The sequence below is a fragment of the Crinia signifera genome, chromosome 2 (genome assembly GCF_055691185.1).
Source record: "Crinia signifera chromosome 2, ASM5569118v1, whole genome shotgun sequence".
Lineage (NCBI taxonomy): Eukaryota > Metazoa > Chordata > Amphibia > Anura > Myobatrachidae > Crinia > Crinia signifera.
This window is the reverse complement of record NC_139218.1, coordinates 305423022-305495110: the sequence shown is the minus strand read 5'-3', so window position 1 is coordinate 305495110 and position 72089 is coordinate 305423022.

Below are 72089 nucleotides of genomic sequence, written 5' to 3'. Positions count from 1 at the left end.
TAGCAAATTGTAACCCCTGCGGAGAATGCCGCAGGGAGTCGGGGGACGGAGGCAGGCAGGGAGATGTAAGCCTCCCTGCCTGCCCCGGACACTGTGGGGGTGAAGGAGGGCTGGCAGGGACACAGGGAGAGCCCCCCGAGAGCTGGCAGGGGACTGGGATAGTAGCCGCTGCAATCACTGGTCCCGATCCTGCATATGTAATGCAGTGAATATATGAATATTAATTAGCAGCTCCCGTCTCCGGATCCCCTGCTGGCGAATGTGTAAAAAAAATTGCAAGCCCATGAATAAAAATAGCATGCCCCTTCACAGAAAAAAAATCTGATTTTTTTGACACCTTAAAAAAAAAAAAACTTTATTTTAAAAGACCACATTCCAGTTCACCTAAAAAAAAATGACGAGTGCAAAACGGTGAAACATGGCGAAAATCACTGGAGAGAGCAGTTCTCCAATTGAGCATTGAATACACTCTCGGCAAATTTGACTAAACCACTAGCGAATTGCGGCGAATCGCACAGACGAATAAACAGATATTCGCTGTTCATTTTCAGCGAATTGTCTCCATTGAATAGGGCGAATTGTTTTTTATGAGAGAAAATTTGCCGTTACCCCAGCGAATTGGCAGATTTGCTGTAAAATACGATGAATCTGAGGCATTGAATACTGGCCTCAGTGTTAAATATACTGTACGTCCCTGAATTTAAAAATATTGAAACCACTGTAAAAAATCTTTGTGGAAAAAAATAAATGAAAACATTTTTGGACGGAAGAAGGACAAGTAAATTCAGTCGAATTTCAGTTGAATAGCCTGATAGACAGCTAATACAATAGAGCAATCTAAAAATGCTTGGGATATACATAAGGATATCCTTACGAAGAACTAAAGATCAAATAGTGTTTGAAGTTATGATAAGGTTTAAAAAGGGGCAGACTAGGTGGGCCAGTTGGGTCTGTTCAGTGTTGAGATATGGAAGGAACTATGGAACAGGCTTCAAGAGCCTGATTTAAGCTCCAACGCAGGGGTTTAAATGCTAATTGCCCAGGGGATTACATGCTTGTTGCTCGAAGGGTTAAATGCTCATTGCCCAGGGGATTACATGCTCATTGCCATGGGAGATTACATGATTGTTGCCTGGGGGGTTATATGTTTCTTGACTACGGTATTACATGCTCATTGCCAAGGGGTTTAAATGCTTATTGCCCAGGGGAAGGTGCACTGCTCTGCTGCCTGCACTAGTGCCCAAAGCTCCCTCACCTCCCTCACCTCCTCCAGCCTCCCACCACTTCGCTGGCTCATGTCTTTCTGTCTGTGAAAGTGGTGGCTGGGATCTGCATGTCCTGTCCCCAGGTTGCACCCAGCTCCCACCACCATAGCAATTCACCTTCCCTCCTATGTGCCCTCTGAGAAATACACTCCAGATTTCTCCTCGCCTGGTGGTGCTGTGGCCTCAAAAATCAATGTTACGGGGGAAGGGGGGGGGGGGTGATTGTCCTAATCATCCACTCTTTAAATACACCAGTGTCACAGCAATTGATTGCCAAGTGGCTGAGTGCAGGGATGAGTGGTCCAGTGGCTAAGCAGGAGCTGGATTTGGGGCCCTTCAGATAATTGGGGCCTGTGACAGCTGTCTTCTTTGACCTCCTTATCGCCGGGCCTATGTGCAGAGTCCGTACTGTGTATTTCCAGTACCGGTCCTGCAACTTTGCAAGCCGAGCAGCTGTCAGTATGCTGCTGTTTTCAGGGCAGGAAGGAGTCAATGAACCAATTGGCCCATATTTTAACCATTAGATAACATAAAATATATTTTATCCTTAGTTCTTTCCCAATTGGAGGTGTTTTGGCATCTTTTTGGGTGAGTGCTGATGACAGGATCTCTGTCAGAGGATGGAGATATACTGGCCTCCTGCAGTGGCTGGTTTGTGCGACTCCATTGGTCATGCACCCAGCCAATGGTGCTGCAGGTGATATGATGCTGTGGCCTAGGATGTAATATGGATCACTAATGCAAGTAGTAAGCATCTACTTATAGCAGACATCTCCTGCTGCATTACCATCAACCACATCTGAATCAGGACCAATGACATTTACTGTTGTACTATTCTAACTTTGGAAATGTATGGCCATTCTTTACTCTTTAACATGTGTTGTTGCATCTACTGCTACTGTCACATTAGGTACATTATTTAATTTATTTATTAACAGTTTCCTATATAGCGCACACATATTCCACAGGGCTTTACAGTATAGTTGAACATTTACATCAGTACCTGCACCAGTGGAGCATACGATCTATATTCTCTACCACATGTATATGCAGATATATTCTAGGTTTTTTTTTTTTTATTGGAAGCCAATTCATCTACCGGTATATATATATATATATATATATATATATATATATATATATATATATATTTTTTTTTTTTTTGAGGAAACCGGAGTGCCCAGAGTAAATCCGCACAAATATACAAGCTCCGCACAGTTAGGGCCATGGTAGGTATTGAACCCATGACCTCAGCATTGTGAAGCAGTAATGATAACCATTACACTATCTGTGATGCCCAGTAGTACAAATGATAGCACATAATAAATGCAATACCTGAAGGAAAAAATACAGCAATTCTTTCTTATAGTAAATACAGTAAAAAGACATGCAACACAAAAACGACAGTATCTTATTTTGCTATATGTCACAAATGACATGATCCACTTACTATATAACTTCAATAAAATGCAGTGAAAAATACATAATAGCTCTGCTTTTGAGAATCCTTATACAAGAAACACTTTACTAGTTGATGCAATATGAAAAGGCAAGCAGAAACATAGATACAAGTGTAAAAAAGTGTATTGATTGAAAATACAGTATATGTGAATATAGTAAATATTATTAGCCATTTCAAGTACTGAATGGTTCTTAACTATATACAGTATTGCAATCATAAATCCATGCAAACTTTGGTATACTTAAAACATATATGCCAAATTTGCATTTACTTTTTATGTTTTGTATTAATTCTAGTATATTAATATAATACATATAAGGCTTCATGGTCCTTGAGGAAGATCTTTAGGTTTACTTATATAAAATTTTTATGAAGGGCGCAAACTAATAACAATAAACAATACAAACAATACTTACTGTAGCTGTAAATATTAAGTACTGTAGCAACATGATCAGAATATTTAAACAGATATTTATACGTGGTTGGACCAAACAAAATGTATGTATTTCCTTGAAAATGATGTGCACATGTATAATTTCTAACATTCTTGACATTGTGTATGTATTTTAATCTTTTAACTGCAATAACCCTGAGGTGCATTTTACTATCTAGCCATTTATGTCTGTACCAAATGTAAAATACTTTGAATGAAGGTTTTTTGTTCCCAAAGTGCATTAAATAAGGACACCTTTTGTACATGTAATGTCACATACCATTTATATGAAGTATAGATAAAGATATATAGATAAAGTATAAAGATAAAGTATAAAGATAAAGAAATATAGATATAAGTATTTCAGTAATTTCCATGCATAAACTTTTACAAAAAAAGTTACTTGATTTTTTTCATTGATCAGGACAGCACAGCCATTTATTGGAAATAATTAAACCACAGTGCACGATTACTGCATAGGCATGGTAAAACTAATCTATCAATGTGATATAATAAACATGATTAGCACCTTTTTTTTCTGTGATGAATTACTAACAGTACATGTTGAATACAATAGTATCCTAATTCATACTATCTGGTCTGTAAAAATTGCGGAGGTCTGTACCGCTAATTATAGTTACCAATACATGGCCAGAAATTTTCTGTGATAAACTGTGAATATAACACACACAGAATTGATATTATTATTATCTACATCCACCTATCTGATAATTGGTATACCTGACTATAAAACCTACTGTCAGTGAGCAAATGCGGGTATCTATACCGCTAATTATAATTGCTAAAACTGACTAGATAAAAAGTAGGTGGATGTTTCAAACATGTATCGTAGCAATCAGTTATTATAATGGGATACTCCTCTCATTCCCAACATCTAACCCTGATGAGTAGCATATATGACTGTAAAATTAATGTCCAGTGAAAAACTGCAGGTATTCACACTGCTAAATTATTGCTACATATTCACCAGAGGATACTGCTATGTGGATGCTCTGATACATATTGTATCAATTTGATATTATAATAAAGATATTTCCCCCAAATCACTCATAATCGATGGAGGATGTACTAACAATCTACCTCTTATTATAATATTAATCCCAATAACCACTGATTCTCAGTGGAGTGTGGAGATCAGTCATCATGAAATGAGGACCATCCCCTCAGTTCCCAACACTCAACCCTGATAAATGGCACATACTTATATATATAATAAGTCTCAGTGAGAAATTGCAGGTATTTACACTGCTAATTAAAGGTGCTATATATCTATCAGGTTAACACTATCAGGTGAATATTTATCTATATACTTGGGAGATGTGTTAATTTAAAAGGGCAATTTAACCCTTAATTAGATCCAACTCACTCCACAGTGTATCATAAGGACTGAGTAGTTATATGGTACCCAGTGACTGACAGATGACCACACTACAGAGACTCACTACCATTTCCACATAGTAATCAATTTGAGAGACTCTATACCATTAAAGGGATAATCATTACTGATTTCCATATTTTTTCGCGGTACTGCTACAGAGCCAATAAGTCATTTGACCAAAAGACCCAAGACACATTGAAGACGGACAGCTCTATTTTAATTATTTTGATCACTTTAATGCACTTTATTTTAATATTTCGCAGTTCTTAACAGTAGAATAAATAAAAGTTAAGTTTTAACATTTTCTTGGGACACTTAACACAATATATGGAATATATGCTGATGAAATTTGCATATGTCAGCCCAGAGTGCCCCTTGTAGGAATTCTTGTTTCTTTCGTTGCTTGTTCAATTAGGAATGTAATAGCTATTTTAGGAACTGTGTATTGAAACCCATATATGCAGTTATGTATTAATTTCATATGTGTAAGTTTTAGTAATGATGGATGTTGCTGCATCCCTGAGTAAGGAAGAAAAGCAAAGTGGTACATTTTAAGTCTAACAAAATTATACACCTGATTAATTTTAAAGGAAATTCTGGAAAACCAACTACTGTGTACTCTATCTATACTGAAAATTTGATCAGATCAATTTGTAGATCTATTAATTTGGACAGGGGAGCAGGAAGCATGGGTTTTAACATGAAATCCTTTACAAGAGCAAACACCAAGGTGGTGTATACTGTAGCCACTAATGTTTGAAAGATAGCATCATGCAATTGTGCTTAATAGAGTTCTAACCTGGAGTAAGAGTAATGGTTGAGGTGTTGAGTTGTGTATGTTCTGGAGGATATTATTATTATTATTTTTAGAACATTTTATTTATAAGGCACCACTAGTGCCAAGGGGGGGGGGGGGTGAAAAGGTAACTGGTAATTGCACAGCCTGATCACTTTACTATTGTAACACTAAAGAAAATAACATATTCAACATTCTCCCATCAGGCAGATGCTTCAGTTCCATCTCTGTCAATTCGTCCAGAACAGCAAGTAGCTTCCTTCTGATAGCTATTCACCAGTTGAACCATATATATTATACTCTAATGCTAATCCAAATAGTCTACATAGGCGAAGCATAATAACATGTGAACTGACTACTGTATACAAAACAGATGTAATGTAATCTATGACATGTCATACTCCTGTACCCTTTCTTGAAGCTGCACTGCAATCTGCAAAATATTCCTAGTATACGCAAGTATACATGGCCAATAAAGTTGATTCTGATTCTGAAAAAAAGGAGATCTATATTTTGTTGACATTGTGGGTTTATTTACTAAGACTATGTTGCCCATAGCAAATCCAATCACAATTTACTCATTTATTTAGCACCCTTTAGAATATAAAATATAGGATCTTATTGATTGCCATAGCAACATTCCATAGTCAATCGAACTCCCATCTTAGTAAATAAACCCCTAAGACTTGATTAAGACGTTGGCTGTCTCCTTTTAGCAGTGGTACAATACCGTTGATAATAGGTCTGCTGGAGTCTATACAATTAGCCCTGATTACTGGCTTTTATCTTGTATATTATGCTTAAGGTGCCTCAGGTTTCTGCCATTTGCTCCTGAAGAAGACGTGGGCACTTCCACGTTGAAACGCGCTGAGCTCTTGCTACATTATTCAAGCCTTTCTTAGGACCAAAGACCACTCCAAAGTTACATTAACGTCTTCTTACATTAAAGTCCAGACCAGCTTCTTTAAAGGAATGTCTCCAGATACCATCTATTAAACTCAGAGAGGTGAAGCTCCAATTACTACCAGCTGTGTGGACCCCTTGCCTATTACTCGAGTTCCAAACGGATACAAAATTGCCTGGATTCGTTACCTAATTGCTGGCTATTAGACCAGGACTTACCAATCCTTGTCCATATGGAGGTGCAGTATACAAATAGATCCAATTAGAAAGTAGCAATTTGTGGCTTTTATTATATGCATGCAATTTTTATCTATTATTTTATTAAATTGATATAATAAACAAGTTTGTTATACATAGCCATTTACAGTTATTTTCATACCTCATTATAGAACAAAGCGTTGTTCATCCTTCTTTTATAAGGTGCCTCAGGCACCCAAAGCATCATCCGCAATAAGCTGTCAATCTGAGTTATGATAATACGTGGGATTCAGAGTTTATGACAAATCTCATGTGTTATCACAAGATAATGGGTATTTTTGGGGCTGAAAAAGGCTTATAATTGAGCATCCCTATACTGACCAACATGCTAAAATTGAGATAATAACCCTTTTTTTCTCTGGAAAAATTATCACATCTAATAGGATGTCGGTCAGTGTATGACTTGTTAATAGGAAAATGGAAACATTTAATACAAATAATAATCATGAAGAGACTTGGAGCTCATTAATCAGATATCATACAATCTAAGCATTCCAAACTGAAATGGATGCCAAGGTTTTAAAATATTTCCTGAATATACTGCTCTATAAACATGAGGCATTCCCAACCTCATTCCTCAAGGCACATGCAGGATGTGGAGATGTTGCTTGAAGCAACCAATCATAATCTACTTATCATTTGTCTAGCATCGTCTAGAAAATAATAGTTACAATCTGATTGGTTAAGGGTATTACCTCCACTTCTGAAATCCCCACTGAAAATAGTAAATATACCTAGTAATATTTTGATGTTACTATGGGTTAGAATTATTAAGCTTGGTGAAGTGATAAAGTGTCTGTTCTTTATCACCGGCCAATCAGCTCTTACCTGTCATTTTTGAAACCATCTCTGACCAACTTCACAGTTAGAAGGTGATTGGCCGGTGATAAAAACCAGACACTTTATCACTTCACCGAGCTTAATAAATCTGCCCCTATATTTGCTGAAGCCTGGATATCATTAACACCTGGACTGGTAGTTAGCCTTGAGGACCTAGGTCGAGAATTCATACCCTGCTACCTGCTACTTTTTGACAAATATTGCTATCTCCTGAGCAATATGCAAGTACTTGTATATTTGTTAGTAACTGAAAATAAATATAAAAAACTTTAAATGTGTTTTACCTTTTAAACATAGATTTCTGTTAATTGATACTAAACGAATTACTTGGAATGAAATATAACACTGCTGATTCTTAAGTAAGCACTCAGCATGAAAATAAGTGCTGCATTTACAGATAAGGAACAGCTTTAATTCTATTATTTTATTACCATTTTTAAAGGTAGCAGAAGTATGTGCCAGCCATCATAATTATTGTCATAGGTTGGAAGGTTACATGAGGGCAAGAACATTTTTATAGATTAACAGTCTCCAGAGACTGCAGAGGACCAAATGTGTTGCTTCTTACTAGGAAAAAATAAAGCTGAGAAGATTAAATCTGAGCAGTTCTGCTACAGCATGGAGACCCTATCAAGGAAATGAGATTGACTTCTTAAAACTCATTGTGCTCAACAAAAACAGTAAATATAGTTTTGTACCAGGTAAACCAAATTTGATTCACTTTCAATTTACAGAATAAGAAAATAATCTTACACATCTGCATTGTTGTTGTTACAATTATTAATAATATAATTATAGTTATTATACATTTACATAGCTATTATATAATAAGAGATCATCTATTTCCAGGTATATATTAATATTTTGTATTTATTTTATTTATTATTTATTTACAGCTTCTTATATAGCGCAGCAGATTCCATTGCGCTTTACAATAGTAGACAGTAATAAAACAAACTTGGTAACAACAGACAGATTAGGAGGTAAGTTTACAATCTATAGGGATATAGGAGGGAAACACAAGGACAGGCATCAGTAATAGCATAGCAGTCCCACCAAGTTGCAAGTCCAGAAGAAAAGCTATATAATACATAAGTGCCTCAGAGGGTTATGTGTGTAGAACTTAACTATGATAGGCTTGCCTGAAGAGGTGAGTTTTCAGGGAACACTTGAAAGTTTGGAGGCTAGTGGAGTCTTATTGTGCGTGGAAGGGCATTCCATAGGATGGGAGCAGCCCCATGAAAGTCCTGTAATGGTGAGCTAGTGATATGTGCAGAAGAGAGACGCAGTGTAGTGGTAAGTAAAAGGATATATGCTGGTGCAGTATGGTTAATAGCTTTATATGTAAGTAGAAGTTGTCACATCCACCATGGCGTTCACTCAAATCCCCTCAAATTTACTCAAAATATTGAAGTCACCCAGGATGATGGTGGAGATGTCAGATGATAAGAAGTGGGGGAGCCAGGCAGAGAAAGCTTCCAGAAATTGACATTTGGGAAGCCCAGGTGGGCAATAGATGGCAACAACACGCAGAGAGAAAGGGGAAAAAAATCCTAATAGAGTGGACTTCAAATGATGTGAATGTAAGTGAAGGAATTGGTGGTAGAATGGAGTATGTGAAGGATTGGGACAGTAATATACCTACCCTACCTCCTTTACAGTTACCAGGCCTGGAGGTATGAGTAAAGTGGAAACCGCCATGTGACGGTGCTGCAGGGGAGGCCATGTCTGATTGTGTGAGCCAGGTTTCTGTAATGGCCAGCAGGTTGAAGTTGTGAGAGATAAAAAGGTTGTGGATGGATGTTAATTTGTTACAAACAGAGCGTGCATTCAATAGGGTACATTTAAGTTATTTGGTGGGTGGTGGGAGGCATGTGATGTTTATGAGGTTAGTTGAATTTCTGTAAGGCTTAGAACCAGTTAAATATGCATGGGACAGGTGGTTGGGGCCTGGGTTTGGCGATATGTCACCAGATTAAGCGAATGGCTCATTAAATCAGTTATGGTTCCTTTGATCACTCGACCCCGTTACTTGGATAACTGTGATAATTGTAGAGCTAATACTCTAAGATTAGAAAGGAGAGATAGATATAGGTGGCTGTTTGTGTTTTTTTTGTATTGGTGGTGAGATGTAGATGTGAAAATACATGTATAGAAGTACTTAAATAGCTTATGAGTGTTTAGAAAAGTGGAGTCAAGAACAGAAGAGGCAATATGCACAGAGTGGCGATTGTCAGGGAGATTATAGGATTGTTGAAGTTTGGTGAGGATTCCATGTGGGTGAGCATGATGTGATTGTGTGTATGTTAGCGACAGGGTTAAGTAGAGTTGATAAGTATAGTAAAGAAGTGTAGTAAGTATTGTATTTACCTTGTTTGATGTTGTTCAATGTTTTTCAACTGTTTTTAACTGTTCTTTAAGAGTAATTCTCACTTTGTAATTTCTCACTTTGTATATTTCTGAGACAACTACCTGCCAGACAACTGCCATATATGTACAGATATATACCAGGTCTGATTAAAATAAGTAAATAAATGTTACGATTTTGAGGTATTGTATGTCATGAGAAAAATATAAGATACAGTACAGCCATCTATAGGTATAGATACATACACTAGCTATTTACAGTGCAATGAAATATATTTAATTTAAGAAACAAAACATGGAATGGAAATCTGCAATAGAAGGTGGTTTAAATACGAATAATAATAATAATAAAAATAATTTATGTTGCTTAGTGAATTACAAGTGAAAACCTGTTACTCAATAGATCAGAATGCATCAGCAAAAATAATATGCTGGTATTAGAGCAGTGCTATTTCAGGGGCAGATGTTTAGGAAGGATGTGTGTAAGCATCAGGGACTGTGAGTGGATACATGTGTCGAGAGCAGCTATTGTATAAAGCAGGAATTGCAGAGGAAGGGGCTTGAGTAAGGATTGCATGGGGGATTGTATAGGAAGCATGGATTGCAGGGGGTTTGTGTAGGGAGTAGGGATTTAAAAAAAGAGGAGTTTTAACTCAAGACACAAATTATAACAATATGAATCCACACCAATGGTTTTTTTTTATACTAATTGTAATATGTTCTTAGTTTTTTTTAAGTGTATTGCTATTTTCGATACCTAAAGACCCCGTTCTACGAAGGTGTTGCTGAGACATTCCCCATTAGCTTGATTTGTGGCTCACGATTAATATTCCAACCTTATATCCTCGCCCATTACTGGCAGCCTAAATACAGTAGCAGAGCATGATATTAGGAGTAAATAAATATGATTGACCAATAATGAAGAGTGAGGACTTTTTTCATGGTTTAAGTTAGTTAATTATCATTTTGTGATGTTTAAAAATCCTCAACCATTGCCAGAGTTGTTTCCTATGTGTGTGAGCAATGTTGCTTCTACAGAACTGAGCATTATAAATGCATTAAAGTGTGATTTTCAATGACATTTATACAGTTTACATAAAAGAAGTGATTCTGTTTGTTAGTGCCCAGCATTTGTCAGGGAGTATTTTGTACTTTACATATTTTGCAATTACATGTATAAAAGTGCAGCTTTATTATGTAACAATTGTAACAATATATTACAATTCCTTGGTGCGCACAGTCCCTATTTTCAATATAGGGGTGGTCATACTAATTATGCTACTGTATGTTGCAGGACTTTGTATCCAGATTAAGAGACTCAGTTGAACACAGATAAACAAGTGTCCCATATGAAATTGGGACACCCAATAAACAAGTGGGGAAACCTGAAACATTTGCCGCATATAAAGGATGTAATAATAAATGTCAAATTACAATCAAGATGGCTAAATTAGTGATTGGATGTAAAATAGCAACAGATTGGCAAATCTAATCCCAAAAAATTCTTCAATTATACAAACGGGAAATGGTTAAGGAAGGAAAATATTGGCCCACTAAAAAATAAGCAGGTTACCCTGGTAATAAAAGGAACAGAGAAAGCAGAATTATTTAATGAATTATTGCTTCGGTATTTACAAGGGAAGAATCTTCAGAGGATCTCCCACAGATGCTTGGCTCTTGAATGCTCCCAAACTGTATGTCTGAGTGTAGAAATAGTCAAAAATAGATTACAGAACCTAAATAGTAACAAATCTCCTGGCCCGGGCAAAAAATCCTAGGATGATAAAAGAATTGAGTTCTGTCATAGCACTACCATTATATATGATATTCAAGGTATCAATAAACTCAGGAATGGTACCAAGGGACTGGCACATAGCTAACGTAGTACCAATATGGAAGAAAGGTAGCAAAACTAACCCTTAAAGGATAGACCAGTCAGCCTTACATCCATTGTGGGGAAATTATTAGAAGTAATAATAAGAGATAGTATCCAAAATTTCTTAGAACAGGAGAAGGTGATAAGTAAGGCTCAACATGGGTTCGTCAAAAATTGATCATGTCAGACTAATTTAATTACTATCTATAGTAGGGGGCTGGACTTAGGGAAATCTGTTGATGCAATACTGGAAAGGTGGAAAATGCAGTTTAATGTTGATAAATGTAAAGTAATTCATTATGGGAACAAAAATGAACAAGCTACTTATAGGCTAAATGGAGTTATTAAGGAAAATAAATTCCGTACTGAATTAAGAAGAGGATTCTTCATCATTAGAGCAATACAATTCTAAAACTCATTGCCGGTGGGAGTGGTTACAGCAACTACTGTAAATGAATTTAAATCCAAACTGGTTACATTTTTGACCACTAAGGGAATCATATAGATATGACTTACTCAAGTCAGTAGTTATGCATCAAATAGGTTGAACTCGATGGACTACCGTCTTTTTTCAACCTTAATTACTGTTACTATGTTACTAAGTAAATTAATCAGTACAGTATCCTGGGGTGTCCAAGTCAAATTTCTTTGTGAATAAACTTTTTCAGCAAAAAGGACAACAAACACCAGTAGTCTCACAAGACAACAATTATTGATCAGTGATGATAATAGTATCACAGTGCAATTCAGCCAGGCACAGACATGACCTGTGGTGTGCAGCTGTAGATGCTTTGAATTCCATGAGCCACTTATAGTGCACATAATTCCAATGTTTAAAGTACCTTTCAGGTATCCGACAAAGAGCAAAAGCAAAAATAGCCAAGTTCTGCGTGTGCCATGGGAGGTAGCTAACCTGGAGATTAATTAAACTGAGCTTGAGGAGAATGTGAAGAATGAGATCCCACAGTATCTGGTGCCTGGTGTATATGTCCGATTTTGGCCAGTAGCCTGAACAGCCGCTAATCTCAGAGGGTACTACATCTGGTTCCAGGTGTTTAATCCAACCCTGATTTTTCTGAGTGATCACATTGTGACTCAGGCTAGCATTTCTACCAGTAATAATGATAATGATTTTTTGTTAAAAGAGCACTGTCATAGATGGTCATTTAGTCACATGCACAGACATTGCCCATATGCCATTTTTTGTTAGTAACTAAGCAAATTAATATTAGTCAGTTTCTCCAAGAGTTTTAAATGTGTTATCCCAGTAATGATGTTAACTTAACAATATATATAGTAATCGTATACATTTTAAGAAGCAGCTTCCATACAATAATATTTACGTATCATTAGTTAGTATCTACACAATCTGTAGGTGCAAACAGGGACAGATAAGCGTGGCTCTGAAAAATGTTGTAGATGTGGCCCAACACCAGCACCAGAAGTTTAACATGCATAGTAGCCGTGGCAGCATCACTGAATGACAGTGTTACTATACTGAAGTGATGTCAATATTTCAAGTTCTTTTTGAAAAAAAAAGAATATAAATGCAAAACTGACCTTTTGTAAATTACACATTAGCGCCTACAGGATAGATGGACCAAGTATGCAGTCTGTTCATGCCTTGTGTATAAAAGAGGTGTGCTCAGTTGAAGCTCAGTAGGGAGATTAGGAAGCATGTGGTGGAGTAGCTTTGATATGTCCTGCAGGAGATCTGAGACTAAGGGCAAATAAATAAAGTTAAAATGCATAATATATATTTCTATTGAATCTAAAACCCCCTTTTAAGATAATTTAATAAGTTACCTTAATAATTCAAATGTCTATAACTAAATGATATTCTACCTAACAGGTCTCAAATGTTTAATACATTTATCTTGAGAATGCCTAAAGATATAAATCTAAAATCTAGCAAAATAACTATTCTGCACTGAAAATGTATTTTATATATTGACCCAATAGTCATATATTATTTATGATGAAAAGCAGCATAACCGTCATTTTTTTTTAATGAAACTATGTTTGACTGTGAAATTAAATAATACTGAACTGTACGTAGGTCTAATCCTCTAGTTAGCCCCTCTGGGTATAGGGTTTGCAGCTTATGTATCCACTAAGCTTTCCTTTGAAGTAGGAGATGCTTTAGGTTACCTCCCCTAATTGGCACAATCACAGATTCTATTATCTGCTATCTTAAATGTGCAACATTATGATTAGCTTCTTTAAAATGTTATAATTTTATAGTTAAACTTAATATTATTTGGTCCCCAAGAAAGTTCTTAATTTACTATTATACTAAGCAAAATGTGTTTTTGTTTCTCTTGTACTGTAGGTTGTGCAATATATGCCAGTCTATAATGGCATCTGTCCATAAAGAAAATAATTGATCTAACATAATGCTATAAGACGCAAAAAATAATTTGCTTATGATGGGACAAAATCACTACTGTAGACAATAAAAACCCTCAAATATTCCATAAGTGTTGAAACACTGAGTGGCTTCTTTTTATAGAAGACAGGCTGAGATCACTCACATCGGGCTGCTCTAAATGTGTTAACTGTAACACTCCATCTCGCCCACTCATCCCCTTCGCTCTGCTAACACTCGCGGCTCTTCTGCAGACTTATTACCTCCTCTTACTCCTACCTCCAAGATTTTTCAAGTGCTGCTACCTTACTCTGAAATACTCTACCTCTCCCCTTCAGACTCTGCACTTCTATACAGAACTTCAAACGGCTCTTAAGACCAACTTCTTCACCAAACCCAGCAAACTGTCCTCTTAACCTTCTTTTCCTCGCCCTGTCTACACATCCTGTGTCAACCCTGTCTGTGTGCCCCTCCTCTTTAGAATGTAAGGTCTCACGAGCAGGGACCTCTTACCTCATGTGCTTATCCTTTCTTACTTCAGCAGTCTTCTACTGCACCATAGCATGCTGTTTGCTACCACCTGGATACTTATGTTGCAGTAATCGGCTGATGTTCCTATAATCATTTACTCTGTACTTGTCCTGTATTGTCTTCAACTTAAATTACTGTTTTCCTGTTTTGATTATGTGTACTCTGTAATTGGGCACTGCCGAACCCTTGTAGCCCCAAATAACTAAAGGATAACATTAATAAGAATAATATTATATTTGTGCTCACCATCACTAAAAAACATTCACATCTGTATCTATGTTTTTCCTGTCCGTAGTTATATCATGTAAATAAAAGAATATCCTACTGAATGTAGCACCTGTATTTAGTAGTTATAGCCCTACTGCTCTGATAAGAATATTTATTTGCATCTTCTAAAGCATTATCTTATAATATTGGATCATTTACGTTAAGGGTAAAATATCTGCAGACTGTGATGTAGTGAAATCCTATGGTATAGAGCTGTAGTACAGTACATACTGTAATATCTAACACATGCTATTTACAAGAACTTGTTCAAAAGTTTTTGAATGTTTTCAATGCATAAAGTATAAATATTTTTACATTTTATAGTTGGCAATGAAAGTTATTTTTTAATATGACTTATTGCAAAACTTATTGCAGGGAATAAAAATAAATCCTAAAGAAAAATTAAAGCATAAGTACTGAAGTTGTGACTACAAATAGTGAAGGTCACCAAAAATGATTATGTACCACTGAAGTCATGAAGTCATATTGTTAGCTATAAATTAAATTAATTGTCTGCAGTCATCTATCTACCGTTAATAGGGCAGTTGGGTTAATAAATATGTTTATTTTGTTTTGGAATAACTTACTTTTTTTTCTAAATATGGGGAAAAATAATAAACATTCTATCAGCAGATGTGAGACCCATAACATGTAAACGGTGCACTTAAAACTCTAAATAAACTTATCTAAAATAATGACTCGGAGACATAGGTTTTGGCAGAAATTGTTAGCTGAATTTATTTAAGATGTTTAAACTAATTTTGATTTGAATGTTAATTAATTATTTTAATGGTGGCCAGAAAGAACGGCTTAAAGGGCTAAGCTCCACCCCAAACTAAATTGCGTAAATCAGCCTAACTCATAACAAACGGTATCCACTCAACCTACCACATTGACTACGGTCGCTATCCCCGGTCGGGTAATCCAGCGAAGGCCTATGCCAATGAGAGGCGAGCGCACCGAAAACAAGCCAATTCCGCAACTAAGAAAACTTAAGCTAAAACCTAAAACCTATCAACTTGCCGTTCTTTCCCGCCCGTCAGCTAACGCGATTAAAACCAAACCCCACCCACCCCAAGAACCATTGATTAGGGAAGGGAGGGCGGGAATTTTTTCAGGAAGAGAGGTAGACTCCTCCCACTCGAACCACTATTCTCACAGCTAACAGGCTCATAACCTATGCCCCTATTGGATACCCCGAGTCACATGATCTCCCTGGGTCTACACCCAGCTTGGAATGTTTAACTCACTGCATGTCTATGCAGCCATTCCGTTGTTCTAAACATTCTATCAGCAGATGTGAGACCCATTACATGTAAACGGTGCACTTAAAACTCTAAATAAACTTATCTAAAATAATGACTCGGAGACATAGGTTTTGGCAGAAATTGTTAGCTGAATTTATTTAAGATGTTTAAACTAATTTTGATTTGAATGTTAATTAATTATTTTAATGATGGCCAGAAAGAACGGCTTAAAGGGCTAAGCTCCACCCCAAACTAAATTGCGTAAATCAGCCTAACTCATAACAAACGGTATCCACTCAACCTACCACATTGACTACCCACCCATCCGGGTGGGGTCGCTATCCCCGGTCGGGTAATCCAGCGAAGGCCTATGCCAATGAGAGGCGAGCGCACCGAAAACAAGCCAATTCCGCAACTAAGAAAACTTAAGCTAAAATCTAAAACCTATCAACTTGCCGTTCTTTCCCGCCAAAGCGGGGCTCTAATCCCAGAGACCCGCCCCGCCACCAAACTAAAGCACCGAAGCAACGACTATCAACAGATCCTCCACAAACAACCACAAACCTGCCCTAACGAGATGTATCCCGTCGGGTCGATAAAGCTGGTGGTACCTAAACCTAATTCTCTCGTGTGGCACCACCGCCCCACCAGCTCCCAGAACCCAACGAGCTACCGCTGAGTTCAATTTTTTTCTGGCCTCGTCAATAGCGCGACAATCCCTTGCACCTCTCCAACACAGGCGGGGAACTATGAATGACCATATTAAGATGCAGGCAGGCCATGCTGCAACAATGGCGGCCAGATCATCCAGGATCAAAGCCCTCAACTCCAGCTGGGATATCTTTCCCAAATCATTGCCGCCCAAGTGAAGCACCAAAACTTCCGGCAGGCCAAATCTTTCAACATTCATCAGGAGGAAAGACCTTAGCTCGCGCCAGGACATCAACCTCACTCCCAGCCAACGCACCAGGTGGCAACCATCAATCACCGGACCATCACCTGTGGCCACCAGCCTGCCTACCCAATGAACAAATGAATGGCCTACCACCCACACCTTTAGATTATCGCTGACAATACCTGAAGGGAAAAAATTGCGTAGAGGAATTAATATTGATCTTTCAAAGGACAGGTAAAAGAAAAAAATTATATGTTGCACAAATTTGGTGCGTTATAACTGCTTCAATGCCAATTGAAGCCACTCCTAGACACAGAAGGAAAGGATACTTACAGGGGGAGGGAAGGGGAATTGGAAGGGTATCGGTAAGAAAGGGATTACTCGGCCGGAGAAAAAACGTCTGAACCTGCTGAGGGACTCTTAATTGGAGCCAAATTAGCCAAATTAAATAAGCCAAATTCAGTCCGTCAGGTCAGGCAAAAATGCGTGAAAACTCCGGACACTGGCCCAACAACAGAGCGTAGCTAATCCCCGAGTAGGAAACAGAAGGTATGGGGTAACACAGGAATACAACCAAACAGCTGGAAACCAAACACGCACAGACTAACAGGGCAGGAGATGTGGACGAATGTACTTTTTGTAACTCGCTGAGCGCCATCTGCCTAAGGCTTTGATGTCCCTAATAGGCCAACCTGCTCTAGCTGCAGATGTTGCTGCGCCAATTCTGAAGGAATGGGTGCCAAAGTCGCCCGGTGCCAGGCCTAAGCCCTCCAAGCAATGCCGAAGCATCCAACAAAATTGGTACCTAGTCAGAGGTAACCCATTATAGTGCAAAAGCCACGATCCATCAGAGTTTGGTCTGTCCAGAGCATACTGCCTTGCGAGAGTAACTGGGCAGATAGACACAGGCACAACAGCAGGCATCGACACCCAAGTTCCTTTTGCTATCTGGTCTGTTTTTGAGCGCCGTATCCTACACCAAAGCACCTGAACGTCCACACGAATGTCCGAAACCAGCATACTACAATCTCTATGCTTAGAAGGGGCAACCAGCTCTAATATTCTCAAAGCCCCATGAAAAGCGACAGAAAAAGCCAAGCGGAATAACAAAGTCTCAAACGCAGACTCAGCAAAACTATCAACCTTATCTAATAACGCAGGAAGAATTGACGCATCAATAGGACGCCTACTATCGGGAGCTACCGGAGTTTTGCGCGACCAGCCTTTCATAGCCTTCCGCATGAGGAACCCTTTAGTGAAGTCCGTTTGTCCCTTTAGCTGTGCAAAGAACGCTATGCCGGCTAAATAACTAGCTGCTACCGCCCTGGATTTGCCTGAGTTGTAAAGTTTCCAGAGAAAAGATAGCAGAAGTTTTTGTCCTCGCCTACCTTGCTGCGCAGACCCTCCAGAAAAAGCTTCCCACTCCGACCAAGCTTGGCGATACTTCCCCAGCGTAGCTGGCACCACCGACAATTCCGCTAGCCCCTCCATTCCGGCCCGATGACCTGCCAAACATAAATAGGGCACGAAACCCCAACAGCGTCAGCCCCCGGAGCTAGCCTCCAAAAACGTTCCCACTGAAAACGAGAAAGCGCGTCAGCCACCTCATTCTGCACGCCAGGAACATGCTTTGCCCTAAATAGGATGTTAAAATGTAAGCATTACAATGACAGTTGTCCCAAAACACGCAGAACTAGCAGAGATTTTGCCTTCTGATTGTTGATTGCATGAACCGCGCTATAATAATCGCACGAGAAGAGAACGCTGCGATTCGCCAGGCGGGAGCTCTAGATCTCCATGTCGACCATGATAGGGAAAAGCTAGAGAAGTATCATATCCCTGTTAAGGCCTCTCCGAATCCACTCCTCCGGCCATGCTTCCGCACACCAACTCCCTTCCAGGAAGCACCCGAAACCAGTAGAACCCGCTGCATCAGTGTAAAGTTGCAACCCAGAGCTATCCACCACCGGAGCCAACCAAATGCGAATGCCATTGAAATCCTCAAGGAACGAGGACCATATGACAAGATCACGCCTAATTTCAGCTGAGAAGCGCACCAAATAGTGAGCTCTTTTGACTCCAGCGGTGGACCGCTCCAACTTGCGACAAAACAACTGCCCCATTGGTATAACTTTGCAAGCAAAGTTAAGTTGTCCCAGAAGCGATTGAGCCTGACGCAATGAAACCTTCCGGACCTTGATGCAGTGCGCAATGGATTCCCTAAGTTTCTGAACTTTCTCAAGAGGCAAAGATACGTGGATTTATAGTCCGGAGTAGGTTTTTTTAGGGCCTCTCCGGGCTACAATACCTGGCGCTTGGTAATATAATTTAATCGATATTCTAATAAACAGCTGCAGCAAACACCTTAATGAGTCCGCCCAGACTCACAATAGACAAAAATCAACACAGAGGATACCCCTAGGGTAGGGGAAGAGGTGTAATGCGCTGCTGATTAATTAAATCCGTAACAATTGGAAAGTGAAATTATATATAATACTTAGGCTGTGATAAATTGAATGACGGACACACTGTTTAGTTTAGTAAATTTATATGGAAAAATAGAAAAATTTAAAACATATGACATTTAATTACATATACAATACATTTAATTACATCTAGTAAAAATAATCGATTTAGACTGCTGAACTGGGATCCCAATTTCTTAGTAAGATTTTGCAATACTTGTTGCCAAGTTGCAGTGATTGGATTTGTATTCCAATTAAAGTCCGTTAATTAGGACAATATAGGGAGGACAATATTGTGTTTGTCCAGCTCAAAAATTTATAATGTGGACCGACTCAGTCAATAATATAATTCTATTGTGTGGCCACACACTTGGATGGTATGCTCACCCTCTTGCAGCGATGTTTCTTGTGAACATATAGATATTTCAGTTGTTTTGTGGAAAAGAAGCTTATCTTCACCTTTATTTGTAGCCTGCTTCAGCGGTGAGGTAATTCACGCGGTCCGGTCCGTGTGTAGTCAGTAACGGGGTCACCGTCCTGACCACAGCGGCGCTCTGAACTCTCAGCGGCAGATCTTATAACCTTAGTTAGCGGGGGACTGGATTGTGAGTCCGGGCTGCAGAGTAAGGAGGGTCGGGTGGTGATGGAGCTGATGGCCGGCAGCGATAGATGTGAGACGCTGCACTTCAGCTGTGCAGTCGGTCTAAGGCGGGTTTCCAGTCAGCAGCATACAATGAAATGACGTCAACGCGTTTCTCAAGAGGCAAGCAACAACAACCTGATTCCGTATCAATCTGGATCCCCAAAAAATATAGGCAGGTCGTTGGACCCTCAGTCTTCTCTTCTGCAATGGGTACGCCAAACTTTGAAAACAGAGACCGCACACTGGACAAAATGCGCTCACACTGATCCGAGTCAGCCGGCCCAACACAAAGGAAGTCATCAAGGTAGTGAGCGATCCCGCTCACACCCGACAACCTTTCTGCGCACCAATGCAGGAAGGTGCTGAACTTCTCAAAAAATGCACAGGAAACTGAGCACCCCATCGGCAAGCATTTGTCAATGAAGTACTCATCCCCTTTGCGGAAGCCCATGAACCTAAACGGATCTGGGTGTAAGGGCAAAAGGCGAAAGGCCGACTCCACATCGATCTTAGCCATAAGCGCACCAGCGCCGAATGACCGGACCATTGCCAGCGCATCATCAAAGGATTGATAGGTCACCGAACAGCACTCAAACGGAATGGCATCGTTGACCGAAAATCCAGTAGGGTAGGACAAATGTTGTATTAGCCTATATTTCCTTGGGTCCTTTTTTGGTACAACCCCCACCGGCGAAATAACCATATCAACCAGCGGAGGAGCCACAAAAGGACCAGCCATGCGACCCAACCGAACTTCCTTCTCAACCTTCTCTCTTAAAACAGAAGATAGGGATCTAGCCGACTGTAAATTCCTAAAAGATCCCCCTTTAACCTCGCCTTGAATAGGCAACTGAAAACCTTCGGAAAAACCTTTATACAAAAACATAGCAGCCTCCCTGTCAGGGTAGCTTCGAAGCCAAGTGGACATGGCCTCGATATTAATGGGGGTTACCGCCCTAGCGAGCGGTGCCTGCAGAAGAGGGCCTAGCGGCAGCTGAGATACCCGCCCCCCGAGAGGGGCGGCCACCTCAAAAGCAACTGGATGATGGATGGTTGCCAGAGCAGGTGATACAGATGTGTTTATACCGACAGCGCTGCCCCTGATTGCAGAAGGAATTGTTAAAGGCATAACACTTCCCCCTGGCAGAACCTGGCATGAACGGCTTCCCCCCAGAAGGGAAACGCTTGCCCGCCGAGCTATCCATGATAGCCCGCTGCGGTTTGTAAGCCGCAGGAACCACGGCAGGAGCCGGGCGTACATTCTCCGTTACCTCGGCATGAACTCTGGCAACCTCCATCCAGACCTCAACATTCTTACAACCAAAATCAATTATGTGTAAGCAGTCCTGCTTGCGCCTGAACTGCTCATCATAATTCCTCCAAGCGACACCCCCATATTTCCTACGCATATCATGAATCATATGAATATAGTGAATGATATTCATATGCTCCTTAGGCCTGTCTTCCAAGTAGCATGCTGCAAAAAAACAAAAACCTGCCAACCAATTGTCGTATGATCTGAATGCCTCCGAACCAATACCCCCTTTAGCCTTAGCAGCCTTATGGGCTTTCTTAGCTTCATCCGTCAGGCTGAATAGATCCACAAAATCACCCTTTTCAATTTTCTTCTTACAACTCTCCCTAAGGCCGCATAGGACAGCGGTATAGTCACAATGTACCACACTTGGCAGGTTTTTACGCTTCCTTTCCCTCCTAGACATGGAAGCTAAACGCTTGCGCTTACCGCTCCTAGCTCGCCTACCTGCCTCCTTCTTTGCATATTTTGCGGCCCGCTTGCGGGCCTTAGCTGTGCTGCCAACATCAGAACCCCCAGCAGAAGAAGAGGAAGAAGAAGAGGAGTAGCGTGTAGAATGCGAGCGCTCAGCAGAAGAACCAGCCCCAGACCCCTTATCCTCATCTGAGGAATCCTCACCAGACGACCCGAGCAGATCTTCCCATGTGTCATCATCATTGTCGTCGACATTGGTGTCATCTTTGTCGACCTGCGCACCCTTCTTCCCATGGCTTCCGCCAGCAGCCTCAGCACCTGTGGGCAAATAAGAAGGGGGCCTAGGGGAACGCAAACTACGACTAGTGCCTGGCACTTCATCCTGTACATCACTCCCAACTAAAGGGGTTTGCAAGCCCCTAAATGCATTAACAAACTCGGAGCAGCCAGGTATAGGCTCAAAACTCCTCTGACCACTGCTACCTGCACCCCCTCCCCCTGCAGGCCCGCCCTCCAGCAAGGGAGCCAAAGCACCCGCCATAGATGACAAGGCAGCTGATAGAACAGCCGGGTCAAAAGCAGTAGCAGAGGGCCCAACACCGCTAGCCACCCCGGCAGCTGAATCAGCCCCATGGTGACCTCCGCGAGATGAGGCACGCCCCCTGCCCTGCACACGTCCGGCTGTACCCGCTGTCCTGCCATCCCTCTGACCTGGCGAGGCCTGCCTCTCCCAGGAGGGCCTATAGCCATACATCGGGGTCTCAGGGTCAGAAGAAGGCTCAAACCCCTCAGCAAACGCACTTGCAGCCTGTCCCTGTCTGCCTCCTAAAGCAGCAGCCCCAGCACCAGCGCCGCCCCGCCCCCTCGCGCGCGCAGGCCTAGCCACCATTACACCGCGCCATCTACCTGACGCTGTAGCGGGCAAAAGCTGCCGCCCGCCCGTAGCCGTACCCAACCTGGCAGCCGCCGGAGCAGGCACTGCACTTCCACGGCGGGCGCCTCTAGCGTCAGTGCGCCCGCCGTGTGACGCGGCCGCACCGCGACTTCCACCCGGACTTCTCGCGGCAGAGGAAGCAGCCGCAGACCCTCTCCGGGTGCCAGCAGCCGCTGCCCGCCTACCCCGCGAGTCCGAGGCGGCCACAGGGTGTGCCACATCCAGCACAGGCGCCTCACACCCGGCAGGGCCTAAATCGTCATCGGCAGCGAAGCGAGCCGGCCGCCTGGCAGCACGCCTGGGACGCTGAGGAGCGGACCTGGGCATGATATGGGGCAATTATAAGCAAATTTCTCCTCAGAAACTAAACCGGTAAGCAGCGCAGCAATACACGTCCACTCACCTCAATTTTTTCAGGAAGAGAGGTAGACTCCTCCCACTCGAACCACTATTCTCACAGCTAACAGGCCCATAACCTATGCCCCTATTGGATACCCCGAGTCACATGATCTCCCTGGGTCTACACCCAGCTTGGAATGTTTAACTCACTGCATGTCTATGCAGCCATTCCGTTGTTCTTCTGAATGCAGCTTTTTACATAACCTATAGATTGTTACATTGCTATTTATTTATAATACTGTAGCATATTTTCTGTACATTAAACTGATAATGTAATGCACTTGCATTGTGGGTTTACACACATTGTAAGTAAAAAAGCAGTTAGCAAGTAAGACTTGGTTGGTAGAGGTGATATTTAAATTCACTAATGGTGCATTTCAAAGTTACCTTTTATATGTTACCTCGAATTATCAACTACATATACATTTAACTTAACTTAAGACTAAAGACATGGGCCAAAATTTTGGCATTTTAAAGTTTGGTGAAATGTATTATTTGACAAAATATTGATTAATAAGTAATATTTTTAAATTACATCTTTAATGATGGTAACACTAAAGAATGTGTAGGAAACAAAATGCATATTGTACATCCAGAACCGAACATGAGCAAACTTATAAATATACAAACTACTGTATTTTACACAATTATCAAATAGGCAAATATAAAGTAATGCTTTACAAAAAAAAGAAAAATATATATATATACTTACAGTTACTCCACACTACACACGCAATTTAGAAATGGTTTACAATATCTGGGCTTTAAAGTCAGTAGGATGCTGTTTTTTTTAACTACCATTTCAATCATTTAATATATATATATATATATATATATAGTTCTGTGTAGACCGGCACTCCTGGAACGATGAAATTCAAATGCCGGGTGCCTTCATGCGGGGTATGATACAAGGGTAGAAGTTGCGGCACTCTCGGACTTAAATCAATAAACACACTTACTCAGTGTTTAGTCCAACGTTTCGGTCTTTATTTTATCAGACCTTCATCAGGAATAATTTTATCAAGTACAAACACCATTTATATACCTTCACAAACTAACAAAAAGAAATCCTACCCATCAGCTGCAGTCTCACACTTCCGGTGTTGCCGTGACGTGTTCTGAACCAGAACCGCCCTCTTGCTGACGCACACAATCCGGAGTGAGACTGACCCACATAAAAAAAACAGAAAAGAAATTCAAATCAAAACTAAACACCATTTGCGGGGAGTGCGGTGACCGTCACCATGGTAACCTTGGTTAACAAACACAAGTGCGGACAGCTGCAGCTGTAATGTTAAAAAAGAAAAAAAGTTTTTTGCAATGTAGTTTCTACAGGATGCAAAGTATAAAATGTAAAACAATCATTATACGTTCCAATAAAAGCTTTTATACATTTATAGTATATACATTCAGTGGATAGACCACCGTAATGAAAAATAGCTCAGCTAATAGGGAAAAGACACATTGTAACCCTAGTCACATTGAAATCTCCACTAACCTGCTGAGGGAGTACATTGTTGCAAATTACAACATCAATAAACCTCACATCAAGTTACATTACATACTACTTATCTCAGAGGAAACTGGTGAAAGAAATGTATTCGTTAAGTCCGTGCGGCTGCACTGTATTCAATTCAGAAATCCATTTTGTTTCTAGACGCAGTAACTGTTGGTCCCTATCCCCACCTCTGCTGTTGGGGGGTACGTGGTCAATTATTTTGTATTTCAATTGTGCTAAATTGTGTCCCATATTTTTAAAATGCTTTGCCACCGGTTGTTCTATTTGCTTCCCAGAGAGTATGAGTCTGATGGCGCTTCTATGCTGCCCCATCCTCTCTTTGAAGTGGCAGCTAGTTTTGCCTATATACATTTTGGAACAGGGGCACTTGATATAATAGACAACATATTGGGAGCTACAGGTAAGTACATGTTTAATGTTAATTTTTTTGCCACTATGGGGATGGAAAAAGTGATCACCCGTTTCCATGTGCGTGCAAGTCGCACAGCCTAAGCACTTATAAACCCCTGGTCTACGTGTCAGGAAGCCTGTCTCTGTCTTTCTATTACCAAAACCCGAAATATCGGTGTGTACAATTTGGTCCCTAATGTTTCTGCCTCTACGGAAACATGGCATAAAAGATTTATTTTTGAGAGACGTTAGGTGCTGATCACTTTGTATAATGGGCCAGAGTTGTTTGGCTGTTTTAATTAAAGCATTGCTGGCTGTATTGTAGGTATTAACGAAAATGACAGAACTGTCAGTTTTAGAGTTCTTATTAGTGCTGTCTGAGGGAGAGGGTCGTTTTGGCTGTTCACATGCTTTCTCTATGGACGCCTTTAAAGCTCTATTTTTGTAACCTCTGCTGAGGAACTTTTTCCTCATTGTGTCCATCTGCTGTTGTTCATCTGATTGTTCACTGCAGATTCTGCGGACCCTTAAAAATTGGGAATAGGGTAAGCTTTTTATTAGGGCCGTAGGGTGAAAACTGGACGCTGCCAACAAATTGTTGCAATCTGTAGGCTTCGTGTATAATGAGGTGCTGACTTTATTACCTTTTTTGATGACTGACACATCCAAAAAATGCACCATTTCTGCTTGTACTTCGTATGTAAATTTTATACTGGAGTCCAACAGATTAATCTCATGCATCATTTGGTCAAATTCCACCTTACTCCCCAACCAAATGATGAAGACATCATCTATAAAGCGTGTATAGTAATGTATCTTGCTAGCATATTCAGGTGTATCAAAAAACATGATTTTTTCCACCTCAAACATAAAAGAGTTAGCGTAGGCCGGCGCCACACAACTGCCCATTGCACAGCCTTGTTGCTGTTTAAAAAACATATTGTCAAATACAAAATAATTTCTATCAAGCGCCAACTCTAATAGTGACATAAAAAACGGAATATGCGGACCAGTATACAAAACATTATTGGTGATCAATTTACATACAGACTGTAGTCCTCTGGTTAGAGGTATGTTAGTGTACAAGCTTACCACGTCTGCCGTACAGAGGAAAGCATTCTCAGGTAGGTCACCAAGTGTAAAGAGCTTGTCCAAAAAGGTGTTGGTGTCCTTTAAATATGTGTCCTTACTTTGGACCACAGGTTGCAAATAGAAGTCCAGGTATTTGGCAACATCATAGAAGATTGAATCCCTTGCTGACACAATAGGTCTACCCGGAGGGTCGACACTATTCTTGTGCAATTTTGGAATTGTATAAAACACTGGGATCACCGGGTTTCTTTTCAGCAGGGCATCAGCGGTTTCACTCGTGATCCATTGTTGGTTCACTCCCTGGGTTAATAGGTCTGAAAGTTCCTTGAGGTAAGATTGTGTAGGATCTTTGTGTAGCCTCTGATAAACCACTGGATCATTCAATTGTCTCATTGCCTCAGCCTTGTACTTGTCAATATCCTGAATGACAAGGGCTCCCCCCTTGTCAGCAGCTCTAAGGACAACATCTGTATAGCCAGCAATTTGTTGTAACGCTTTAGTCTCTTCTTGTGTTAAGTTTGATCTTGTCAATGCTGAAGAGTGGTTTTGTTTGACTTGAGCCGACATGGAATTGGTGAAGGTTTTGATGGCAACATTCACCGAGGGCGGGTCGAATTTACTACGTTTTTTCACAGGTTCAGGGCACACTGTGTTCACTGTAGTTGGTTTTGCATTGAAATATTCTTTCAGCCTAAGTTGTCGGCTGAAGAGGTTGATGTCCACCAGCGATTCAAATACTCTAGGTCGGTTGGTCGGTACAAAGTTTAATCCTTTTTGCAGGAGTCTCATTTCTGCAGGGGAAAAATTTCTTGTGGATAGATTGTAAATATTTATTTCTTCGGCGGCTTGGCTTTTTGCTTGCCTTTCACACTGCTTGCCGCGGCGCGTCCTTTTCCCGTTCCAAGCTGGGCCCTTGTGCGTACCCCTAAAGGGGGTCGACCAGAGGATGTCGCTACTTGTGTATCGGTGTCGCTGTTGGTGGATTGTGCTCCGCTAGATTGCTCAGTATCAAACCGACCTTGTCTCCTTCTGTTATACCTTGGCTTGTTCTGTCTGATAGCGGCTTTAGTGTTATTCACCCAGGCATAGACCCTGTTCTCGTTATAGTCCTGTGTGACTTTTTCAAACTTGTCAGTTTTGAACTTTATGAGGTCTTCCTTATACTTATCAACCTGAGTTGATAGTTTTGTAATCCAGTCGGTGGTCTTATCTGCGGAGAGAAGAGCTAAGCAGTCATCTTCCAGAATTTTAATTTTTTCTCTGACAACTTTTAATTCTCTTCCCGACTCTTCTACCACCAAGAGGATTAGGTCAAACGAAGCCTTATTTAACACTGCTGCCCACTTTCTGCAGAAGTCACTGTTATGGCGGCCAATCGTGGGTATATTGTGGATTCTGAACCCACGTGGGATCTTTTTATCCCTATAATAATCTGATAGGGATACCGCGTGAAGGTAAAAGTCAGTCTCTCGTTTTCTCAGCTTCAGAAGCTTGAAGTACTTCTGTTCAGCGGTCTCAACCGATGCAGCTTGTACCAACTTGTCAGTGAACAGAATGCGTTCTGCGTCGCTGTCTGAATGATTCAGGAGTTCACCTCTGAGTAGAGCAGTATGCCTATAGCCAGGAACTTCACTAGCATCAAGGGCTGCTGCAGAGTCCATACTCATGTATCCGTGAGAAATGTGCAGTGGGGGAAAGAGTGCCCACACCGTGCTGATTCGCTGATTAATTCAGTAGCTTGAAGTGCTTTTGCAGGGTGCCTTGCCTTGGAATCTCCGTCTTCCTGTTAGTATAGTTCTGTGTAGACCGGCACTCCTGGAACGATGAAATTCAAATGCCGGGTGCCTTCATGCGGGGTATGATACAAGGGTAGAAGTTGCGGCACTCTCGGACTTAAATCAATAAACACACTTACTCAGTGTTTAGTCCAACGTTTCGGTCTTTATTTTATCAGACCTTCATCAGGAATAATTTTATCAAGTACAAACACCATTTATATACCTTCACAAACTAACAAAAAGAAATCCTACCCATCAGCTGCAGTCTCACACTTCCGGTGTTGCCGTGACGTGTTCTGAACCAGAACCGCCCTCTTGCTGACGCACACAATCCGGAGTGAGACTGACCCACATAAAAAAAACAGAAAAGAAATTCAAATCAAAACAAAACACCATTTGCGGGGAGTGCGGTGACCGTCACCATGGTAACCTTGGTTAACAAACACAAGTGCGGACAGCTGCAGCTGTAATGTTAAAAAAGAAAAAAAGTTTTTTGCAATGTAGTTTCTACAGGATGCAAAGTATAAAATGTAAAACAATCATTATACGTTCCAATAAAAGCTTTTATACATTTATAGTATATACATTCAGTGGATAGACCACCGTAATGAAAAATAGCTCAGCTAATAGGGAAAAGACACATTGTAACCCTAGTCACATTGAAATCTCCACTAACCTGCTGAGGGAGTACATTGTTGCAAATTACAACATCAATAAACCTCACATCAAGTTACATTACATACTACTTATCTCAGAGGAAACTGGTGAAAGAAATGTATTCGTTAAGTCCGTGCGGCTGCACTGTATTCAATTCAGAAATCCATTTTGTTTCTAGACAAAGAGAGGATGGGGCAGCATAGAAGCGCCATCAGACTCATACTCTCTGGGAAGCAAATAGAACAACCGGTGGCAAAGCATTTTAAAAATATGGGACACAATTTAGCACAATTGAAATACAAAATAATTGACCACGTACCCCCCAACAGCAGAGGTGGGGATAGGGACCAACAGTTACTGCGTCTAGAAACAAAATGGATTTCTGAATTGAATACAGTGCAGCCGCACGGACTTAACGAATACATTTCTTTCACCAGTTTCCTCTGAGATAAGTAGTATGTAATGTAACTTGATGTGAGGTTTATTGATGTTGTAATTTGCAACAATGTACTCCCTCAGCAGGTTAGTGGAGATTTCAATGTGACTAGGGTTACAATGTGTCTTTTCCCTATTAGCTGAGCTATTTTTCATTACGGTGGTCTATCCACTGAATGTATATACTATAAATGTATAAAAGCTTTTATTGGAACGTATAATGATTGTTTTACATTTTATACTTTGCATCCTGTAGAAACTACATTGCAAAAAACTTTTTTTCTTTTTTAACATTACAGCTGCAGCTGTCCGCACTTGTGTTTGTTAACCAAGGTTACCATGGTGACGGTCACCGCACTCCCCGCAAATGGTGTTTTGTTTTGATTTGAATTTCTTTTCTGTTTTTTTTATGTGGGTCAGTCTCACTCCGGATTGTGTGCGTCAGCAAGAGGGCGGTTCTGGTTCAGAACACGTCACGGCAACACCGGAAGTGTGAGACTGCAGCTGATGGGTAGGATTTCTTTTTGTTAGTTTGTGAAGGTATATAAATGGTGTTTGTACTTGATAAAATTATTCCTGATGAAGGTCTGATAAAATAAAGACCGAAACGTTGGACTAAACACTGAGTAAGTGTGTTTATTGATTTAAGTCCGAGAGTGCCGCAACTTCTACCCTTGTATCATACCCCGCATGAAGGCACCCGGCATTTGAATTTCATCGTTCCAGGAGTGCCGGTCTACACAGAACTATACTAACAGGAAGACGGAGATTCCAAGGCAAGGCACCCTGCAAAAGCACTTCAAGCTACTGAATTAATCAGCGAATCAGCACGGTGTGGGCACTCTTTCCCCCACTGCACATTTCTCACGGATACATGAGTATGGACTCTGCAGCAGCCCTTGATGCTAGTGAAGTTCCTGGCTATAGGCATACTGCTCTACTCAGAGGTGAACTCCTGAATCTTTCAGACAGCGACGCAGAACGCATTCTGTTCACTGACAAGTTGGTACAAGCTGCATCGGTTGAGACCGCTGAACAGAAGTACTTCAAGCTTCTGAAGCTGAGAAAACGAGAGACTGACTTTTACCTTCACGCGGTATCCCTATCAGATTATTATAGGGATAAAAAGATCCCACGTGGGTTCAGAATCCACAATATACCCACGATTGGCCGCCATAACAGTGACTTCTGCAGAAAGTGGGCAGCAGTGTTAAATAAGGCTTCGTTTGACCTAATCCTCTTGGTGGTAGAAGAGTCGGGAAGAGAATTAAAAGTTGTCAGAGAAAAAATTAAAATTCTGGAAGATGACTGCTTAGCTCTTCTCTCCGCAGATAAGACCACCGACTGGATTACAAAACTATCAACTCAGGTTGATAAGTATAAGGAAGACCTCATAAAGTTCAAAACTGACAAGTTTGAAAAAGTCACACAGGACTATAACGAGAACAGGGTCTATGCCTGGGTGAATAACACTAAAGCCGCTATCAGACAGAACAAGCCAAGGTATAACAGAAGGAGACAAGGTCGGTTTGATACTGAGCAATCTAGCGGAGCACAATCCACCAACAGCGACACCGATACACAAGTAGCGACATCCTCTGGTCGACCCCCTTTAGGGGTACGCACAAGGGCCCAGCTTGGAACGGGAAAAGGACGCGCCGCGGCAAGCAGTGTGAAAGGCAAGCAAAAAGCCAAGCCGCCGAAGAAATAAATATTTACAATCTATCCACAAGAAATTTTTCCCCTGCAGAAATGAGACTCCTGCAAAAAGGATTAAACTTTGTACCGACCAACCGACCTAGAGTATTTGAATCGCTGGTGGACATCAACCTCTTCAGCCGACAACTTAGGCTGAAAGAATATTTCAATGCAAAACCAACTACAGTGAACACAGTGTGCCCTGAACCTGTGAAAAAACGTAGTAAATTCGACCCGCCCTCGGTGAATGTTGCCATCAAAACCTTCACCAATTCCATGTCGGCTCAAGTCAAACAAAACCACTCTTCAGCATTGACAAGATCAAACTTAACACAAGAAGAGACTAAAGCGTTACAACAAATTGCTGGCTATACAGATGTTGTCCTTAGAGCTGCTGACAAGGGGGGAGCCCTTGTCATTCAGGATATTGACAAGTACAAGGCTGAGGCAATGAGACAATTGAATGATCCAGTGGTTTATCAGAGGCTACACAAAGATCCTACACAATCTTACCTCAAGGAACTTTCAGACCTATTAACCCAGGGAGTGAACCAACAATGGATCACGAGTGAAACCGCTGATGCCCTGCTGAAAAGAAACCCGGTGATCCCAGTGTTTTATACAATTCCAAAATTGCACAAGAATAGTGTCGACCCTCCGGGTAGACCTATTGTGTCAGCAAGGGATTCAATCTTCTATGATGTTGCCAAATACCTGGACTTCTATTTGCAACCTGTGGTCCAAAGTAAGGACACATATTTAAAGGACACCAACACCTTTTTGGACAAGCTCTTTACACTTGGTGACCTACCTGAGAATGCTTTCCTCTGTACGGCAGACGTGGTAAGCTTGTACACTAACATACCTCTAACCAGAGGATTACAGTCTGTATGTAAATTGATCACCAATAATGTTTTGTATACTGGTCCGCATATTCCGTTTTTTATGTCACTATTAGAGTTGGCGCTTGATAGAAATTATTTTGTATTTGACAATATGTTTTTTAAACAGCAACAAGGCTGTGCAATGGGCAGTTGTGTGGCGCCGGCCTACGCTAACTCTTTTATGTTTGAGGTGGAAAAAATCATGTTTTTTGATACACCTGAATATGCTAGCAAGATACATTACTATACACGCTTTATAGATGATGTCTTCATCATTTGGTTGGGGAGTAAGGTGGAATTTGACCAAATGATGCATGAGATTAATCTGTTGGACTCCAGTATAAAATTTACATACGAAGTACAAGCAGAAATGGTGCATTTTTTGGATGTGTCAGTCATCAAAAAAGGTAATAAAGTCAGCACCTCATTATACACGAAGCCTACAGATTGCAACAATTTGTTGGCAGCGTCCAGTTTTCACCCTACGGCCCTAATAAAAAGCTTACCCTATTCCCAATTTTTAAGGGTCCGCAGAATCTGCAGTGAACAATCAGATGAACAACAGCAGATGGACACAATGAGGAAAAAGTTCCTCAGCAGAGGTTACAAAAATAGAGCTTTAAAGGCGTCCATAGAGAAAGCATGTGAACAGCCAAAACGACCCTCTCCCTCAGACAGCACTAATAAGAACTCTAAAACTGACAGTTCTGTCATTTTCGTTAATACCTACAATACAGCCAGCAATGCTTTAATTAAAACAGCCAAACAACTCTGGCCCATTATACAAAGTGATCAGCACCTAACGTCTCTCAAAAATAAATCTTTTATGCCATGTTTCCGTAGAGGCAGAAACATTAGGGACCAAATTGTACACACCGATATTTCGGGTTTTGGTAATAGAAAGACAGAGACAGGCTTCCTGACACGTAGACCAGGGGTTTATAAGTGCTTAGGCTGTGCGACTTGCACGCACATGGAAACGGGTGATCACTTTTTCCATCCCCATAGTGGCAAAAAAATTAACATTAAACATGTACTTACCTGTAGCTCCCAATATGTTGTCTATTATATCAAGTGCCCCTGTTCCAAAATGTATATAGGCAAAACTAGCTGCCACTTCAAAGAGAGGATGGGGCAGCATAGAAGCGCCATCAGACTCATACTCTCTGGGAAGCAAATAGAACAACCGGTGGCAAAGCATTTTAAAAATATGGGACACAATTTAGCACAATTGAAATACAAAATAATTGACCACGTACCCCCCAACAGCAGAGGTGGGGATAGGGACCAACAGTTACTGCGTCTAGAAACAAAATGGATTTCTGAATTGAATACAGTGCAGCCGCACGGACTTAACGAATACATTTCTTTCACCAGTTTCCTCTGAGATAAGTAGTATGTAATGTAACTTGATGTGAGGTTTATTGATGTTGTAATTTGCAACAATGTACTCCCTCAGCAGGTTAGTGGAGATTTCAATGTGACTAGGGTTACAATGTGTCTTTTCCCTATTAGCTGAGCTATTTTTCATTACGGTGGTCTATCCACTGAATGTATATACTATAAATGTATAAAAGCTTTTATTGGAACGTATAATGATTGTTTTACATTTTATACTTTGCATCCTGTAGAAACTACATTGCAAAAAACTTTTTTTCTTTTTTAACATTACAGCTGCAGCTGTCCGCACTTGTGTTTGTTAACCAAGGTTACCATGGTGACGGTCACCGCACTCCCCGCAAATGGTGTTTTGTTTTGATTTGAATTTCTTTTCTGTTTTTTTTATGTGGGTCAGTCTCACTCCGGATTGTGTGCGTCAGCAAGAGGGCGGTTCTGGTTCAGAACACGTCACGGCAACACCGGAAGTGTGAGACTGCAGCTGATGGGTAGGATTTCTTTTTGTTAGTTTGTGAAGGTATATAAATGGTGTTTGTACTTGATAAAATTATTCCTGATGAAGGTCTGATAAAATAAAGACCGAAACGTTGGACTAAACACTGAGTAAGTGTGTTTATTGATTTAAGTCCGAGAGTGCCGCAACTTCTACCCTTGTATATATATATATATATATATATATATATATATATATATATAGTACAAGGAGGATGCGGCACTCGTCAGTCTTTATAATCGGTTCTTTATTGTTGCTACAATAAAGAACCGATTATAAAGACTGACGAGTGCCGCATCCTCCTTGTACTATTTGGAACTTTTTGTTCGAGTGAAGGCACCGGAGCACTCATATACCCAGCTCCAACAGCAGAGTGCCGGATTGATTGGATTGTATATATATATATATATATATATATATATATATATATACATATATATATATATATATATATATATATATACATACATACATACACATACGGTTGTGTCCGGCACTCCTTTGTACAAATAAAGGCAAAGATGCCTGGTGCCCTCCAATTTACCCTGCCTTCTAGCAGGGAACAATTTGTAGACAGTCTGGTGGCCGGCACTCAAAGGCTTGGTATAATGCAAAAATGACAAGCTGGCAGTTTTAGTCATCAGCGTTTCAAACCTTGTGTACATCCTGATGAAAAGCCATAAAGTTTTGAAACGTTGATGACTAAATGCTGACTGCTTGTCATTCTTGCATTATACTAAGCCTTACAGTGCTGCCCACCAGACCGTCTATATATATATATATATATATATATATATATATATATATGCAGAAGTGGAAGGACAATGGGGGCGCCACATAGTGTAGTATTTTTAATATAAAACACAAATTACAAGTTTGCAAACTTGTTATTTGTGTTTTATATTAAAAATACTACACTATGTGGCGCCCCCATTGTCCTTCCACTTCTGCAGATATCTAATACCCGCTGGACATACCCTGCCTTGTTGGCAACAAGAATAGAGCAGTTGGGAATTTTTCGAGAAATCACATCTCATTTTCTTACAGGAAACTGAATATGTAAACCTTGTGGCTGTGGGAAAAGCTACAAAGCCAAGGTATACAAATTAATTCTTAAATGTTCTCTAAATCCAATTGAGTCTATACTATTATAATAACATGGGAACACAAAGTATACACTAAAAAGTGATGCAAAGTTGGACATGTGTCTGTAAGGGGTTTGAAACTTGTCAACTGCAAGCTTCTTGATTCTAATGAATTGGATCTTATGTTTATATAATCGGTTTTAAAAATTGTTATTATATGTAATAGATGTGTAATAATTTTCTATTTCTAGAGTTGCTTTTCTCTATTATATAAGAACAAGGTGAAGACTATAAAAGTGGTGGTGCTTTATTAGCACACTTTATTACTGCTGTTTTCATATAGTGTATGAAAATGTAATGTAGTGTAGGGCATACAATACACAATATGGTAAGGATGGCCATTGATCAGCGAATCTCCTATAACCACTGAGGTTGTCATTGGTGAGAAAACCATTGACAGACCAACATAAAAGGCCATCAGCAGAGGTGGCTGGAGGCCAGACTAATCTATCTGCAGAGACTATAAAACAAGAGCAACCTCTTGTATTGGTTCTTTCTCACTAATAGTAACATTAACCTCCCCTTTCTCTTGGTATTAGTAATGTAGCTGCTGCTTTAACCCCTTCAGTGGTAATCCCAAGAATTTTCTGGGCTGTGCCTCAGTGCCCAGACTGGCAAGCCCGGAATTTTTTTTCGGATTGCCACTGTGTAGAACCGGGCAGTGCTGCTGAGTTAATCGCTGAAGCTTCAGCGCTGCCAGGCTCCCTCTCCTCTGCCAAGCTTCCTCCTCACCCCGCCACCCTCCGGCGCCGCCTCCTGACACACCTGGTTGACGGGTGCAGGGCCATGGCGCTGGTCCAAACAGTGGCTGGCATAGTGTTCAGGTGCCCTGCCCGGCCCAGGGGATAAGCGTGGTGGGATTATAAAAAAAAATGAAATACAACTTTTATAAACAATTTATTTACATTTAAATTATAAATTATGAGTTACACACATTAAATAACAGTAATAGACCCCCATGTACCAAATAGCACTTAATACATGAAAACATATATACAATATCATGGATTGAGCTATACTTGGAACAATCCTTAAACTATATTTCTCTTTAAAATAATAGTTTAGGATTTTTTAAAGTGAACGTGTACTGTACAGTACGTTAAGCTTTGAGTTCATCACACAATTACAATATGAGCTTTGGTAATGTAGATATACTGTAATTCTGTGGCATAATTGTGTGCAAGCAAAATATAGGTAATTATCCACATACCTCTATATATACACTAGATCATTGAATACTTCTCTCAGATATAGAGTACATAGTACTAACACAATTGTCAAGTCTGTAAATGTGGCAACCATCTAGTGGATTACTTGAAAAATTTGAGCATCCATTGCATGAATGCGTTTAAAATGATTTGTGTGTTTTAACCATGATTTGGTTGGCTGTGGTATAACTTGGTCGCCAGGTCAACATGTGAATGTCAAAAGGGCCAAATTTTTGACATGCAGCATGTTGGTATGCTCAGGATGTTGATGTTCATCATGTCTACCCAGATGAAATGTTGACATGATAAATTAGTAACAAACCATTCCCAGTGGTATAATCAAAGCCAAATCTAGAATTATGGTAATGAGTGGTCCCAAATTTAAACATAATAGCAGGGGAACCTTTGCACGGCATAAAAAGGGGCGTGGTTTCATGAAAAGGAGACGTGGCATCACAAAAAGGGGTGTGGTATTACACTTTAGACCATACACAGTAATGCCCATTACACATTTTAGCAAACTCCGTAATACCCATTACACATAAAGCCACACGCCGTAATGGCAATTACACATAAGGCCACACACCATAATGCCCATTACACATTGTGCCACACATCATGATGCCCATTACATACTATATAACAAACCGTAATGCCCATTACATATTTGCCACATAAGTGCTGCTTACCTACGTGCTCATTACTAGGGGGTTCTTGCTTGATGGCACCATAGTACACATTACACATGATGCCACACACCATAGCACCCATTACACATGATGCCACACACCATAGTACCCATTACACATGATGCCGTGCACCATAGTACCCATTACACATGATGCTGAACACATAGGGCGTTATTCAATGAGGCTGATTCGCCAGGTTTTTATGGCGATTTTGTGCTGTAAGGCGAATTTTTGACAAAAACGGTGAATCACCCTATTCAATGACCAGATGGCGAATACATTTCAAGGTTTTTTTCGCCATGATTCACCGAGTAGCAATCGCTATCTTTTTATGGTGAAGTGGAATGTGAACTTTTAAAATAAAGTGTTTTGTTTTTTACATTTGGTGTCAAAAAATCAGGAATTTTATTCTGAGGAGCGGCATGCTATTTTTATTCAGGTGGTGTAAGCACATGAATATATATTACATTTTAAAAAATATATATATATTTTTTACACTGACCAGCCAGCAGGGGGCGCCGGAGCCGAGCCGCTCATTAGATATTCATATATTCACTGCACCCGATCGTTACATATGCATGATCGGGTGTAGTGAATATACCCGGTCCCCTGCTGGCACCCCCGGGGGGCAGACTGTGCTGCCTGGCACCTGGGGAGCCCACCTCCCCCCCACATACGCTCTGGGGCAGGCAGGGAAACTTCCATTTCCCTGCCTGCCACCGTCCTCAGGCTCCCTGCGGCTGTTGTTGTGTGTGACGTCGGGGGAGCACACCGGGCGCTGGAACCACATGATTAAAGGGGGGGCGGGCTGAGGTGAAAGCGGGGAGAAGAATTGGAGCAGAAGCTGCAGGGGTGACAGTCATTGACAGCTGGGCAGAGAGCAGAGGGCTGCCCGGCTGTATTCAGAGCACTGCAGATCACGGCTGTTTGAAATAATACCCCTTTCACAACAGAAAATGCAGGGATTTACCCGGGAATATGGTCCCAGGATCATGCAGGGACATTCCCAGGCTGACCCCTTATACACCAGCCAAGTCCCTGCATTTTCTGGTGTGAGGGGGAGAGACAACCACTCCCCTCTCCCTACCCCCCTTTTAACCAACCAGCTATATCTTTGGAACCAACTGACCCATTTACATGAGACCAGTATCATATTGAAGAACTTGAGTTGGCTTCGAATGATTTTGGTCCCGTGAAACTGGGCTGTTTGGCTCCAAATCTGCCCTCAAAGAACATAAACAGTCATGAAATTACATTTAAGAAATGAAAAAAAATGGTTTAACCTCAATATCCCTGGAACCAATTAACCCATATGGATCCAGCCTGGTATCAGATTGAAGGCCCAGCGATTTGGGTTCGACTGAGATCACCTCGAGCTTCAGTGATGCCGAAGGGGGAACTGGCAGCTGTTGAACTGGGTGGGGGTCGGAATTAGCGGGTGCCATGTTATCCTATAGGGAAAACGTTCCAGCTTTGCCTGGCAGTATCTCTGGTTCCCAGGGGGCTAGAGACACGGGGCTGGGGTCCTTGGAAAGCCCCATCCCCCAGCTACAAAATGGGCTAATGGGTGGTCCGGTGCACCCCCGGACCACCCCCTAGATTAGCCTATGGGAATAGTGGCTTCTTACATGCTCTCAACAGCAAATGTGCGTCCAACAGTGACTGTCATATGGCACTGTGTGATAACTGTGGTCTTTCAGTGTTCTGGTGATTATATTTCTCCTATCCCTAACTTTAATCTAACCATCAATCTAGAGCCAAACCCCTATCCCCATTCAGTCTTTCCTTATCCTCTTCCTTCAGTTTAACCCACCTGCTTGTAACTGAACCCTAACTCCTGGGATCCTGAAGCTATTAAAATAACACTTTAGATGGGACATTGTGAACCTGTTATCTGTTTGAGGATGTTGACCTGGTGCCTGTACACTGTTTGCACTTTGTGTTATTAAATTTATTAATTTTAACATGTTTACTGTTGACCATTTGACTGAATACCACTGGGACCACCTATATAAACATGTTTTTCACATTTAATTTTGCTTGTTCACAGTGCTTAGTGATAGCTCAGCTTTTTTTCCTTTAAGTAGCATATATCAGGTTTGATATAATAGGATATATTTGACTCCAATTGAAAAAAGGCCTAAGAGTTAGTGATACTAGTCCTAATATTCAGGACTAGGCCCACCAACTAAGTGCTTGCTTGGATACTTGTCCAGTTAACCAATCAAATGAAGACCTGCCCACTATGTGGTTATATAAAAATCCAAGGCTGGCCTGTCATATACTGGACCATGGGTCTTCAAACTGTGGCCCTCCAGATTTTGTGAAACTACAATCCCAGCATGCCTTGACACAGTTTTGCTATAATGGAGTGTTAAAACTGTGGCAAGGCATGCTGGGATTTGTAGTTTCACAACATCTGGAGGGCCACAGTTTGAAGACCCATGTACTAGACCATTAGGTAGGTGGTTTCTTAGAAACCAGTCTGGCTGGCTAATCAATCAGATGGCCAGCATACTCCTCCATACAGCACTGACAACTGACAATTTTTCAGGTAATTGCCTCTGGTACTTGTGTATTTTGGTGGCGCCCATCGCATCGCATACCATAAGGCATACTATGGTATGCGATGCGAAGCGATATCGCGCGTACCTGGCATACAATGCAATACAATGCGATGCGACGCGATTAAACATTGTATAAGCACCCTAATGGGTGCTTACAATGTGAAATGCACCCCCACGCCACCCCCCCCCCCCACTATAAACGTGAACCCGAAGCGTGGAGAGCGCAGCGAGCCCGCGAGGGGCGGCGGTACGCGTCCTACGACCTTTTCATACCCCCACTATCCACGTCCGCGTGGAGTTGAGAATAGAAAGTGTGGCGAGCGCAGCGAGCCACCGAGCCCGAAGCGTGGCGAGCGCAGCGAGCCCCTTGAGGGGACGCAGATACCTGTGAAGCCCGCGAGGGGACTCTGATACCTGTGAAGGTATCAGCGTCCGCTCGCCACGCTTCGGGCTCAACTCCACTTTCTATTCTCAACTCCACGCCGACATGGATAGTGGGGGTATGAAAAGGTCGGAGGACGCGTACCGCCGCCCCTCGCCGGCTCGCTACGCTCGCCACGCTTCGGGTTCACGTTTATAGTGGGGGGGTTGGCGTGGGGGTGCATTTCACATTGTAAGAACCCATTAGGGTGCTTAAAAGCCCCCTTTATGGTGCTTATACGATCTTTCATCGCATAGGGGCAAAAATCGCGACGCATCGCATGGCATGCGATGCATGCCATGCGATGCGACACAATGAAAACATTGCGCGATGCACATCGGGGGCGCAGCTATAATACACAAGTACCTTGCCTCTTTGGTTAGCATTAACAGCACCAAAAATATAGTGACAGCAAAATTAAGTAAATAATGAATCCATACGTAAGCAAAATATATTCCTTAAGAATAATGGGGTAGACATCAATAAAAAGTTAGAATCTTATGACCGAATCAGTTTGCAGTGTGAATTAGGAGTCCTAAAAGCAGCCTGTATAAGCATGAAGTAATAATATATTTTTTGAGATTTATGATGAAGTAGAAATTGGTAATAATATAAATTTATGTAATAAAATTGTGAAAGTCCAGGTTTTATTTTAGTGTACGGTCAACCTTTTATCGACCAAAGCCCATGTCGACCTTCACATGTGTTGACCTTGGCTCATATTGACCTTCAGAGGTTGACCCAATGCATGTCGACCTTAATGCTGTTGACCCTAAGACCCATACCCTTTATTTTACCACAAATTACATCTGAATACCATGCTTTTTACATTTGAATAAAGGTGAAAAACGTTTTTTTTCTGACATTGTTTTTTTCTGACATTGTTTTTTTCTGACATAGTTATTTTCCTGACATTGTTTTTTATGATATAAATAATATAATAATTTACATTAGTTAGCTAAAATGTTACTGTATATTAGTTTTGTGGGTTCTAAGTGTTGTATTCATGGTTTATATTGATGATGTTAAATGATGATTTGGCCAGAAGCACTTCATATTACAATTACAATCTAATCCTAATAACAGCTGGAAATCTGTGCAGTACTTGAATAAAGCTATACTATCTAAATGAAAAAAAGAACATCTGACTACCAGAATTAACTAGCTCTCCACAGGCTAATTAGAGTTTAGGAAAGGTGCACCCTTGTAATATTAAATAGAGGAATTTCTCATAGCAGAAAGAAAGATGAAATGCATAAAGATGTGTGTGTATATATATATATATATATATATATATATATATATATATATATATATATTTATATTGAGAGAGAGATAGAGAGAGGGGGATATAGATAAGAATGGGGTGCAAACAGCACCCACACTTCCCAGGTTGGGGTGCAGTCAGTGCTGGCGCCACCACTGGAGGGCTGAAATTAGGAGCAGAAGTCTGCCGCTGGATGGGGGTCAGCTGCAAACCACACACCCCCGTGCCAGCTTGGCGCGGCATGGCACCCGGCATCACCACCCCGATCCCACCTCCGGGAAGCAATGTGGCAGCCCACGCCGCATCCCCGGCACCCCACCCCCTGTGGAGCAATGCGGCGGTGCTCACATCAAGCCCCCCGTGGAGCAAGTGAGCATCGGGCCGCCGCATCACATCCCCACCCCAGAGTGAAGTGTCGGCCAGCAACGCATTAGCCGGAGGCTGCATCAGACCACCATGGCGGAGCGGGCAAGCGCCGGGGCGCCGGGGTGCCGGGGGAGGAGACAAGAGTGCATTTACCTAGTGAATCACCTGCTCCTGCCTGTACACTCCAGCCCAGCCATCATTCTTCCCCAGCAGGAGCACAGAGACTGGAAGGGACAGCTGAGGTTAGTGCCACTGATATACAGTACAGACCCAGGGCCACTGCACATCCCCCCGCGCCTGTTGCGTTCTGCTACCGGCCCTGGGTGCAGTGGCACTCTAGTAAATACAAATGCAGGGGGTCCAGCAGTCACTAAAATTAACTCACCTTAACATACAAATAATCAATTAAATAAATAATGGGGTTTTAGTTCATGAATTGATCAATGCATTTAAGCTTGCAGCCTTCCTAAACTAACAATTGGTCTCTCAAGAACCTGGCAACTACTGTAACATCATAGCTAAAATGAACATGTGTTTTTTCTTGGTTTAAAGCTCACCTGCCAAATACCTTATGGCTTATAAAGATGAGGCAGTCACCTAACACACCTGACTTGATATTAAAGGGGCAGCTGTCACAGGTTTCATATGAATGAGCTTATCTAGGGTGCCAGTGGCGTAGCTACGTTTTGGGTGCCCCCCGCCATTAGGGGGGGGCGCCCCCACCCCGCTAAGCACCCCTACCCCCCCTGCCCTGCCGCCCCGCCGCCGCCCATGCAAACCCCTCCTCAATCCCCTTACCTATTGCGCTGGTCCCGGCAGCTCCGTTCTTCTGCTGAGGACCACCAGAAAATGGCCGCCCCCATACAGCAGACAGTTTCAGAGAACAGTGTGCTATATGGGGGCGGCCATTTTCTGGTGGTCCTCAGCAGAAGAACGGAGCCGCCGGGACCAGCGCGATAGGTAAGTCTGCGGGGGATTGGGGGGGTTAACTATAGCACCGCAGCCCCCGGCGCCACCACATGCACAGCGCCCCCCCCCCGCGGTGGCGGGGGCTGCGGTGCTATAGTTACGCCCCTGTAGGGTGCATGAAAAAGCTATGATCACAGTAACAGAGGTTAATTAAAAATTAACCCACACATATAGAGATGCAGATGTACCAACGCATTTGCCATTCCTAAAAATGTGATGCAAACAGCACAAACTTCCCAGGATGGGGTGCATTGGCCTGTGACCACACACTCTAGTAAATACAAATGTAGGGGGCCCAGCATTTACTCTAATAAACTAACTCACCTTAACATACAAATAATCAATTCAATAAATAATGGGGTTTTAGTTCATGAATTGATCAATGCTTTTAAGCTTGCAGCCCATCACCAAGGGACCCCATTTCACTGCAAGTCCTACACTAACAACTGGTCTCTCAAGAACCTGCCAACTACTGACACATCATAGGTAAAATGAACATGTGTTTTTTCTTGGTTTAAAGCTCACCTGCCAACTACCTTATGGCTTTTAAAGATGAGGCAGTCACCTAACACATATATATATATATGACGAAGTCTTGGATGACGAAACGCGTAAGGGGTGTAGGGACCCAAGCTCCTGGTGAAGACGTGAGTTAGCGTCGAAACGCGTTGAGCAGTATCTCTCCACCGCACCCCAATATTGCTTTTTGCACATCACCAGGACTGCACTATATCCTGCACTTTATTCCGGACCAGTTCTCCAATCGTTTCCAGGACTTCCTCATTTCAGCAGTGTCATGCAAGGTATGCATATACCAAAATGACTGCCCACAATTAAACTGCTTTGATCACCTGAACCCACTGGGTATTTATCCGGATTCAGACATTATTCCATGCAGCTATACAATTAAGGAGACATTCCAACATCTCCCAGTCTCCATCTGGTAAAAATAACGTGCTGGTGCAATTCATATCTTGTGGAGCCCATTCTACAGAGAGCCTTTAGTCCAATTTTATCAATTGTTTTTAAAACATTTTTTATTCTATTTGTCATTATGAGAGCTCTCAAAATATTGTTTGTGATTGCATAATAAATGCTATAAACTGATTTCATATGTGGTAGTGCCTACTCCTTCAGTTATAAACCTATCGCTGTACATACACTCACTTCTTTTGCGTAAGGGGGGTGGCCTAGCGTGGACGTGGACGTTGCTGAACGTTGCTGAAGGAGCGAGTACAGCTCCGGTACCTATGAGGTCTACATTTTATGCTGTTGTACATTGCGGTTGTGTTAACCGCTTTTAAGGGTACGTGACCCATTACTTTTAATGCTGAAAGAAATTCTTGAAATAAAAATGGTGTACTTTTGATAACGCACTATGGAGCGCCCCTGTTTCTTTTTTCAAAAGAATTCCACCTGTGAATCTGGGTTACTAAGAGGGAGCAGCCGGTCTAATTTACAGATTACAGTGCAGGACGGAAACAAAACTTGGGTGATACACCCTATTGGACATTTCTAAGGACTTGCGCACTTTGTTTGGTGTTTATATATATATATATATATATATATATATATATATATATATATATATAATGCAAGAATCCGGCACTCAAAAAAATATACAGGTAGTAATGCTTACTTAGGTCAGTAGCATGTAGTAAGGCTGCGGTGCCTTCCTATTGGTGTCCAATTGGCCAGTAAATTGTGGAGGCAGGAAGAAGGCGGCACTCGACAGACTGAGATGAAAGGGTCCTTTAATAGCCAACTGTTTCGGGATCACCCCCGTCGTCAGGGCAGGACAACATGCACAATAAAACACAATACAGCACTAACATATATACCTACACAAACGCCCGCCCCCCGCCCCACTTAACAGAACAATGAAACGTACCTGCCGGAAGGTGGGTCATTAATCACTGCCGACACTGGACCAGAACTGTCCCGCCGGCTAGCAACAACCCCCTTATCCAGCAGACAGGGGTTCCTGTGTGCTAGCATGTACCGGCTGCGGTGAGCTGACAGAAGGAAGCAGCATGCCCGGCCGGAAGTCACATGCCTAAGCATGACATCCACCAACCACGTAGCTGCATCTCCGTGCTGCCAACCACCACCGGATGTAGCTACCACTACTGGACACCCTGTACAGAGTTTCACCCGTAACCTGGCAACCGGACAGGCTGCGTCTATCTAGAATTACACAGATACATAAAACAAACAAATACCTGGGAGAAATCTTAATAGTTATCATATACACCCCAGATCAAAAAGTACTGTCTAGGGAAAATATTTTTTTTCTATGCATTTTGTATGCGCTATTTTTGTTTCCATGTATTTATTATTATTTTTATTCATATTTGGTTTGTCATATATATGTATAAATTTTCTGTATGTATTATGAACTAGCATAACTGGGTTTTTTCTTTTCCCTAGACAGTACTTTTTGATCTGGGGTGTATATGATAACTATTAAAAGATAACTATTAGAAGCGTCTAATAGTCTAATATTCCAGAGTCTAATAGCTGGTGAAACAAAATGTGTACTCTTTATTCCATATAGCCCATCAACGTTTTGGGGTATAGCGACCCCATCTTCAGGATGTACAGTATATTAACAGAACATGCAATATAATACAATAGATACTATTGTTGGAAAAGCATAGCAGAGGCTATTCTTCCTTAGGCAACTGAGGAAATTAAACATCCCACAGAAGCTTCTACTCCTCTTCTACTCCGCAATTGTGGAATCTGTACTCTGCTACTCAATACTGGTCTGATACGGCTCCGCCAGGGAGAGAGACAAATGCAGACTCCAAAAGGTAGTCAGAACTGCGGAGAAGATAATCGGGACAGACCTTCCCTCTGTCCAGTACCTGTACCTGTCCAGAGCAAAAAAGCAGGCAACTAAGATAGTCAAGGATCAACTACATCCTGGCCATGGCTTGTTTAACCTGCTGCCATCAGGCAGACGCTACAGGGCTATTCCCACCAGGTACATTAGAAGCCTAAAAAGTTTATTTCCTCAAGCGTTGACCTGTTTACACATGAACTCATGAACACCTCACTGTCTAGTCGCACCATAACCCTTTGCACATAATCTAACACGTGTCCCCTAGGAATATTTTTCTATATGAATGTACATGTTCCCCCAACTGTTTATATTGTTTATTGTTTATACTGTATGCTGTTTACTTCTTACCCACCTGGCTGCTGCACAGCAAACCGAAAACAAATTCCTAGTATACGCAAGAATACCTGGCCAATAAAGCTGATTCTGATTCTATATATACACTTCAGTAAATCAATAAAGTGAGTGACACTTACCCTCCCCCCAGTGTAGGTATCTGTCTGAACTTCCGGGTATAGCTGTCATCGCGTGACCAGAAGTGCGTCACCGGAGCCATGCATCACCAGGATTCACTGGCAGTCACGTGGGGCACACTGTGAAAGAATTAGTATGTGTATGAAAAAACACTGTGGCTGGTGAATAACAAATAACTAATGGTGCTGGGCAAGAAGACCTCCCAAAGCAAAGCATATACATATGGGGATGTGTGTGAAAAAAAATAAACATCTAGTAGTAAGAAATATATAAGAAATACTTAACTGACATTAAATTCTATACACATTTATACACAAAAAATAAAGATAAATGTAAAAATAAAAAAATAATAATAAAGTGCGCTAAATAGCTAGCATTAACACATTGCCCCAACATTACACCAATGACTGCTCCTCAGCTGAGCAGTCAGTAAAAATCATAAAATTTGCAGACAACTCCACAGTCATTGGCCGTATTGAGGAAAGGGACAAGACCACATACAGAAGGGAGGTGGAGAGGCTAACCATATGGTGCGACATGAACAACCTTGACCTGAACCCTGCAAAGATAGTTGAAATGGTGGTAGACTTTAGAAGAAAACCGAACGCCTTGGTCCCCACTAGTCATCTCCAACAGCGTGGTTCAGCAGGTCAAGTCCCACAAATTCCTTGTGACAAGAATATCCCACAACCGCAAATGGGGCCCCAACATAAACACTACCATCAAAAAGGCCCAGCAGCGGCTATTCTTTCTGAGACAATTCAGGAAATTTGTCACCCCAATAGAGCTGATGCGTATCTTCTACACTACAATCGTGGAATCCGCTCTATGCTCCTCGATCACAATTTGGTAAGGAGGGGCACACGAGTCCAACAAACGCAGACTGCAAAGGGTGGTGAGGACAGCAGAGAAGATCATCGGGGCTGACCTCCCCCTGTACAGGAACTGTACTCAGCCAGGGTCAAGAAACGTGCGGTGAAGATCGCAGTAGACAAGCTTCACCCTGGTCACTACCTATTTGACATTCTCCCATCGCGTAGAAGTTATCCAGAACTGTGAGAAGCTTCTTTCCAATAGCAATTCACCAATTGAACAATGTACTGCAAACTAATGCTAAACTGTGTCATCTATAACATTCACTGTATGTATGATAAACAGTTGAAATGTCTTTGTATGTCACGCCTTTCCTTGTGTTCCCTGCTTGTAGCTGTACTGATATCCGGAAAAAAATCCTAGTATACATGAGTATACATGGCCAATAAAGTTGATTCTGATTCTGATTCTAAAAAAAAAAAAAAAACAGTTTGTATTGTAATTTAATGTCTCTGGAACAGGATGAAGAACAGTCCTTTCCCAGGAGGTATCTGGAGAGACATAGCCGATCCTCTACCGTGGCTTAAAATTACTACCAAGAGAGCGCAAGCTTTCAACTGTAGAGCAGGATTGCTTGGTAAATAAGTGGGCAGTTGAGTTCTTAAAATATTACTTATTGGGAAGAGAGTTTTTGTTGGTCACAGACCATACGCCCTTGCAAGGGATGCATATGAACAAAGAGGTGAATGCTCACGTTGGTTTTTTGGCCTTACAGGCATTTAAGTTTGAGGTGGAGCTCAATGCAGATGCCCTTTCCTGCAGGTTTGTAGATCCCAATCCTCCAAGCAACCCGATGTTGAAGCTAGGGGAGGAGAAAGAGGGTGAGGTGGGCAACTTCTGGAAAGTGGTGGAGGGCTGTGTACCCAGGCTTATCACATCAAGAGGTGGGAGGGGCAGAGAGCTTGTCTGAAAATGCATTAGCTTCACCAGGATGGTTTAAGCTAAGGGGGGAGGAGTGTGGCAGGGGCAGCATCTTTTCACATGAAAGTAATGTGGAAGATCCAGCCCAGGTTTTAGAGCAGCAGAAGCAAGAAAAACGTATGTGATCAAAGTTGGGCTGAATAAGCATATCATTTTAAGACTTTTTTTCCCCCAAGTTTCCATACATTTATAAAGTATTAGGACTTACTTGAGCATTGCCTGCACAACTGTGATAAAGGCATAATTTCAAGTAAGTCCTAATACTTTATAAATGTCAGTTTTCTTGTGGTAATTGTTTGGGTGAGGGGCCCCTTTGGGCTTGTTTGACTGGACCACTTCAGGACATCGCTACTTTACACATAGACTCACATAAACATATCATCATTTTTTCTATATATGTCTTTTTTATAAGGCATGAACCCCATAGTTCTAGGGACCTGCTCTAAAGAGGTGCCCTTAACGTGGTGGGCAGGTACATATCTTTGGCCAAATGTATGCTAACAACCTCATAAATGAAATATAAAAGGAATATATGTTAGCAGTAATGAGTGCATAGTGCACCTGCAAACCCCCTCTGTCTTGCATATAGCTAAAAATCTCAGCAAGGTAGCACCTCTCATTACAGGGTGTGCAGTTTAGGGCCCCCTCTTCCTATATAGTCTATATCAGTGGTAGGCAACTCCAGTCTTCAAGAGCGACCAACAGTTAACGTTTTCCATGTCTCCTCATAGAATCACAAGTGAAGTATTTAGCTCCACCTTGGATCTTTTAAAATGTGTTAGTCAGTAACGAGTGCACCTGTGTACCTGCGAGGTGAGCTGAAAACCGTTAACTGTTGGTTACTTTTGATGACTGGAGTTGGCTACCCCTGGTCTATATTGTGTATCCTTACACACCTGAAGCCTAAGATTGCTTCTTCCTAGATTAACACCCCTCCCCCACCACCCTCAAATGTTTTTCAGCAGGGACTTGCAACGACTGCACAACTGTGATGAAGGCATAATTCCAAGTAAGTCGTAATACTTTATAAATGTCAGTTTTCTTGGGGTAATTGTTTGGGTGCGGAGCCCCCTTGGGCTTGTCTGGCTGGACCACTTCAGGGCATCGCTACTTTACACATAGACTCAAATAAACATATCATCATTTTTTCTATATATGTCTATTTTATATGTATTTTTTCACATATTTTTTTTCACAAATTTTTTACTTTTGACACACCCTTTATCACTACTGTATTAGTTGCTTTCACTTACCCTATATTCTATGAGACTTTACACTCTATTACACTTCACAACTATATTTTATTTATGTGATGCCCTGGGGTGGTTTTGCTGGACTGGTTTCGGGGTGCCCTGCACCCCAGGCATGAACCCCATAGTGCTAGGGACCTGCTCTAAAGAGGTGTCCTTAATGTGGTGGGCAGGTACATATCTTTGGCCAAATGTATGCTAACAACTTCATCAATGAAATATAAAAGGGATATATTTTAGCAGTAATGAGTGCATGGAGCACCTGCAACCCCCCTCTGTCTTGCATATAGCTAAAAATCTCAGCAAGGTAGCACCTCTCATTACAGGGTGTGCAGTTTAGGGCCCCATCTTCCTATAGGGAACAGGAACTGCATGGGTTTTCAAAGATGGTGGGTGGTAGAATGAACACTATATATATATATATATATATATATAGATAGATAGATAGATAGATAGATAGATAGATAGATAGATAGATAGATAGATAGATAGATAGAGAGAGAGAAAATAGATAAAGCGCACAGTCAGAAAAAATGTAAAATATAGTAATTTTACTAATATTTTACTAATAATAAAAACTGACATACATCAGGATTGAACAAAGGGAACAGAGGTCTCCGTCAGGGGGTGGCTACAATCGATGCAGATGGCTGACGTCCCTTGGTCCTGTGTAAACGTATCCGGCTCTGTCCTGACTGCGGCGGGTGGACGAACCCCGCTGGGCTGATCACCCTGCGTGCTTCCGAGATCTGGTCGACCCCACTGTGCCGGTGACAAGCGCCGTTTGTGGAGATGTTCCCTTTGTTCAATCTCCATGTATGTCAGTTTTTATTATTAGTAAAATATTAGTAAAATTACTATCTTTAACATTTTTTTCTGACTGTGCGCTTTATCTATTTTCTCTCCATATACTTATATCTTGGATTCGTGGTTGGATCCTATTGTTGGAGCTGCACACATTGGGAACTGTTTTATGGACTTGGTTAAAAGGACTTTGTTGGACTGAATTGCACTGGGTATCTCTCTCTCCATATATATATATATATATATATATATATATATATATATATATATAAACAGCCAGAAATGATCCGGTACTCCAACAATAGGTGTAGAGCGGGTGCCTCGGCCAAAAACCATATAAACCAAAATTGGGAACAGGGATTCCCCACGCCTGGCACTCTCCAACAATGAAATAAAGAGACCTACAACCGGTCTTAGTGGGCCCACTAAGACCGGTTGTAGGTCTCTTTATTTCATTGTTGGAGAGTGCCAGGCGTGGGGAATCCCTGTTCCCAATTTTGGTTTTTATATATATATATATATATATATATATATATATATACTGTTATTTTGTACCTTGAAAACGGGGTCACGCAACCCCGAAATGTCGGAGCACTAATAAACACGTTGAAAAATCCTTGGAGTGCCGCTGCCTGTACTGTCGCAGATTGGTATATATATATATATATATATATATATATATATATATATATATAAGGACAGGTTACCCCAACCGCGCTTTAAAGATATGTGGCAGCAATACTGGGGGGCCCTCTGTTAGACAGGACCCAAGATAGAGATAGAAATAGGATGGGTTTCCCAGAATGCGCCTTTCCTAGAATACAGGATAATGATTCGATATATCCAACACTAGACAGATCTATAGTGACAATACAGAAATAATTTTCCTTTTACAATACAAAATCTTAATTAAAAAATCTTTTTTATTGAAAGATGTCTTCTCAGTGACGATTTGAGCCCAACGCGTTTCGTCAATGAATTGACTTCATCAGGGGCATTTTGACAGCAGAACAATACACACCAGTATATACTCCTTAAATGGGATACAAGTAGCGGTCTGTTCTCATATATTGGAAGTGGTCTTGACAATAAGATCATTGGATATTACCATTTAAAGAAAATCCCAAGTGGAAACTAAGTCCACTGATGAATCCCAAATAGCTTCTGAGGGAAGTTGTGTGACCTCAGGGACAGAATTTGAGGAATTGGCACCGATAAACAATTTTTTATAGAGTGGTGGTCAAACCGGATGTGCTCTCCGGATTCAGTGATTGGAATCCAGGAGAGCACATCCGGTTTGACCACCACTCTATAAAAAATTGTTTATCGGTGCCAATTCCTCAAATTCTGTCCCTGAGGTCACACAACTTCCCTCAGAAGCTATTTGGGATTCATCAGTGGACTTAGTTTCCACTTGGGATTTTCTTTAAATGGTAATATCCAATGATCTTATTGTCAAGACCACTTCCAATATATGAGAACAGACCGCTACTTGTATCCCATTTAAGGAGTATATACTGGTGTGTATTGTTCTGCTGTCAAAATGCCCCTGATGAAGTCAATTCATTGACGAAACGCGTTGGGCTCAAATCGTCACTGAGAAGACATCTTTCAATAAAAAAGATTTTTTAATTAAGATTTTGTATTGTAAAAGGAAAATTATTTCTGTATTGTCACTATAGATCTGTCTAGTGTTGGATATATCGAATCATTATCCTGTATTCTAGGAAAGGCGCATTCTGGGAAACCCATCCTATTTCTATATATATATATGTATATATATATATATATATATATATATATATATATATGCTGTACACTGTATTTAGTATGTAGATGGTGTGATAGTGCAGCAAAAATATATATTTATGAAAATACAATAATTAGCTATTTTGGGGGATAAATCAGATTCATTGGAAACATTTTTTTATTCCATTACTTATAAATATTTTATTTTAACATAAGTAATGGTATAAAAAAGGGAAGAAAATGAGACTCCTAATACATTTGTTAAAATTAAAGGACATATACATAAAAATGGACAGACATTGCTATATTACAAAAGTTTGCTTGCAAAATATTAGTATTTACATAAAGTTAGTTACCTAATGGAAAATTGTATATAGTGCTGTTGTTTATGAATAATGCGCAATAACTTATATGTCTGGCGACACACAGCTGAAAGTATGCAACAACCAGTCACACACTAAAGGTGCGTACACACGGGGCAATATGATCGCTGGCAATATATTGCTAGCAATATATTGCTCAGCAATCATATTGCCCCGTGTCCCGTTTTCATCTGCGACCAGAGATGGTCGCAGATGAAAATTTAAACACTGCTGGGTGAAGAGGCAGGGGATGTCGCTGGTCGGAGGAGCATGTTCCTCCGACCAGCGACCATTCAGGGGCTGAAAACGAGAGCGCGCACCTGGCGATTTATCGCTGGTGCACACTCCAATCACTGGCAATATGGTCGCTCAGCGACCATATTCCCAGCGATTTCAGCCCCTATCGCCCCCGTGTGTACACAGCATTAGGAAGGAGCTGAGACTACATGAAATTGTGTTACCTCACTCTCATCTCCTGGACCTCACAGAAATCCCAGTGGCCTAGGGACTATGAAATCCTGCGAGATGCCAACATTAAATTCAGAAACACCTCGACAGGAGGCACTGGCAGCGGCTGTGTGGTGGGAAAATTGGAGACACAGCTGAATCATGCTTGTTTTGATTTCAGTACCAGCAGCATTCTTGATTCAGAGGGAGAGTGTGGGGTCCCTTAATATGTGGGGGCATTGGAACAACCACCCTTGTTTTTCCCCCTTGGATACGACCATGTGTTAGTGGATACTAAAAGTTTGGTTCCCAGAGTAGTCATTGGCATATAATTTGCTGTAGTGGAAGAAAATGGACAGGACTACTGTGATCTGTTACTGATCACTTACCAGCCATATCTATTTGTGATGATCTGTGCCGGTCAGTGAGACTTCTGCTGCAGATGGCTCATGCAGGAATTACACTGCCAATGGTTTTAGAGACAGGAATGTATTCCTCCCAGTATGCAGACAGGTTCAGAGAGAATAATGCTCAGATGAATGGCTTACTCAAGTTCAAAGAGGCAAATGCTTGAGTGTGTGTATAGATCAATGCATTGCAGTACTGCTTGTACAGTGCCTTAATCAGAAGCTTCAGTTCTCTCAGAAGTGGGAGGTTATAGTGAATTAACTATTTAGTTCCCTGCATTAATTAGTTAATTATGTGCTCTGAAATCATTCATTTTCACATTATTTGTGAGTACATACAGTATGAATCAATTTTGTCCCATGAACATTCGAGACTTCCTTATTAAAATACATTAACCTAATAAGAAAGGTTGCAAATTGTGTTATAATAAAAAAAAGATTTTAAAGGAGTTAGAAATATGGAATTCCTGTAATGTAAACAGCATTGGTAATTATATTCTAAATCGGGTTATTAATTACAAAGCTACATCAGATTTGTTTATAAGTTGTGTAATGAAAGGACTAGCACTGGAAACAATAGACAATTCAATCAGATCTCATTATCAAGCCTGGTGCTTCTACAGTTTCCTCACACTAGCAATTATTCACAGAAATGTCATTACAATAGTTAAATAATAATAGTAAAAACTACAATCTTTAGATAAAGACATCCCTCATGTTGATTTTATTTCTATTTAGCAATGTAAAATTCTCATAGAGCACTAAGGGGGTTATCTAGTCCTGATTGCATGGCTGCTGTATGACCAGGCATATGAAGGGAAGTCGTCTGATGTCAGCTCCGGCCTAGATCAGTGTGTATCTATCACACCCGCCAAGTACGTCCTGGGTTACGCACAGAATGCACCTACCAGAAAATCATTCAATGGCAAGTCAGTTGGATTTTTTAGCTAAACGCTTAAATGATGACAGATCCTCTCAACATCTTTATGTAAATAACTGTATTACAAATAAAAGCCCATTACATTTTATCCTCACTTGAGTTTGGTGTTAACAAAGTAATGCGATCTATCTGATCTATTCTAGACCTGGATGTAATGAGAATATCCATTGAATAGCCCTTGGCATCATGGGCCTTATTCTGGTCGGGGCGGCCGGATCCGATTATGCGGCCAGGACCGTGCGTGCGAAACCCAGCCTTCCATACGGATCGCCAACTCCGTCTGTACGCGGTAAGAAGCTGGCCGAACGGACCGCACGTGTATTTTACACGGAATACGCCTCCTCCATCTAAGGGAACCTCCCCCATCATTCGATGGTCGCAGACCATCGAATGCAGGACCGAGTGCTCCACCAGCTCCCGCAACCTCAGACCACACGGACATTTTTCCGTGCAAAAGCAGGGATCTGAGCGGGCAGCTGACATCCGGCGATGTCATATGTCCTCCCCCTACACGTGCGTCACGGCCGCATTACCATACGTACGCCCAGCGTTTGCATGGGAACGCCCATGAAACGCGGGGCGTATGCATATGGTAATGAGCACAAATAGCCATTCACGCCCCTCTCCACCCCCTGTTCGGAGTGTTCACATATCATGCGGGATTTGGCCGTACATGCGCAGAGACGCCTCTGCACATGCGCAGACACAAAACATCGGCGGCCCGAACGCACGCGGATATATCCACACCGAACAGAATAAGGGCCCAAGTCTTTGTATGACCTCATCTAACTGAACATTACAAACAGCTTTGTGTGAGCAGTTACGTTTATTATGTAAAAACTGCCCGAACGGAATAGCATCAAGACAATTTTGATGGTGTTGGATAGAAGTTTGAATATAGCTGTTTGAGTCTGTTTCCTATTTGTTAGTGTAATATGAAAATCATTATGCTGTGTTAGTGAAAAAAACATTCACCTTTCTGTTAAATTGAAATTTCCAAAATAAATACAAATACCTCAGTTATAATACAGGTAGCCCTTCTTGTGTATGAAATGATCAATTAAGTCATGCTAAAATATGCTACAGAATCATATAATATAGACATGAACAATAAAACGAGTACAAACAGCTTCATCAACTTCATCAACAATCATCCAACCAGAAGTGACAAGCCAGTGCTGTTGACTTTTAACAAAGTTTATTGTATTTGCACTAGCCCTTATGAACCTGCAAGTGAATTACTGTACCTCCTGCCTGGTAGATCTATGCCTCCTTGTAGGTCAAACTCAAGCAACGATTACAAGGAATTGTCCTTACTACAGTATACTATCCTGCCAGCGACGTAACTATAGCACCGCTATAGTTACACACACCCCCAATCCCCCGCAAACTTACCTATCTTGCTGGTCCCGGCGGCTCCGTTCTTCTGCTGAGGACCACCACAAAATGGCCGCCCCCATATAGCACACTGTTCTCTGTAACTGTCCTCAGCAGAAGAACGGAGCCGCCGGGACCAGCGAGATAGGTAAGGCTGCGGGGGATTGGGGGGGTTTGCATGGACAGCAGGGGGGTGCTTGGCAGGGAGGCGGCGGGGGGGGCCGCCCCCCTAACGGTGGGGGGGTGCCCAAAACGTACCTACGCCACTGTATCCTGCACCTAACTTGCTCCACTCTGCCTCTCCAGTCATAAGCTTATGCTTTTTTGCTGCATATGTACTGTACAGAATATTATATTTTATGCTACAGTAAAGAAGTCCAACTCAACATTAAGCACTTAATTGATAGACCTTTTAAGATGTAAATAATCACATTTTTGGGGTTGGTAATTTTTTTAAATCAAGGAAACTGCCACCAGATCCTTTGTGCTTTAAATAGACTGTGAACTGAGAATATATTTTAAAAATGCATATAACAAACAGGACTCAAATTACTCGCAGGTACATTGAAATGCTATTTTCGTTGGAGATACAATCTTAAAACCAAGTTAATAACTGTGAAAAACCCTTTCTTTGCAAAAGTGTTCATTCATGTATTATTCCAATGGGTGATTTAGCAAAATGGAAAATTAAAGTGATAACCTTTACTGGCTGACAGAGTAGACAAATTGAAATCTTTAAAACCCTACTTATATATCAAGAAGAGACTCAGAAGCTTGCCATTTGTATCAATTATCCAGTGCATGTTCTCACCTTAATATTATTTTATTTATTCCATAAAATTAATGATATAATTTTTTGATGCTAATAAAGAGTTTATTATTGTTAAAATCCTGAGCTGAAATTTCACTCATCAATCTATTTAGAACTGTTTGTTAATTGTTGTACCATGGCATATTCACAGATGAGGTGTTCCAACCTGTTTTGAGCCAACCTGGTTATGAGTTTTAGATGGTATAAAAGTATCAACAATGAATACTTTATCATTTGTCTTTGTATGGGATACCCTGTCCAGTGGTTTACCCTGGTCACGAGCATATATTGTTACTAGTAAACCCGCATGAAGCAAATGCTTACTTTTATCCATGGAGGGAGAGAAAAATAAATTGATGGAATTTGTTTTATGCTCATTTCTTCTGACACTGCTGGTGGAAAGCAATGCATCTCAAGGGCTCAGGTGGGTGCATTTCCACTTTGAGAGAAATGTGCTGGTCACTACCATAGTGAAGGACTAGGTCTCCATCTCAAGGAGGAACAAGTACTTGGCTAGTTAAAAGGCCAATTTTTTTCCGCAAGGGTGGACACTATGCCCTTATTTATTTAAATCTATAAGATGGGCCATTGGAGACATAACACTTCTTTTTCACCACCATGCTTAATTTAATTCAATCATTCTAATTTGGTTTAATTCGATTTGGCTGTGACCGCCTATTCTGATTACATCATTGTCTTTTTTTTTGTATAAATATTGTGGAAATAATAAAACACGCTTCAAGTTGTAGCTGCATGTTTAAAAAGGGACCAATGATGTAATACACTTCTCCTGAGGAAGCCGCTGATCGTTTTAGGCGGAGAAACGCGTTGAGGGGACTACCAGGCTGCTATTGTACCCAGCAGATTGAAGTTATCTCGGATATGACCGCAGTGTGGGCGGTCGGAGAAAATTCATCGCTGAAGCCACAAGCCACAATACCCCTGGATTACAATTAAGTATAACCACAGATTGAATGTGCACATTTTGTGGGGACTTGAACTCTCACTTATCTTAAAACCTACTAACTGGCTCTAAGTTGGAGCAAAGAATTTATGCAATTGCAAACCTAACAACTACTAACCAGTTCTAACCTTGATAAGGAGATTTTATGTTCAATGTGTGTGTGTCTTGTATCTATTATTAATTGTATTATTGTATTTTACTGTAATTAATTTTATAAAATATTTCATATATTCAGTACAGCGCTGTACCTATTCTTTATTATGGAAACTGCCAAACTTTACATCAACCTATGGAACATTTAAGAGCAATAATTAAACAGGTCAAATAATGAATAATATAATAATAATAATATCCCATTCATCTACAAATACTATTTTAAAACCGAATAAGTAAAATAACATAAAACTATAAAAAACTAAATGTATATTATTAAAATGCAAAAGTGCCTATGAACAATGGAGTCCTTCATGGTCTTGAAGAAAGATATATTTCAGAAACAAAAAGGAAACTGACCAATTTAATAATATATTGTTTAGATGTGTCCTTTTAGGTCATTGCTGCAGTCATTTCAAACAGCCCCTCTAAGCGGGTCAGGCCCCATGAAACTCTACTGGCATTGGGTGTCTTCTTTGACTAGTAGTCAACTGTGATGTTTTATTGAATATCTGACACTTGAATATATGTGAATGGATCTCTGAATCTGTCTATAAATGAAGTGCTACAATGTAGCAGCCACAGTTTTTTTCCCAATACAATTTACATTGAGTTCCATCATGTACAGACACAGTCACACACAATATACAAGTGTATATAAAAATAATCAGCAGTTACCTGGTATGACCTAGATGATAGCTGAGTAAAATGGGACCTGGCAGCTTTCTCCTCCAAGCCATACATGGCGTAATGAGGCTAGATATATAAGGACATGCCTGTATAACAAGAGAGTAAGGGATAGCCAACCAAGGTTATTTCTCTATTGTTTTTGTTGTAAATACATTTATTGAAATTTATTTTCTCCCACAGTATAAAAATAAAGTTGTTGGAAAATTGACTTCTGACACAGGCCCGTCTTAACTGTATTGTATGCAAAGCAAAGCACTGGGCCCCCTTCCCACCCATTAATATTTTTTCTTTTTCTTTTAGAACAAATTGTAACATCCCCTTCATGCAGTCCTGCACCATCTCTCCACTTGCTTCCAATGAATGACTGTCAGATTGGTATATAGGGCCTTATTCTAGTTCAATCTTTCTGACAAAATCCTTCTTAGATGGACAAAACCATGTACACTGCAGGTGGGGCAGATGTAATTTGTGCAGAGAGTATTAGATTTGGGTGGGGTTTTACTTCAAAGTGAGATCTATTTTGCAGTGTAAAAATAAAGCTGTCAGCAAGAGTGAACTAGAATAAGGCCCATAGATACAGCCATCCACTAATCAACATGCTGACAGCCATTCACTGTCTGGTTGCATGCTGGGAAGCAGGAAGATAATAATGACTTGTTTTCCTGATATTCTCTATTGCCTTCCAAGCAGTTCACAAAGCTCAATATGCCCCTGCTCGATGGCCCATAGAATTGGGCGGCCCTTGGCCAGTTGCTCAGCAAGCCCATATTTTAAGAATAAACAAGAACTAAATAATATACAGCATTAGTGGTTTGAATGAAAAAATTACAATAACTTATTATTATTTAACACATATACATGATAATAGACTGTGTATTGGGGGGATCAATAAAAGGTGAGTATTCTCATATATAATAACTACTGGTGTATTTCTCCAGTATAATGAACAGATACAGTATGTCCTCCTCAATCTACATACATAGACATATTTTCCAGACTGAAAAAGTGTACTGTACTGCAGATAGTATTGAGTATTGTTATTTCTGAAGCAGATTATGAGAATGTATAATAGCATTAGGGGGGTATTCAATCTTCGGGTCACGGCAGACGAGCTTGCTCGCCCGCCGTGACCCAGTCCCGTTCTCGGTCAGCTTGACCGAGAACATGCAGGCGGGATTCAATGTCCCGCCTACAGCGGGACGAGAAGGGGGCGTGGCCGTGAGTTGCGGCCGGGAAGTGACGAGATGCAGCCGGCAGCTCGTCACTTCCCAGCTGTTCTCGGCAGAACGAGCCCGACAGCTAGAGCTGTCGGGCTCGTTCTGCCAGGAAACCCTGTTCAATGCTGTCGGGGAAGACAGCATTGAATAGGGCCCGTCGAGCATCTCCCCCACGGGAGATGCTCGACAGCGATTGAATATCCCCCTTAATGTCCCTGAATATTGCCCAGTGGAAGATCCTATTCACTCAGAAAATTTAAGCAGGTAATAAAGGCAGGGTACTTATGTAGTATCTGGGCTGCCGATTTCTAAATCGGGTACATCGCATCGCATCGCATGCGACCATCGGATGCGATGCGATGCGATGACCCGATTTTTCCATAGGAATCAATGTTAAAATGGACTGAGTCCATTTTAACATGGAATTCAATGGGAAAAAGGGGTCCTTTTCATACCCCTACTATCCAAGTGGGCATGGAGTTGGATATAAACCTGTGGCGAGCGTAGCGAGCTACCGAGCCCGAAGCGTGGCGAGCGTAGCGAGCCCCGCGAGGGGACACAGAATACCGAGGGGACACAGAATACCGAGGGGACACAGAATACCGCTTCGCTCGCCACGCTTCGGGCTCGGTGGCTCGCTACGCTCGCCACAGGTTTATATCCAACTCCATGCCCACTTGGATAGTAGGGGTATGAAAAGGACCCCTTTTTCCCATTGAATTCCATGTTAAAATGGACTCAGTCCATTTTAACATTGATTCCTATGGAAAAATCGGGTCATCGCATCCGATGGTCGCATGCGATGCGATGCGATATCACATCGCATCGCATCTGATTGTATGCCTTAACTTAAGGCAAAAAATCGGCAGCCCAGATACTACATAAGTACCAAAGGCAGTCACTGATAGTAAATGTATACCTTGTTTCACGGCTGCATGGATGGATGAGATTTTGGTAATCCTCTTTGGATGAAGAAATAAACTGGTCCAGAAATTAATGGTTTGGTTTGTAGATGAGGTGTCCAATACAAGTGCTGATAAATTCAAGGCAAAGGGCTCAGTGGGATCCTAGAATAGTGGTTCCTAATTTGCTTATTATCATCATGTCTTGTTTGGAATCTAGTATCTTAAATGTTGGTTTTGTTTTTATATGATCTCGCTCTGTCATGTTGGTAACCATCTAAATCTCTCCTAAGTTTCTTCTGTTTATTATATAACAGGCCTCTTTCAAATTTTCTATTTTCCCGGTACTTTAAGAAAACCCAGCAATGAGAATAAGGTAAAACCCTGTAGGAATCGGTATATCAGATATCCACAGCTATAAGAGGTGACCACGTGACCACCTCCACCTAACCTTGAAAAAGATCCTTAAGCGGATTGAGACGCAGCAACTTTTCTAAATATTTTAATCGATCATAGAGTTCCTTGCAGACCCAGATTGAGACAACTACAGGTATATACCCTGTGAGACATAAGAACCTGTCAGTAACCTGACTGGAAGCAGGGACCATGGCTGCGGCTGGAAGAGGCAGCTTTTTTCTTCACAAAAAGCCATTCATTGCATGGTGCTGGGAATCTGCAGCAGACCAACAGAGTGATCTGAACACGGGAGTTGAGGTATTTTTAACATCTATTACCCACCCAGTAGCTCCAAGACACTCTACATTTATTTGAATTGGCCAAAAAACCTGAATTGTTAGATGCTGGAAATCTGATATACACCATTCAGTGTTTCCAAGTCTAATTTGGGATGAAAGAACTGTTTCTGGATATCATCTGGATATAATTTTACAAATATCCTGCATCAATTTATTGTACATCCTCCCCAGCACCCTGTGATCACCTTCCTTCCCCATTTTCTAGCACTTTTTAGAATGTGTGCACCCCAGGACCCCACCCCTGTACTTATTAGAATGTGTCTACATTTTATGTAAAGTAAAGTGTATAAGCCCAGTTTTGTATTCCTCCATAATTCTTTTTGTTTTGTACATTCACCCCAAAAGTCAACAATGCCTCTATAAAAATGATTGAGTTGTACAGTAAAAGTTCTCATTTTCTAAAAGGTAGTTTCAAACTCATTTATATATCAACAAAATCAGTAAAGCTTCATGATACAGTACTTTCCTTTTATGAAATGACCTTTACTGATTCAGTTTTCTAAAATTCTAATTATTTGTGTATATGGAGTTATTATTATGTATCAAAAATTTGAATAATCTTAAAGTACACTGTGTAACAGTGGTTACATGATTACAAGTTAACTATGAAAACACATTCAGTATGGAAACACTTGCCTGATATCCCGACTGATCGTATATATTATTTGAATGATACATTTAATTGGACATGTTGTAGGAGGTCATTTTGTAGGAGGTGTACAATATGTAAACTATATCAAAATATCTTCTAGAATACATAATTTTTATTTGGCATATTATGCATATATTTACAGCACTCAATTTATTTTCAATTACTTTTATAAAACAAACTCTAGAAGTGTAAAAAAAAATTATATGCTACTTCTGTATTTTCTTTTCCTGAAAGCCTAGGCAGAACATTTCTTTGAATACACTGCATCCAAAAATATAATTCAAAGCAATGCAATGTGTTTCCCGAAGTGTATGCTCATGATAATTTTGTTGAAGAGTAGTTCAGACCTGATTACAGCTTCCAGAAGGATTGAGATCCCCTTTAGGATAAAGCAGGTGAAGTTTCATTTCATTCCCACAAGTGATGGATGAGATATTATTCATCTTTTTGTGCCTATTCCTTGTTTTATTGTTCTTGTTTTATTGTGTTGAATTTGTTGCCTTCTTGCTTATTTATTTGAAATGTCACGCGTATCTCCAAGAGAGATGCCATTGATGAGAAAGGGGATTATGCTTGGAGGCCTAAAAGTGAATTTCTTTATCTTATTTTGTAAGTAGAAGAAAAATCTAAAATGAAAATGACTATTGTAAATGATATCAGATGTACTGTGTTCACATGATGTGATTTCTTTTTATATATGAGATATGTAAAACTGCAGGATACAGGTCCTTTAAAAACTGAACATTGGGTCAGATAAAATGTACAGTAAGTTTCATATGCAACAAAGTGAACAGTATAAAGTGCTGATGCCAACCATCAGTATCCTTAGAGATAGCCAGGAAAAAAAAGTATATTTCTAGCTTGTCAAAAAAGTAAAATAGTCAGATATTAAATTATACTTAGTACCCACAACATACAGTAAGTCCCAATTCTGGAAATAGGGATTTACGTGCATCACTTATCCCATGTTATGCCATTGACCTCTGGATGTTCTTAATTTATTGTTAATGTTTTAATTGTATAACTTGTACAAAATGGACATTAGAAAATGTTTAAAAAATTGCCAGTAAATTATTTACAAAAGTTGAAAGATACTTAAGTCACCAAACAAGCAAGTGTTAAACAAGTAGTGGGTATTTATGATGGATACAGTCAATTTAGAGGACAGTAAAAATACAGACACAGTTAAAATACCAGCATTCATTATGCCAGTATGGTCAAAATGTTGACATTTAAAATGTTGACATGTCAAAAAGTCGACATTTAGTTGTTCATGATTTCTTCTTTGAAACTGACTTGTTCTTAATTCATGATCTAATTGGGCATAGATTTAGATGAAAAAACTGTGCCTAGTGCAGCACTCTCAGCACTAGTGATTAATCCTTTCACATCTTTCCATATGCAAAGCTAACCTTGACTTTCATAGTAACATGCAAGGATAATATGTTATTTTCTAAATATATAAATCTTTGTGTCTTCAGAAAGAAAATTCATTTGGATCAACCTGGACCTTTTATTTTAGGTTCTTGCTTTAAAAGTTTAAAATCTCTAGCTATGGGGGTTATTGAGACCCAATCGCTGTTGTGCAAATTGGCAAGCTGATCGATTATCAAACAATTGCCCATGAGTACCGATCATAGTGCACATGTGTGAGGCCAAACTGTGACAAAAGTCAGCAATTAATTTTTTCACAATCCCATCACAGCTTGACTGACAGGAAGCTGTCACTTGGGGGTGGTAAGCGGAAACTTTCTTATAGTGTCAGAAAAAATGCAGATGTGCCTAGGCTTTTTCAGGGAAATTGTGTGCCGTCAGCTCTGGCATCGATCAGTCTGTTTCTATCTCAGAGTTGTGGCAAGTAATTTGCAGGCTTGCCCGGGGCTGGATTTTACTCTGTCTGGGCAGTGGCTCTCTGATCGCAGAAAAGGCAGATCTGTGCAGGCTTCAGTGTAAGAAAAATTGGCGTGTGGTTTCCCCCACAACTGTAACCAGCCCCTGGCTCAAAAGCCAGTCCTGTTTCAAGAAATTCATGGGGCAAAACACGTAGGGGTCCCCCTTAATTTATACAACCAGCACCAGACTCAAGGGACTGTCTTGGTTTCCAAAATACAGGGGACAAAATGACTAGGGGTCCCCCGTATTTTGTGAACCAAATATGAACACGACACACTGTACTTGTATTCTTAGTAAATTTTGCCCAGAATGTGGATACAGAGAGTAGAGGAAATAACATTCAGGGGTTCTGGATTGGCACAGAAGTGTGGGGACTCTGGGCTGGCACACAAGGTTGGTGTTTTCTGGGATTGCAGATAGGGGGGCTCTGGCCAGGGACTAAAGGAGTGAATATGGCCTGGCATGTACAATGTTATTAGCAAATCATTAAATTTGAGTTGCAAGATCTCATAAGGATTCATATTTTGTATTACACAAAGTTGTCATCTTCACCTTTAGTAGTTCTTAGTACTCTAAATAACCAAAAAGCATCATCTGCTGTATCTACTTTCCAGTCATTGGCAGTAATAAGTAATATGGCTGGGCAGGGGCAGATTTAGAACAAAATGACAGTGGGGGGCACAATGACAGGAAAAGGGGTGACGGGAATGTCTGATTTGTGTGTACACTCCTGGAACAGTGGGTGTGGCCTCAAAGGAGTACTGTATTTGTATTACAGGGAGAGGGCAATGAATTGGAGATGCAGAGTGTGACATGCAAGAGAGGTTGATTGGGAGATACTGTCACAGAGGAGAGGCATACAGCAGGGGGTGACAGTGAGAGGTAGTGGGAGATAGAGAGGCAGAGGGTCATAGGAGATGGTGATAGGGAGAAGCAATGAGTGAAGCCATGAAGTGTATGACAGGGGAGGAAGTACGTGATGTCTTGGAGAGGCAGAGGTTGATGGAGATAGTGACACAAGGGAGAGGCAGATGGTGAGGCAGTGGATGATGGGAAGAGATAGTGAGAGTTGGAGAGGCAGAGGTTCACAGGGGTGGTAATAGTAAGAGGCAGTGATTGACACCTGGGATTGCGTGCCAGGGAGAGGAAGTGGGTGACAGGGAAAGGCTTACAGGACAGAGTGGTGAAAAGAGATAGTGGGAGACAGACAAGCAGTTACTTATAGGGAATGGGTAAAAGGGAAATGCAGTGGGGGACAGGAGAGAAAGGTGACAAGAGATAGTTAGAGATGGACAGGTAGGGAATTACAGGAAAAGGGGACAGGAAAAGGCAGTGGGTGACAGAAGAGAGAGGTGATGATAGATAACGGTAGATGGACAGGCAGAGGGTTACAAGAAAATGTGGTTGGAAAGGCAGTGGGTGACAGGAGAGAGAGGAGAAAAATATAATGGGAGATGGACAGGTAGAGGGTTACAGGAAAGAGTGATAGGGAAAGGCTGCGGTAAGGAAACAGATAATACAATTACTGTGAACTAGCAACAGCCACTGTATATATCTTAAGGCAGCCTTAGTGCCTAAGCATGGGTACAGACTGGGAAACATAAACTTGCTCCTTCTCTCCTATGACATTTGGCACTGGGATAGTCACTAGATTGTAAAGTCCCCAGCACCAGTAGGGTTGGTGTTACCTGAAGTGGAAACTTATGGGGTTAGGGTCAAATTTGGGAGGCATAGCTATGACAACTCGACTTGACTGCATAGGGGAGCATTACAAGCTATAAAGGGGGATGTTTGACCGCTTTAGCAGTGCTGCACCCCCCTAATGATGCCTCTGCCCAGCCTACAGAATAATCTCCCAATCTCTCCTAATCTCTTTCATACAGGCATTTATACACAGCAATAATTTGTCTTCCAGCTTCTCACCATTTTTCACTTTCAGCCTTCCCACCTTGTGTCCCAAAGGCAGGATGATGCTCGGCATTTCCCACAGTACCTCCTGCAGTGCCTTCCATAGTACAGTACTTCATGCAGTGACTCTGTAGCACCTCCCACAGTGCTTCTTTAAATAATCTTCTGCAGTGCCTCCCATAGGCCAAAAAGTGAAATGGTGCGCTATCAACAGCTGCTGGCACTGGGTTGTCAAACCCAAAATTATGGAAAGATAAAAAACAAAGGGTGTGCCAGTGCTGGCTGTTCCAATGATATAGACAAGATGGTTCTCAATGGAAATGGAGTACACCATTTCTGATGCTTAGGGGTACAATTACTAATGCTTCTAAAATTGAAAAGTGGGGATGTTGTCCATAGCAACCAATAAGATTCAGTGTATCATTTTCTAGGATGCAATGGATAAACTATTGCTAGAATCTGTAATACATTTAGCCTGTAGGGAGTGCTAGTGCACCCCCTGGTTCCAAGATGAACTAAAACTCAGTTATATTTAAAATGTTTTTCTTTTTAATATATGTTCATTCATTATGTATTCATAAATAAGCAACACATATTACCCATTATTTGGAACCTACAGTATAGGTGTTTTAAATAAACGTTATTCTCATTGTTAACTTCTGTGGTCACAAGAAGAAAAAATAAGCATATTGTCTAGGTAAAAAGAAAACTTTCAGTTTGCTAATGTGGTATACATAATACAGGAATTGAATCATGCTGAGCTCAGATGGTCTTTAATGTTCCAGATAAACTCTGAGATTTAACTGATTTATTTGCCAACTGAATCCTGCTAACAACCAGCACAGCAGAGAGTATGTTAAGGATGAATGCTTTTGGTGATAACCTTTCATTAGTAAATATCTAGAGACAATAAAATGAGGCTATTTCATTTCGCTTTCTTGAATGTATTAAATGGAGAATAAAAACAAAAAAGTGTTTACCTAAGCCATATTCATCTAAAACTTTCAGGTTTAAGAAATACATATGCTTTGTTTTGTAATATTTATTTTTTGTAAGGAATACATATATTTTAAATCAGTAATTGTGATATATTGTTTTTTCGCAATAGTTGGTAATGTACCATGAAACAAAAATTCATACCAAGAAATGTACCACATACTGTAAATAAATTTAATACCATTTTTCTGTTAGCAAGGATCATTTGTGGCTGTAATTTAAATAAGTGAATATGTATATTCAAATTAAGTTTCTTTTTTTCTTTCATTTACAGTACTGTACTTTTTGGAAGATATTTGCAATTGGATGAATTCTATACATACTGTATGTTGTTTCCCCACATTATAAGTTAAGGGATACTGTCGTTTTAATAATTTGAATGATTTCACATTGCACAAAGAATCGAAACCATTTAAAATCCACTGTTTTTTGTCCGTACATGACCAAAACAAATTTGATATTTTCTGATGCCTTGATTAAAATAGGCACAAAAATTTAATATTACATTTTTCACTGTTATTAATAATTTAATTTAGCAGTGCAGTAAAGTAAAATACAGTAAGTAATAACCTAACAGATTCAGGCGCAATTCTAATTTACCATATCAAATATACTATTTAATATGCAGCTCATATTAGGTGTAGCTAAAATACTCAAAATGGTATAAATACTATTAAAAAAATTAGAATCATAAAATACATACAATTAAAATATCACATAGTCTAGAAGATATATTAGCAACATAGTTCAATCCAGAAATCTTAGTAGATGCATTTAAGTTAACAAGTCCAAGATGGATTCTCAAAATTGGATCATTATGATACACTGAATATTCAATGTCCTTGATGCCATTATAATTTCTCCACTTATTGATAAAAATTAGGAACTCTATAGATACACTATGCTTCTGTCAATCAATACAGTAGGTGGCAATTACAATCCATAAATGTTTCAAATTGTTGCCATATTAGTCATGTGATGTGCACTTATCTCAACCTCTTCTCAAATTATTGATGAATAGCTGTCCCTTGAAAGTGTTCTTAATCACATTCCTTACATACAGGATCATCAGGGCCATTCACATGAGCTGGCATGGTGAAGGTAGCCAGCTCTCTGAGGGGTATATTTATGATCTGACAACCAGGGGAATATACGCTATCCCCGTGCCTTATGGCAGGGGATAGGGCTTCCCCTGATCTATCACACCTGCTGTGCGGGTGCTGTAACGGTGGTGGTGGGGGGACAGCGTCATAGCGCATGTACTAGTTTTAGTACAGGGCGCATCATGCATATCTAATTTATGGACTTCAACAGCTGCAGGCGGCGATACACTATGCTTACAGCAGGGACAGCGCTGTCTCTGCTGCAGGCTCTGAGCTGCGCTGGGATCTTGTGTGAGTAGCAAGATCCCGCGCATGCGCAGTCCAGCTGGCAGGGGGGAAGGAGACAGTGCATCAGTGTTAACTGACGTGCTGTCAGCTGGAGGGGACATCACCGGAGGGGGGGAGTTAGCGCTCCCCCACTTCGATAGTAAGAACTTAGTAGATCTTGTCGGTGCCCCCTCCTTCTTTGCTCTTAGCGCCGCTATAATAAATCTACCCCTGAATTCCTACCACTGCCTGCGTTAGATATTGCAGATGAGCTCATCACACAGTGGGACATGGGGAAGGAAGTGTGCTGATGTATACAATCACTCCAGTGCTGTGACAGACAGTATTCTAATAGAACTGTGGTATCAGCAGTCAGAAGGTGCTGATGCATTTTTCCATTAGACTCCTAAGCAAAAATGAGGCAAAATGTCATCTTCCTATGTGTTTCAATTTGTATAATGTTCCATTACTTGTGGTTTAGATGACTTTTTACATGAGATAGATAGATGAGGGAGAGGGTGTGGAAGTGCAGACCTGGAGGCACAAAAAAATGCACATACAGTACACACACTAAAGGCAGTCAACAGAGGAAGATTGTATGAGGTACAAAGGTTGCAAACCAGTGGCAGTGACCAATGCAAAACAGTGGAGGGAGAGTGTATAGTACGGTAGGAATTGAAACCCTAAAAAAAATGTACAGGACCAGAGAGGGAGAGTGTGAGACTGTGGGTACTGTGAACACTATGTTGTGTTCTCAGGCGCCATGTAAAAACTAAAATAAAATTGTTGATTGTTGAAGTACCATGTAAAAAAAAAAAACTGTAGTGTGTTCAAGCACCATGTAAAAAATATGAATGTATGTTCAAGAACTGTAAAACTGTACTGTATGTTGTTCAGGTACTGTGTTAAATACTTTCATTAGGGTACTATTACTAGAAATGCTGTGAGTAGAAATGAATCAGTCAATAGAAAAGCAGGTGCGGCAACCTAGTACTAGTGCTATTGTTGCTGCCAGTCCTGATGGTACTACAAAATCGACTACAGGTGGTCCAGGAAGCATAGATTTTAACAAAGGGCTTATGACATCTTAACCGTATTTCACATTTTTAAAGAAAACATCACATCTGTGAAAGTCTCAAGGCCGAGGATTTTATTAGTAAGTGGTGGTTCTGCTAAGACTACCTCTGTTTCATGTACTAGAAGAATGTATATTGTGAAAGCCAGGGCCAAAATGCAGTCAGGCATCTTCTATTGATGGGAATTCTATTTCACAGGTGATGTTGCTATGAGCAACCAATCAAAATCTACTTCTTATTCATTTAGCACCTTCTAGATGATAATGATAGTATCCGATTGGTTACCCATCGCAACTTCCCATGTAAAATAGAACTCCCATTTTAGTAAATTTCCCCCTATTAGTAGTATCACCTTTAAATCAGAAAATTCTGATCACCCTCCAAAACAAAAAATAATACTAAGGCTGAAGAACAAACTGTGAGTTTACAAATCCTTGAGGAGAGTCTACATGTGTGCACATTTGCTATGTGTGAGTCTGACACTGTACTAATAGAGAAGCATGCTTCCACCATTTCTGCACCCTCTACAAATGTGAGGATAAGCAGTGCAGGTTGTAAGATTGTGAGATAGAAATTGAGGATGCTAATGTGGAAGTGTAACAGGATGAGGGAGATATTTGTGTATCCAGTGCTAATGTGTATAGTGATGAGGTTGTTGTTTGTCCAAAAGATGCACCTATTTTAATAAAATTTACTCAACATTAATGTTATTAGGCCTGATTCAGCATGGATTGCATAGGCTATTTAGCTTGCAGCATGTTAGCATATATTATCCATGGCAATGCAAATTCACCTCCCACTTGCATTTACAAAATAAAAAACTGTGATGTGATTGTGGTCTTAACATTGGGCAGCTAAGCAAATAACACAAAGTACTGTAGGTCCATGTCAATAGGCCCAAATGGTCGCTCCTTACTCCTCCCTATTAATTAACAATCAGAAGAGATGAAAGACCAGTGCTTGATCACTGCTCTGCTTGTTTGGTGAGCAGCTACATCAAATGCACTTGTGGAAATCAAATCAGTGAGATTCAATGTACATCTGTGTACTCCTCCAGTCTGTTAAAACCTAGCTTGTGCTTTGGTATGACATCTTTGCATAGTACTTAGTGGGTAGCCGTTTTCAGTTATATAACAAACAGGATCTTGGCATTAGCAGTTACTAAATTGTTCCTTAAAATATCGGAAGGCTTCCTTTAAACCACTCAGGTGGTGAATTTTGAAATGCAGCAGTGTGTTGCGGTTGATACTTTTTTTCTTACATTGTGGTACCAAACCACCTCCTACAGTATATATTAGATATTAACATCAGTAAAATCTTCATCTCAGATTGATGAACATTGCTTGTAGAGTGTATAGGGCTATCCAAGTTGTTCAAAAAGTCTACCATCTCCACAAATTGAGTGTCAATGTTAAACCAAATTAAAAATAAATTGTCAACGTATCACATTACATACCTGCATTCATATTCTGCCAGGTATAAGCACGTGTAAGCTGGTGCCATGTTTTAAACCTTGGTGGTATGATGGAACAAATTTAAGTCAGACCAGGGGGACCATTCTTCTTCTGGGGGTATAGCAGCTAAATTGACCTGTTGCTTTGTTCTGATGAAGATCAAAACTAGACTGAAACATTGATTGCACTTTATGTCACCTGTGAGCTACTCTAACAATTTAGCCAATTTATACAAATCTGGTGAGTGTCCACTCTGTCTTAAGTTATATATACTGGACTTATTATGGTCTTTATTGTAAGCAACTGGGACTTTCAACCTGGGTAGACCTTTTCAGAAATAAGCCGTCCCAGGTCAATTCCCTTTCATGTGCAAAAATGCAGGTTTAGGCTTTTTTTTTTTTGCTTCTGTCTTGAAGGGTAGCAGTGTATCCCAAGAATTTGATTTAGAAGCAGCAGTCTAGGTCATTGTGACATGAGATACAGTATGTTCTTTATACAAGGTTTTACAAAATTACAGGACCCAGGATTTAAGTATTTAATATTTAGAAGCCTGCAAATTAGGCTTTTGGTTAATATAGTATGGTGTCCAAGAGAGATGAATTTATGATTATACTATACATTTTCAAAGCATTGTAATTTGAGGCCCCCAGCATGTAATGGTTTTGTAATATCTATTGGAGGTAGAGTAAAAATACTGAGATGTATCAGGATTCTGACCACCAGCATCCACTGTAAGTCTTCTGACTTCTGGGATCCCAATATCCAGTATTTTGTACTCAATCTCATGTAATATGATGATTGGGAGCTGGTTGGCTGGCACTTTATCTCCTTACACTTTCTTACTTTTCAAGGTTTAGTACAACTCAACCATAGTTCTAAGCTAGAAATAGACTTGAGAAAACATGGATAATTTATAATTTCTGAATATTAAGGTCAGACTTAAAGATATTCGTTTATCATGCAGCTTTTACAGATCACACCCAAACCATGTGATAAGAGATCACACCCAAACCATAAGCAAAGGCTTAAAAAAAATATTATAGTAATGGGCACAAAATATCGGATGTATTCTTCTCTCTGCTTGTATAATCTAAGGATGAATACTGGGGACCAAGGGTCATTGGCAGCGCTAGCAATCTCCATATCACTCTGGTTTAAACGTTTAAAGTAATTGTCACTTTTATTATTTTTTTTAATAAAAAATTGGTCTAAATTGAATGTTGAACAATGTTAATGTTTTTATTTTAAAGTGGCTCACCATTAGATCTGCTACTAGCGCTAGATATGTTGAGCCTGACTAGAGTTTGGACCATTCTACTTGAATGACTACCAGTATTAAATGATTTCATAATATTTATGTGAATGAAAACTGTGTCAAATATTGCATTAAATACAAATGAGGTGACAAGGACAAGGTCCATGGGTATAGACTCATGGATATACAGTGTGAATATATTGGTATAGACTCAATTGATACTGTATAAAGATATAAAACTGGATAAAGCTGACAATTTAAAAGGATGAATGAATGGATCAGGTGCCAGACTCATTTATCAGCTATGAAATAATCATTTAACTCCAATCTTCCAATGTTCTCTCACTGGTAATATACTGCAGCATGTCTAGGAATTCTATAAATTGTTTCATATTATTCAATCATACATTTCTAATAAGTCTGAGATGGACAGCATATTTATATTTATTTAACATACTGCATAAAATGTACTATGATTTATTTGAACTTAAAGAGTTTACAAAGAACCGCCACGGGGTAATTACATTTTATCAACCATAAATTTAAAGATGAGCAATATAATAATCTCTTAATTCAAGTGTAATTTACACTGAAAATACATTTACATTGAAACTGTTAGGGTTCTTTTCATACTTTGAACCTTATGTTTAATGTTAAATGTTTTTCTTTTGTCTTTTCTAGTTATTATTATTAATAATATATATATGGTGACACTGCTCCGCATCATCAGGCAGGTAATGAGACCTTAATTAGTGCATTTTTCCATAGCATAAAAATATAAAGAACAAGAAAACACAGAAGCAGATAAGGGAAGAAACATTTAAAGCTTTATGTGGAACAGCAATTTTTCTAAAAGTTTAGAATGATCAAATTGACCCCATAAATGCAAAATTCATAGGCCAAATTCCATGTTAGAAATATACTGTATGTGGTTCACAATATATGCGCTTGACAATAAAACGTGTAATAGAATATACACAATGAATAACAATGAAGATGTTTCTAAGTGATGCTTGGTTTTACTCGAGTGGCAGTTATGGTGCTGCATGCAAAAAGGATAACATATTGCATGAATATAGTTGGAGATATGTGAAAATTACAATGCTATTTCATACCATTTCCAGTATTTCACCTTAGAATTTTTCAGATGTATCCTATAAAATTTGTTTTCTAGTAAATCAAATATTCTGAGTATAATCCAATGGGAATCATTTTTGTTTTTCTTTGACATCTTTCTTATTTGTTCTATTCCATGTGGTGATAATGTGATCTGCTGTTGCAGAAAGGAAATGGATTTAAACACAGTTAACTTGATTCTGAGTTGCTTGCAACACCTCCTGTGGATGGATCTCTGCATACAGTGGTGTAACATTATGGCAACATAGGATAAGTAAAATTATAGATGTCATGTGAATGTACAGTACATGGATTTGCAGGTTATTGACTTGTGTTTATGTGGATATATCACAGAACAAGTTATAATATTGAGCT